Source organism: Vombatus ursinus, unplaced genomic scaffold (genome assembly GCF_900497805.2).
Source record: "Vombatus ursinus unplaced genomic scaffold, bare-nosed wombat genome assembly UNPS02014814.1, whole genome shotgun sequence".
NCBI lineage: Eukaryota > Metazoa > Chordata > Mammalia > Diprotodontia > Vombatidae > Vombatus > Vombatus ursinus.
The window spans coordinates 15,455,777-15,527,865 of record NW_020954592.1 but is presented as its reverse complement, the minus strand read 5'-3'; the positions used below and the strand labels follow the sequence as shown (position 1 = coordinate 15,527,865).

The 72,089-nt window shown below is 36.6% G+C and overlaps 1 protein-coding gene and 2 pseudogenes across 1 annotated transcript; all 3 read left to right on the top strand.

Annotated features, from left to right (window-relative positions):
- The first annotated feature begins 27,225 nt into the window (after nt 1–27,225).
- On the top strand, nt 27,226–28,149 carry LOC114022957 (annotated as a pseudogene).
- Nucleotides 28,150–40,222: 12,073 nt separating this feature from the next.
- On the top strand, nt 40,223–41,161 carry LOC114022906 (olfactory receptor 5AC1-like). Its single transcript, XM_027835328.1, has one exon. It carries the CDS (start codon nt 40,223–40,225, stop codon nt 41,159–41,161), a length of 939 nt encoding a protein of 312 aa, XP_027691129.1.
- Nucleotides 41,162–64,713: 23,552 nt separating this feature from the next.
- Nucleotides 64,714–65,683, top strand: LOC114022905 (annotated as a pseudogene).
- The last annotated feature ends 6,406 nt before the right edge of the window (nt 65,684–72,089 follow it).

Genomic DNA, 72,089 nt, shown 5'->3' with positions numbered 1-72,089 from the left:
ACTAGCCTGCTAAATTACAATTTGAGGAGGGGTTCCCTGCAGTGGGGAAATCACAGTTCCTAGATGCATCAATAGATTGTGTTTTATCATTTACAAAATGTTCCCCTCAAAACTGCCCTGTGACCCAGGTAATGGCAGCTTGATTATCCATACATATCAGACAGGAAGCCAAGGCTCAGGCAGGTGAATTTATTTTCTTTTGGTCACAGAATGTCACATGATAAATATGATGGAGTATGTTACAGAGAATAAGGGTAAGTACTCAAGCTCAGTTCCCCTTGCTTCAAGTTTTGTTTCTTGTACAACCCAATGAGAAGTAAGAAGGAGGAAAACACATAGCCAGAAAAAATGTATCTGCATAGGAATCTCTATGGTTCCCCTCAATAACATCACATAGATTTTGACACAGTCTACATGACCTATATAATCTTAGCCTTATAGACTGTATAGGTAGCCTCAATAACATATTGTAAGGAAAAATGAGTATCTTTCTCAAAACTGGTTTGTGTTTGGTGCAATGAAAAGACCCAAGGTAATTTAGGAAGCTAACAGACTAATTAGTCACATGTAAGTGGTCAGGAGGAGAGAAGAGTAAGTATTTAACCTCTTTGGACCCCAGGTTCTCATCTGTAATTTGACAGGTTTGTACTACATGGCTTCTAAGTTCCCTTCTAACTCTATGTTTGGAAGGCTCTGAAGGAAAGTATGGGAGAAAAGAGATATTAGGCTGACTATCAAACTGAAGGTCTACGGAGCTATTGTGCTGAACTCATTGTTGTAGGCCTATGAAGAATGGACAGTCTACCAGGGCCATGCCAGGAAAATGAATTGCTTCCATTTGAATTGTCTTAGGAAGATTCTGAAGATCACCTAGCAGGATAAGATACCAGACACTGAGGTCTTTTGTAGAACTAAACTGTCAAGCATTCAAACTCTGCTTCAGAGAGGACAACTCTCTCTGATGAGCTGGCCACACTTGAATGCAAAATGTAAACTTGCCAAAAAGACTATTTTATGGAGAACTCACACAGGGCAAGCATTCACATGGTGGTCAGAAGAAGCAATAGAGACCCTGACATTCTCCAGGTCTCTCTTAAGAACTTTGGAATTGATTGTGTGACATGGGAGACACTGGAAGAGGACTGCTCAACATGGTATGAGCACATCAGAGAAAGTGCTGTGCTCTACAAGCAAAGCAAGATTGAAATAGCTCAAAGGAAACACAGGTTGAGCAAATTTAGAGAACCCAACCCAAATGTTCATATGGACTATTTGTGCCTGACCTGTGGTAGAGCATTCTGAGCTCATATTGTTCTCATAAGCCACAATCAGACACACTGAAACTTAACTCTAGCATAATGGTGTCATTTTGGTCCTCTTTGAGAATGAAGGACAACAACCAAGCTCTAAATCTATGATTCTATGGTAATTTGATGGGGAAATTTTGCTTTTTATTTGTATATATTGAAAGTACACAGTCTATCTGACACAATAGATGCACTGTCTAGTAACATCTTCAGCAAGCTTACAAACTTGGCTAATGAGATGAGTAAACCAATATCCCAGCTTGAAAACAATATTAATAGCTGAGCTATGGGATGAATGCATCAGAACTCCCACTAAGAATGAGCTTGAATTTGTTCTGTGCCTCTCCATATCCTTAGCAATAACCTATTTGACTATGCTTTCTCTTTAGCAATAATGAGGCATCCTTAATTCTCTTTTCAGCCTACTCTCTCTCCATCACTTAGGTTTCCTCTAGTATTCTAAGCTGACATTCACATTCCCAACAGTTGTAGACTGATACACAAGTACAGCAATACAACCCATTTAGAGCCTCGGACTCAGTCTTGGTGTCAAGAAATGATCCAAAGTCTATGTCAAGGGATGATAAGCTGCTTGTTATATCCCTTTAGGACAGTTGCAAATAGTTCACAATTAATATGCCTGTGAGTTCCCATTTTATCTTATTAATGTGGTTGGCTCAACTCTATACACTTTTTTTAAGTGCCTATTATGTAGGAAGCACTATGCTACATATTGCAGGTACAGAGATTAATTTAGTCATAGTCCAAACTCTCAAGAGACTTATACTCTAATAGGAAAATGAGATAGAAAAGTGGCCAAAGGATAACTAGAATGTATCTAAACTTTAGCAAGAAGTGAAGTAAGGGAAAAAAAAAAGGTTGGTCATTTGATTTAATTAGATAGCACCTCAAAATCAGATATCTAGTGGATAGCCTCAAGCAGCTTCTGTTTGTGTTAGGGCTTGACAGAAATGTAGTAAGTGCTTATCTAGCAGGCAAACACATTAGCATAGACATATGTGGAAAAAAGGTGGAAAATCCTCCATAAATAAAATAAGTCTTCTCCATATTATGAATTACTGAATTATGTACCGAAATGTCAAATCGATAGTTTGCCAGAACAGGTAGTTGTGAGAATTATCCAGGAGACCTGCCACTGAAACAAGGTAGAGGTAAGGATTTCTCTTCAACATAGAATGAGAGGCAAGGGGGCTTTTGTATTAACTTTGGAGAGTGTGATATGTTCATGTTTGGGGTTGCCCAAAATAGTTACAGAGTTTTCCTGTCCAGTTCCAGCTGACCACATGTACTATTTAAGTTCTTGGGTGCTTTAGTAACCCCTGGTTGCTTCTGGTCCAGCAGTAAAGGAGCTTTGGGGACGATGAAACAATTCCTTAATTGGCCACTGAGTAGGAACTTCATAAGGGAGTGACCACCATACTGCCCTTCTTCTATTTCCATCTATGGAGCATAGCAAGAACCTTTGAGTCTCCTTCTATGAGGGGTGGGGCAAGAGAAGCTCACCCTTTTCTCCAACCTAGGCACTCTGTGGTGTGGCCATGGACATAAAGCAGCTAAAGTGCATAACCTTCCTAAGTGAGCCTGAAACTGGATCTTAAAGTCTCAAGTACCTCTGCTGTTTGGAATTTCTTTCCTGATGAGAGGTGACTGGACATCAAACTCGAGATGAACACATTCAAGCTCTGAGGTAACCTTATGAGTTCTGGGGGTCCAGAAGTCCTGGGCTCATTAAGTGTAGTTGAATGGTATCAGGGGGAATTTCTACCTTAGAGAAGATAAACTCCAATGTAAAGAGGAAAATGAAAACTACCCTGGTTAGTTAGAATTCAACAAAAACTACCCTGGTTAGTTAGAAGGTATGGACATTAAGGGGAGAGTGTAGAGATGAGATGAATGGCATGGGTATGTGTGAATATAATGAAAGGAGTCCATTAGTTTAGAAGGGTAGGACCCAATTTCCCAGTTTCCTGAGCCCATCAGTAGTTATAATTATTAGACAAATAATCCCAATATATGAACAAAGTCCAAATGGATTTCTATTATAGAGAAGCAAAAGGCCTAGAAGAAAGCTTCTTTAGCTTCAAGGTTACGAAGGAGAATGAATTGTTCTTTAAAAGAATTGAAGAAGTTCTAGAAGTAAACAAAGAGAAAAAAAGAGTTAAAGAAAGAGGAATTCTAGCCTCTATCAGGAGGTAGGAGTATAGAAAAATGTCACACAGAAAAGGGAGGAAAGAAGAATCACAATGAACACCTGGAATTATGCGATTAGATAAGAGACTTTTGTTTCTTTCTTTTTTTAAACTTTTTTTTAACTTTTAATCAGCATTATTAGCATTTTCCATGTGGCTTTCTTACATCTAGGTGATTACCAAAAACAATAACTCAAACTCTTGTCTGTAGTGTTTACTGATTTCTGAGGTATTTATGCTCACACACAGCAGGAGGAGCAGGCTCCAGAATACTCCTGACTCCAATCCTACTCCTTGACTTTTCCCCTTCATTACCTATTTCTCCTAATTCCACAACATCCATCCTCTGAAATCATGTCCCTTTGTTTCTCTCTAATTTTGGTACTCTCAAGGTCCTAATGATTTCCTCCACCCTAATGGGAAGTACTCTCAAGAAGCTTGAATCATGAAGACCATAAGAACATCATAGCTTAAAGAAGCTGTTCCAGAGCAGCTAGGTGATGCAATAGATAGAGCTCCAGCCTTGAAGTCAGAAGGACCTGAGATCAAATCTGGCCTCAGGCACTTGACACTTACTAGCTGTGTGACTGTGGGCAAGTCATTTAACCCCAATTGCCTCACAAAAAAGAAAAAAAAAAGCTATTACAAAATCTCTGAACTCTCCATACAAAAACTGCTTTGAGGCTTCTACCCCCATCTCACCCTCCCTGTCTCTGTGAGATTTTTCTATGGAAGGATCGAAAGTATCCCTTACCAGGGCTCCACACTAGAAAGGAGGCTTTTCTATAGAGAAGGGAGCTGGACCTCCCCAAAAGAGAGTATTTCATCCTCCAAGGAATGATTATTATGTGCCATTAGGAGAAAAGTCATCAACTAATGGTCAGAGGAAGAAGACATGGCTTGTAGGGGTAGTCAATGACATAAGAAATAACAGAGGAATCTGTGTATTGGCCTATATAAACATCCAGGAGAAATGCTATCTTTCCTGGCATTCCTCTGGCAAATAATCTCTGGAGCCTCCTCAAATCTGAAGATCACCACCCACTCTTATGGTAATTTCTATTGGGAACAGAAGATACCTCAGAAGGACCCTAGAAAGTATTTCTAAGTATTATGAAGTCCTGGGTAAGAGCTTGAGGACTTTTAATAAGAAAAGTATATTTGAGAAATGAAGATGATAGTGTCAGGGAATGGAATTTGATTGCTAACCCAAAGCTTAAAATATAGGAATAATGAGTTTCTGACCTTGGATAGAGTGCACTTGATAAATTCTGATAAAATATTTGTCTGGAGTCTTAGAAAACTGAAGCAAAAGGTTTTTTTAAACACTACAGAAGCAGAGGGAGAAAATTGTCCGGGTATACCTGCAAAGAAATTGTAAAGTTCCTTTAATGATCTCAGATATCTCCCTGAAACAAAGGCTCATGTTTTAAATAAAAATATTCTCCTGCTATTGTCATATGGCTGTGAGTCATGGAATATTGTATTTCTGAAAAATGAATTTCAGTCAGAAGGCAGTAGAATGGCAAATGGTGGGTGGAAGCAGGCTACAACATGTTAGGAGCAAGGAACTACAAAAGAAAAAGGAGTAAAGGATGTCACCCAAAAAAGTATGACTGAAAAAAAAGATGGGAAATATTTTTTCACAGATATTGGTGGGTGAAGAGCTCCTGAAGAAAAAGGTTGAGAGGAACACAGAAAATAAAAATGGACAATTTTGAGTACATAAAATTTAAAAGGTTTTGTGCAAATAAAAACAATACAGTGAAAAAAAAAGAAAAGAAATAGCTGGGGAAAATCCTTGTAACAACTTTCTCTAAAAAAGGCCTTATATCCAAGAAATGTTATCAATTGATTCAATTATATGAGTAAGATCTATTTTCTAATAGACAGATGGTCAAAGGATGTGAACAGGCAATTTTCAAGGGAGAAAACCAAGCTATAAGTAATCATATGAAAAAAAAATGCTCCAAAGTGTTACTACAGAAATGCATTTTGAAACAACCTTGAGTTTCTACCTGAGACCCATCAGATGGACAAAGATGACAAAAATGGCAGTTGTTAGAGGGGTTACAAAAAACAAAGAAATAGGAATACACTGTCAGTGGAACTGTAAATTGGTCTAGTCATTTTCATTTTTTCTTTTTTAATTAATTAATTTATTTTTAGTTTTTAACATTCACTTCCACAAGATTTTGAGTTCCAAATTCTCTCCTCATCTCTCCCCTCCCCCCACCCCAAGGTGGCATGCATTCTGAATACCTTTTCCCCCAATCTGTCCTCCCTTCTATCACTGCCCCCTTCTCTTATCCCCTTCCCCTTCTATTTTCCTGTCGGTAGGATAGATTTCTATATCACATTGCCTGAATATCTTATTTCCCAGTTGCATGTAAAAACATTTTCTAACATTTGTTTTTAAAACTTTGAGTTCCAAATTCTCTCTCTTCCTCCCTCCCCCCCACCCTCATTGAGAAGGCAAACAATTTGACAGAGGTTATACATGTGTAGTCATGCAAAACACTTCCATGATAGTCGTGTCATGAAAGACTAACTATATTCCCCTTCATTCTATCCCGTCCCCCATTTGTTCTATTCTCTTCTTTCACCCTGAACCTCCTCAAAAGTGTTTACTTCTGATTACCCCCTACCCCAATCTGCCCTCCCTTCTATCATCCACCCTTCTCTTATCCCATTCCTCCCTATTTTCCTGTAGAGTAAGATAGATTTCCATACCCAATTGAGTGTGTATGTTATTCCCTCCTTAAGCCAAATCCAATGAGAGTAAGGTTCACTTATTCCCTCTCACCTCCTCCCTCTTCTCCTCCATTGTAAAAGCTTTTTCTTGCCTTTTTTATGTGAGATAATTTACGCACTCTACACCTCCCTTTCTCCTTCTCACGGTACATTCCTTTCTCTCACCTTTTAATTTTATTTTTTTAGATATCATCCCTTCATATTCAACACACCCTGTGCCCTCTCTATGTATGCATATATGTATATATGTATATATATTCCCTCTAACTACCCTAATACTAAGAAAAGTCTCATGAGTTACAAATATCATCTTTCCATGAAGGGATATAAACAGTTCAACTTTAATAAGTTTCTTATGATTTCTCTTTTCCTGTTTACCTTTTCATGCTTCTCTTGAATCTTGTATTTGAAAGTCAAATTTTCTATTCAGCGCTGGTCTTTTCATCAAGAATGCTTGAAAATTCTCTATTTCATTGAATATCCATTTTTTTCCCATGAAGGATTATATTCAGTTTTGCTGGGTAGGTGATTCTTGGTTTTAAAGCTCCTTGGACCTCTGGATTATCATATTCCAAACCCTCCAATCCCTTAATGTAGAAGTTGCTAAATCTTGTGTTATTCTGATTGTGTTTCCACAACACTTGAATTGTTTTTTTCTGGCTGCCTGCAATATTTTCACCTTGAACTGGGAACTCTGGAATTTGGCTACAATATTCCTAGGAGTTTTCCTTTTGAGATCTCTTTCAGGAGGTGGATTCTTTCTATTTCTATTTTACCCTCTCATTCTAGAATATTAGGGAAGTTTTCCTTGATAATTTCTTGAAAGATGATGTCTAGGCTCTTTTTTTTATCATTGCTTTTGGGTAGTCCAATAATTTTAGAATTATCTCTCCTGGATCTATTTTCCAGGTCAGTTGTTATTCCAATGAGATATTTCACATTGTCTTCTGTTTTTCTTTGTTCTTTTGGTTTTGTTTATTGTTTCATGATTTCTCATAAAATCATTAGCTTCCATTTGCTCCATTCTAATTTTTAAAGAACTGTTTTCTTCGGTGAGCTTTTGGACCTTTTCCATTTGGCCAATTCTGCTTTTTAAGGGATTCTTCTTCTCATTGGCTTTTTGAACATCTTTTGCCATTTGGGTTAGTTTATTTTTTTAAGGTTTTATTTTCTTCATGATTTTTTGGGTCTTCTTTAGCAAGCTGTTGACTCATTTTTCATGATTTTCTTTCATTACCCTTATTTCTCTTCTAAATTTTTCCTCTACTTCTCTTATTTGCTTTTCAACATCCTATTTGAGCTCTTTCATGGCCTAAGACCAATTCATACTTTTCTTGGAGGCTTTGGATGTAGGAGCTTTTACTTTGTTGTCTTTTTCTGGTTATATGTTTTGATCTTTTTTTGTCATCAAAGTAAGATTCAATAATCTGAGTTTTTCTTTCCTGCTGTTTGCTCATTGTCCCATCCAATTACTTGACTTTAAAAGTCTTTGTTGAGGCAGAGCTCTGCTTTCAGTGTGTAGGGTGTACTGTCTCAAGCTTCAGGGGATTTGTGTAGCTGTTTTCAGAGATACTTCTAGGGACCTGTAAATTTTTAGATCTTCCAAGACAGTATGATCAAAGGAGAGGTGTTTAGTCCTCTACTGGCCTGTGCTCTGGAATGTGAGTGACCACAAGCACTCTTTTCTGCCTTGGAACTGTGAGGAAGATTCCCTCTCCACCACTGCTACAAGCTCCATCATACCAGTGCTTCTCCTCCCCCCAGGACTGCCACCCAGGACTGTGACCCAGATCTAAGCACAGGCAAAGCAAGAGAATCCTGCCTCAGTGTCAGCAAAGAGATCCCTGCAATCCCTCTCTGATCAGCCACTGGATCTCCCCACCACCTGTGGGCTGAGAGCTCTGGAAGCAGCCTCTGCCACAGCCACCTCCTTGGGGTTGGGCCAGCCCATGCTCCTCTCTCACCCAGGTCCAACAGATCTTTCCTACTGACCTTCTAAGTTGTCTTTGGCATTTGTGGCTTGAGAAGTCTGGAAATTGCCACAGCTGCCAGTGATTTAGTCCCCTCAGGCCTGCTCCAGGTTTCCTGGGGCTCAGTCTGTGCTGGAACATTTTGCACTGCACTGTACTCCTCTCCAGACTGGTGCAACAGAGCTTTCCTGTGAACCTTCCAGGTTGTCTTGGCCTGGAAATTTGTTTCACTCTATCATTTTGTGGGTTCTGCTGCTCTATAATTTGTTTACAGTCATTTTATACAGGTATTTGGAGGGGTTTAGGGGAGAGCTCAAGGAAGTCACTGCTTTTATTCTGACATCTTGGCTCAGTCACTGGTCTAGTTATTTTAGAAAGCAATTATGAACTATGCTTCCAAAATACCAGTCCTATATCCTCAAAGACATCAAAGGCAGAAGAAAAAGACCTACACTATTTGCACAAAAATATCAGCTTTTTTTTGTTACAGCAAAGAAATGGAAGCATCATATAAGAAATAGCTGAACAAATTATGATCATGTACCAATAAGAATATAACAATATTATTGGAGAAGGGAACAAACATCTACTATGTGGCAGGCACTGTGCTAAGTGTTTCACGTACATTTGATCTTCACAACAACCCTGGGAGTTAGGTGCTATAATTATCCTTATTTTACAGTTGAGGAAACTGAGACAGACAGAGGTTAAGTATCTTGCCCAGAGTTATCTAGTAAGTAAATGTCTGAAGTCACATTTGAACTCAAGGTCTTCCTGCCTCTTGGCCTAGTACTCTACCAATGTGCCATCTGTCTGTACTCTAAAAATGTAACAAAAAGAATAATTTCAGAGAAAACCAGAATGATCTGCATGAACTATTTATAGTGAAGGAAAGAGAACGCAGACAATAATTTATACATATTGCAAGGACTATATCACACAGGTACAAATGGCTTTCTTTGCTAATTTGCTAATTGCTAAATTGGTGATAAGTTTTGGCTATATACATTGTCTCTTTAGATCTGGAATTATTAAATCTTTTTTTGTAGTTTTAAGAATTTGAAGTGCAATATAAAATCATTCAATTTTTCAGTGAGTTTAGCATCATATGGATAGCAATAGTTGGGAAATATAATAGGGAAACCAGGACAGTTGGATGTGGAGATAGCAAGTAGAAGTAATGGACAATGGTTCTGAGGTTTCCATCTGTTTTTCTACCATCTTAGGGCTGCTTTCAGAGAAAGGAGAAGTTCTGCACTGATATTTATTATGTTAACCCATTCTGTTGTTTTGTTTTGTTTTGTTTTGTTTTGTTTTTCCAGAGCTTTTTTTTCAGCTAGGCTATGGAAAAGGACTTTGTCAGGTGAGATGTCTGTCACCTAGGAGTATGAATTCGAATTTCTATTGTTCTTGAGCAACATTCCCCATGTACTTCTGTGTTCTTGTATGTTTTATATGCTTCTGATGAAGTCTTGTGTGCCAAACTATGTTTTGAATTTCCAGAAGTCTTAGGTGAAAGAGCATTCACTTGGGACTCTTTAGCATTCTAAATACATCATTCATCTTTTAGCATTTATTACTCATCACCAACCTTTTCGAAGATGAAAACAAGAGCATACAACGAAAGCAAAGGGTAGCAAAATCCCATAAGAATAATGGCTGGAGTGTTAAAGGCCAGATTGAGTTGAGACATCCTCTCAAACTATTATCCAATGCCAAATACTCAACCGGACTCAGCACCAACACTGGTCTCTAGTATCTGCCCTTGCAACACTATCTAACCTCACCCTAGAGGAACATAATAGTGACTGAGGCCTTTCCATTAATACCATACCTTGGAGAACATGAGCATGATTGATCTACTACCCACCACTGCCACTATGAATAGCAAATGGCCAGCGGGGAGGGAGAAAAGAGAAGAAGCATTACTCTCCAAGAATAATTCCCTTTCATGGGTCAGGATTTTCTGGTTGGGTCCTGCTACCACTACCTTAATTTCTCAAACAGCAGTCTATTAAGAATAGCCTGAAGGCATGACTAATTATTATTTATCCAATGAAGTTGCTCCCTTCTGATTCACTATAGAGACTTGTTTGCACCTCCTAAAAAGCCACTTTGTCTTATTTTTATGGTTAGTTTAACATCGCATTATCAATTCCTTTTCTATGATTAGGTCCTGGGATTTCAAGGACCAACTGCTATATAAATTTTAGCAAGTAAGGAGAAATTTCTGAAAAGAATAGTTCTAAGAATTCAAAGTGCAGTATAAAATCATTCAATTTTTCAGTGAGTTTCACATCATATAGATAGCAATAGTTGGGAAATATGATAAGTAAACCAGGACAGCTGAATATAGGGATAGCAAGTAGCAGTAATGGACAATGGTTCTGAGGTTTCCATCTGCTTTTCTACTATCATAAGGCTGCTTTCAGAGAAAGTAGAAGCTCTGCACTGATATTCATTATGCTGGCCCATTCTGTTTTTTTGTTCCGTTTTTCTGGAGCTTTTTGTTTCAGCTAGGCTATGGAAAAGGACTTTGTCAGGTGAGATGTCTTTGTCATAGAGGAGTATGAATTTTAATTGCTATTCTTCTTGAGCAACTTTGCCAATGTACTTCTGTGTTCTTGTATGTTTTGTATGCTTCTGATGAGGTCTTGTGTGCCAAACCATGTTTTGAATTTCCTGAAGTCTTGGGCAAAAGAGCATTCACTTGGGACTCTGTATCATTCTAAATACGTCATTCACCTTTGAGTATTTATTACTCATCACCAACCTCCATATTGTTGTTATTTGTTCTTTGTTTTCTAAGAGGACCAATGACATGGGAGTGATGTCTTGACTTCTATGTGAATTGGAGTTCAGTGAGGCAGAGTTGTACAAAATTGTCAACCATACTCTCTCTTACAGAGTCATTGGAGTTCAGTGGCAGGACAAAAGTCAAGACCACTGGCGATGGCTTAGGATGCAGTGGATGGCCTTGGTGTCTTCTATGTCTGATCAACCTCTAAGTGTTCCACAGCTTGAGTCGCCTTCATGGTCATCGGAACAAATTCTTCTCATCTGCCCCATCTGCCAAGGGAAGTCTTTACATGCTTGGGGTAGACATCTCTTTAACTCACCTACAGGTTTGAGGCCTGTCAGTTATCCTGAAACTGGTTTAGCCCATATGCTAGTTTGCTGGATGTGAATATCACAGCTTCTTGGAGTCACACAAGAGAGTGGAGGCTCAGAGGATTAAGGCCTCAAAGGAATCTGATGGCCAACATGTAAGATTTCTTATTGAAATGAAAAATTCATAAGAATCACAATTCTTCAGGATTCTTACCCTCTTTGTGATCCTCCCCTGGTTCTTTCAAACTCAAGCTATCTACCAGACTTGGGCTCTCTAGTAATCAGGGATTATGGACATGTGCCCCCATACCTGATTTTGTGAAACATTTTTGTAAGAATAGTATTAAAGTGTTGGAAGGATTGTTAAAATTTTTTTTTGTGGTGGGACTGCATATTTTCTTGTATGTGGGGACAAATGACATGCCCAGGTCTTCTCAGATGGTAAAGCCAGCTATGAACACACTATGCCACTATACTGCCTGTTGTAGGCAGGCTATCACTTTATCAACAAAAAAAGAATCCAAGAAGTACACACTGTTTTTAGGAGAAAAGACACATTTGCACACATACACATGACAATAATAGGATAAGAATTAATATTAATTAATAATATTACTATTTTTTGCTTCTCTTTTTTTCAAATTTTCTTTGAGTCCAATATTTTTGTGTTTTAAATCTGTTCTCTCTGATATAGATCGTACTTCTTTTTGAAGGTTCTTCATGATTGTTTCAATGTTTTTCTAATCTGTTAATTGTATTTTTTAAATTTTCAATTAAGACCTCTAATCTCTGACTTAAATTCATTGCAGATTTCTTTTGTAATGGATTTTGTTTCTCTTTTGAACCATTCTAGAGTTTTTTGCTAATGTTTCATGATTTCTGGGGCATGTATCAGGTGTTTTTCATTCACTGTCTTTTACATGACATTATTTACTTCATGTGCTTTGGCTCTTCATTGAGAATTTACATGTTCCTTTTTCTCTTTTTTTGGTCCTCTCTGTTGTACTGTCAGCTTTGGGCTGGGCTTTTATTGAAGCTTTTTCTCTTACTGTTTTGGACACTTCAGTATATTTCTTTTATTCTGCAATCACGAATTTTTAATACCTCCCTGTCTATGCATAGACCCTTGAATCTGAAATGCAGCACTACTACAATCTCCTTATGTTGGGGAACATTACATTCATAAGCCCACGTGCCTATCTTAAGTAAACTTGGGGGGTATGAGATTGAACCCAAGTGTATTTTTATTCCATTATCAGGCCTGATGAACTGCTTCCATCTAGCATGGGGCACCAAATTTGCAGGTTGCTGATAGCTCTTGCAATGAAACAGAAATGAGTTGCTGTTCTAATCCTGTGTCACCTCAAGCTTTACTTCTTGTCTAATCCCAAGTAATTTCTAGTCATATTTAATCTACTGTGAAGGCAGAGGGGTGATTTGATGTGGTCATGTTGTATGTCATAGATGGTGAGGTTTTGATGTGATAACAAGGTGTTAACACAGTGATCCCTTTGTAAGGCATGAACAACTCTCTGATTGAATTGGAAGGGCAGAGAGATTGATTTAAAATTCAGCATGCCCTTGGAGCTTTAAATAGCAAAGTAATAGATAGAGCCATCAATTAGTTGGTAATTTGGGTGATTCAAAGAGACAGTCAATAGTCTGTGGAAAAATCTAGCTCTTCACCTCTTGGTGGGGGGAGGAGGGAGGACAACAAAGGATGAGATTTTGTTTCTTCCCCCACATCAACTATGAAATACTAGCAAGAGTTCTTCTTTGACAAGAACACACCCCATTCAGCATTTGCAGAATCAGTTCGGAGAAAACAAGGCACAGCTGAAAGAGTAGAGACACATACTCCAGGAAGACATGGATTCAGAGATATGGTTGATGGAGGCTAGAATTAGCTTCAAGGAGTGGGATTTGGGGCAGTAAAGAAAAGAGCTGACTATTGACTCTAAAAGAGAGATGGTCCTGACAATAAAGATTCAAGCAAACTCTAGAGAAGAGCAGAGCCTGGGAGGCCAGATGTTTAAACACTCCCCATTCCAACAGCAATAATGTTGGGATTCACAGAAAATTTGAGATGACTCTCCAGGAAAGAAAGACTTTGAGATTTGGGAGCTTTGGAGGAAGGAGTATCTCTGGTCATGTGTGTTTCTTACATATGTACCTCATTACACTGTATGATAAGTTTGTGCCCAGTCTTATCACAGAAGCTGTGCATGTTAGCAGGATAGTGTAGAAACCCAAGTTTCTGGTCTTAGAATTTCTCTTTGCTAAGTGCTAATTGTGTCTACTGATTGTTTATTATTTCGAAGAACACCTAGAGAAGTTTATGTTGCATAACAATTAGAACCTGGATTCACCTATTACAACTTAGAACCTGGGAGTAGTAGCTGCCTTCTGTGACCCCCAGCTTGATGTGTGAGTGCCATTTGGGGAAGTAGCCCAGAGCGGGTACTGCACTATAAATGTAAATCAGTATTTTAAATAATGCTAGCCTAGGAGACAATTATTTTCACATGATGCAATCTCAATCACAAAAACTATTTTATCTCATTTTCTTTTGAAATGTAATTTGGCAAGCTTCTAAATTGTATTTGTAGGACAATATGTATATGAATGCTACTAACACTTCCCTTGGATGTGAGATGCAGAAAAAGAAAACATACCCATTGAAGGTCATTAACATTTGCAAATGCTCTGGGTAATTTTATCTTTGACTAGTTGAGTGGAAAATTTATAAAAAAAAATTAACAATGCTCAATTAAAATTATGAGTGATCACATATGCCTCCATTAGGGACATTATTAAAAGTCTGGTACTTGAAGGCTGGCAACATTTATGATTACGCCAAATAACTTCTGTGTTTGCACACAAGTTTTGGAAATTTGCCAACAATGCACAAAGGACATCATTATTGGGGCATCCAGAGGGACTTACCAGAGGAATGGTAACATCATCATCACAAAATGAGAACAGTGCTTTTAGAAGTCTGAGATCATTCTAGTGGCAGACACCACTGGTACCTTCATTTTTAATTCAATAAGCATTTATTCAGTCCATAGTAGGTATTAGGCACTTAGAAGTGCCAGGAGGGTTACCTCTTGGAGAATCATCAGTCATATTGACTCTAGGACTACCTTTCAGAGGATCACAGCTGTATTGGCTTGATCTCTCACCCAGAAACCTGAGACTTCAGTCAATGGTCCAGTAGACTCTCATATTCCCAACCTAGAAGCATATTGGATATGAAGTAGCTAGAAGGAATTTTCTTAAAAGCAAACCAATAAATATTACATATTATGTAATAGAAAAGTTATAATAGTCCCAAGTCACACAGCTAGAGTATTCTGTACTATCACTTAAAGTCCTTGGGAAAGATTTGATTCTTAGGTTGAAGCCTATCCTACTGGATGCTCAGCCCTTAACTGGTAGAAGTGCTTTTGGGAAATCCACTGCAGTACTCCTTCTGGTTCAGATTCCTACTAGCATGGTCAGAAGCTCTGACTTTTCCTAGGCTAAATTCTGTCTGAATGTGAATTAACAAGAATAACAATTGTATTGTTATCTACTATGTGTGAAGTTCTTTGAATGATGCAAGGAAAGTGTAAAATTCATTTCTGCCTTGGTGGAATTTATAATTAAATTGGAGAATTGAGACAATGATTGATAATGAATACAATATCATTTTCTCTCCCTTCCTCTTGCTGTTCCTCTTCCTCTTCTCTCCTTCTTTTCCTCTACATATGAGTGATTGTGTCTCCCTTTTTCATACTTTTATTTTAAATCTCACCTTGTAACTACAGGTTCCTTCCTGATGCCAAAAACATATTCAAATCTCTCCTATGCTTGAAAAAATAACAAAAACCCTTGCTTGACCCTACTCCTCAAACTACTGTCCTTTATCATTCCTTCCTTTCCTTGCTCAATTCCTACTTTCTATAGTCATTGTAGCATTCAATTCCTCATCATCTACTACTTAATCCTTTGCAATCTGCTTTCCAATCCCACCACTTGACTGAAACTGCTCTCTAAAAGGTTACCAAAGATCTGTTAATAGACTTTTCTATTTTTTTCCCTCCCGGTCCTGAAACTCCTTGATTTTTCTGACTCTCCCATTCACCTTATCTTTCTGTCTACTTTCTTATCCCTTTGCTTGTATAACACTAGACTGTTTTGGTTCTATCTGCTCCTGGTTCTTTCTCAGGCTTTTTAAAATTAGAGGATCATTCACCAACCCTCCCTCATTTGTAGATAACCCACTTGGCTCCACCCTAGGTCTTAGTTTTCTCTTATCTCCCTTGATGATCACATCTAATGGTAGATTCAATAAACTTCTTTATGCAGATGTCTCCCAAATCTATATCTTCTTCCCTAGCTCCAGAAATCCAGTCCTGAATCTCTAACTGCTTATTGAATATTTCCACTTGTGTATCTCATCAACATCTCAAATTCAATGCGTCTCAAATGGACTACCTCATCTTCTTGACACTTTGCTATTTCCATTGAACTCCTTCCAATCATCCAGATCTATAACCTGTCTCATCTTTGATTGTTCAGTTCTACTCAACAAAAACTTATCAAGCACCTACTATGCATTGAACTTGGCACTATCAAGACAAAGCAAAACAATTTGTGATCTCAGGGATGTTAACTTTTACTGAAAGAATATAACAAACTTATATTTATCCAATTATTTAGATCTGACTTTATTTGTGTGAAAAGTGTTTTGTAATTGTGTTCATATAGTTCCTGGTTTTGTTTTGGCAGGTAGACTCCTAAATATTTTATAGTGTCTACAGTAATTTTAAATGGAATTTCTCTTTCTATCTCTTGCTGCTGGGCTTTGTTAGTAATATATAGAAATGCTGATGATTTGTGTGGGTTTATTTTATATCCTGCAACTTTGCTAAATTTGTTTATTATTTCAAGTAATTTTTTACTTGATTCTCTAGGATTCTCTAACTATACAATCATATCATCTGCAAAGAGTGGTAGCTTTATTTCTTCTTTGCCTATTCTAATCCCTTCAATTTCTTTTTCTTCTCAAATTGCTACAGTTAACATTTCTGGCAAAAAAAAAAAAAGAATATAGCAAATAAGTTTTGCTTCCTAGAGCCAGGGCATTCTTTTTTGTATCATGTGGCCCTTTGGCTATCTGGTGAAACCAACAGTTCCCCTCTTAGAATAATGTTTTTAAATGGATAAAACAAAGGACATTGGATTTCAAAGGAAACTGACCAAAATAATCATGAAAATATTTTGAAAAAACAAATTTATGGACCTCAGGTTAGAAACCTTTGTTCTTGGGGAAGTTGATGGGCTATTTGAATAGTTTATGTACTTTCTGTAACTTTATGGGCTTTTTTGTTGTCCACTGTGCCCTTTGCATGTTCTATGGAATGACATAAAAATTTTCCTGCACCCTACATCCATTAAATACTTTGAGTGTTTGCATGGGAGCTGGGGAATCTCTCTTACTGACCCTTGGGGCAATTTAGATAACAGTTACAACCCCTCCTAAACCCCACCCTAATACTATCACTTTGAACCATGAAGCTAGAGATATCTCTCCAAAAATGGCCTGGTCCCAGAGATGCATTGGCACCTTGATCTCATGCAGGCCCAGAGTGATAATAGATTGAGAGATGTTACACTAGGGTAGTACATTTGTAAATGGGTAGAGGAGATAGATGGTGGCTGGGTTATAGGACCAACCTACCATTAGAATAGTGACACCAATGGTTGCACATCAGCTAGTCAATAAGCATTTACTAAGTGCCTATAGACGAGTCTAAATTAAAACTGCTCTGTACCAGCTAAAGCTTTGGCCCCTGCAAAGCCACCACAGACTCTGCAGCTAGGATCTGCACCTCTGTCAAAGCAGGAGTCTCTTCATCTTCCTCAATAAAAGGAAAAGAAGGCTTGACCACCAATCAGGATATCCCTCCGAGGGACTGTGGGAAGCAGCGAGGGCATGAGGGATAGTAGAGGCATTGGTGCTAGTGCTCAACTATGAGAAGATGAAACCCATGGTGAAGGAACACTTCATTTTCCTCTTCATAAACAGATGCTGAGAGAGATGTGCACTTCCTAGTGGGCAAAGGGATAAGCCCCAAAGTCCAGCCATTCATCTTGCTCCCCTATGTTTGGAGCCAAGAGAAAGGCATTTGAGGTTTTTGAGTAGGACAATGACATGGTTATATCTGCACTTGAGGAAAACCATTGGCAGTTGTGTGGAAGATGGATTAGCATGGGGCAAGACTTGAGGTAGGGGGATCTAATACCAGATCATTACAATAGCACAAAGGAGAAATTATGAGGTCCTGAATTAAGGTAGTAGCTGTGTGAATTAAAAGAAAGGAGTTTTTGTGAGAGATGTTGTAGAAGGCAGACATGGGAAGATTTGACAAACAATTGAATATATAGGAGAAAGGAAAGAGGAAAGTTAAAGAAAATGTTGAGGTTATGAATGTGGGAAACTGAAAGAATGGTTGTGCTCTCGGTAGAAATAGCAAAGTTCACTGGAGAAGAGGGTTTTGGGGAAAAGAAAATGGATTTTCTTTTGAACATATTGAGATGTTTATGGGACATCCATTTTGAAATACTCAATAGGCAGTTGGTTATTCAGGATTGGAGCTAAGGGAAGAAACTGGGTATATCATTCGCATAGACATGATTTTTAAACCTATGGTGGCTAATAAGGTCATCAAAAGAAGGACTGTAAATACATACTTATTAGTTGATAATAATTTTTTATAAAAAGAAATAATAGAAAAGAGTCTTAGTAAAGCAAGGAGTAGTAAGAAAAAAGAATGGAGGACATAAATTTGGTTTAAATCAAAAAGAAATATTTTATTTTTAAAAATCACATGATTATATTAACTTAGACATAAAAATCTTTTACAAAGTATGGTACTGATTGAAGGTAGAAACACTAAAATTATAAAAATATAATTTTTCCTTCATATAATCAACAGTACAAGACTAAAATTAAGAATTAGCATCATTTGTAATGGACTGGAAGTCTTCCCAGTAGGATCAGGAGTACAGCAAGAACTCTAAGATCTTAAATTTATTTGACTTCATAGTAGAAATGCCATATACAGCAATAAGAAAAAGAAATTGAGGAAGATAAGCATAGGCAAAGAGGAAGCAAAATAATCTCTAGTTGCAGATGATAGATGGTTTACTTAGAGAATTATAAAGAATCCTAAAAACATTAAAACAATCAATAGCTTTAGTAAAGTGCCAGAATACCAAATAATCAAAATAATTCTGAATATTAGTAGGAATAAAAGGAAGAAAAATTCCATTTCAGATAACAACCATGGACTATATATGAATTAACCTTCCAATCTATGCAGGAGTTATATAAACACACCCAAATACTCAGATAAATACAAGGATAAAATAATTTTCTTGTAGAAATAGAAAAAGACCTAAATAATTAAAGAGATATTCACTGTTTGTGGCTTGGTTATGGCATTATAGAAAATATGACCACCTTGTCCAAATTACTCTACCAATTTAGTGCAATACCAATCAAATTACCATAGGGATACTTTAAAGAATTAGACAAAACAATGACAAAATTTATTTGAGGTTTTAAAAATCCAAGAATATTAAGGGATTCATTTTTTAAAAAGTAGAGAAGAGAGGGTTTAATGCTGCTAGATCTCAAACCATAATACAAAGCCGTAATTATCAAAGACATCTGGTAATGGGTAAAAAAAATAGAAAAGTAGATTAGTGGAATGTATTAGATAACTAAGACTTAGAAATATATTCATTCAATAGTCTATTATTTGATAAATCCAAGAATATAGATAATTAGGGGATTTTTTATTTCACAAAAACTACTGAGAGAAGTAAAAAGTAGTCTGGTAAAAAAAATTGTTTAGATCATCATCTTATACTTTGAGCTACAATATATTCCTAAATATTTAAAAGAGCCCAGACCTATTTTTAGAGACACATTCCATACAGGGAAGAGGAAGGTGGCCTTCAGTTCATGAATACAGGAAAAGAAAGTAGACTGTGTTCAGTCAGGTACTTTTAAAGATACAGACAATTCTGGCTATGCAGCCAATGTAGTGGTTCCCAGATCTCTAGTAGGCCAACACACAATGTCCATACATATGCCAGTTCTCCTTTCTTCCAGAAGCAGAGTCCTACCATCTTCCATGTGAGTAATACCATTTTAGGTGATCTAAGCATGTGCAAAACCCATACATGTATAAAGGCTATCTTTGATAAGAACCAGAGAGACAACCAGTTTTCTTCCCCAGGCAGTTTTCTACAATAGTCTTCGAAGTTCACAGTCCCATACTTGACTGAGAAGTTTTAGAGAATACATGATCTCTCTCTATGTTTATTGTTTCTTGATTGCCAAACAAAGCATTTAATTCAGAACAGCAAAAAGCAATGCAAAAGGGTTTCTTTAAACCATTTCCCATAATTTATTATGATCATAAAAGATTCCTTGAAATATTCACAGAAAAGTTTGTTTAACAGTTGTATGTCTGTAAATACCAATGAGACATAATATAGGAAGATGTTATTGAGGTCATAATACACCAAGAATGGAAGTGGGATCCCCAGGGGTTCTTAATCTGAAGTCACAGGTCAATGGATAGTTTTCAGAGGGCTCTGTGAATTTGGACAGGGAAAAACTCAAATCTTTATTTCAGTATAATTGTTTTCTTTTGTAATCCTATATGTTTTAGTCCATGCCTTTAAAACTTTATTCTGAGGAGGGATTCTTAGGCTCCTTCAGACTGCAAAAAAGTCCATGGCACAGAAAAGATTAAGAACCCTTGGTACAGATGATGAGATTCTCCAAGAAATTTTTGTTTGTGGATGACACTGTGTTTTTCCCATCAAGCCTTCAAATACTGCTGGTCCTTCTCAAAATCCATAGGAACTACAAGAGATGAATCTAGTAAGCCACACAGGAGAAACCATGTGAATGGAATACATACATGTCATCTGGGTAATAAGTTGCAGATAGGTGGATATGCTACTGAGTTAGTCCAGAAGTATGTACATTGGAAAGTCATAGTAAGATGGACAATGAGTTGCTGGGTCCAGAAATTTCAGAAATAGAGAAGTACTAACAATTACACTGTTTCTCCCAACAACCAAAGCCCATATTTCTAACATACATAATGACCTGGCAATGATCAGTCCCCTCAGTCCCTGAAGAATAAAATTTCAGAAGACTCAAAGGTCAATTGAAAGATTCTTGGTTGATGTTATTAGGAGTAGGCCATGACATATTGCTGATGATGATTTCTGCATAAGAAGTAACATAAAAGACATTATTAAAAACTTGTAAAACTAGAAAAGGAGGTAGGTGGGTCCTGTACCAAAGGCAGGGTTATTGGTGCCTATGACATATTGAAAGGTGCAGAGGAAAGTCTCTGACATGTCAAGCAGATCTCCTTCTTAGGATTTGGGGCAAGTAAATGTAATAAAGGTAAATTGAGGTACATACTTTGATAAAGATCAGTTTATTAACAGTGATGTTAATAAACCTACAAAGTGGGTCAGACTAGTCCCTTCATTAAGGCCAGTGACCCCAATGAGAAGAGGGGAAACCTCTTTATTGGCAGAAAAGGAGATCTAGATAGTTGTGGGACACTATGATTAGCTACGCTTGGGGAAAGTGGGTTGTCATTCAGGTATGGCTAATCCTGGCCCTCTCTGACAATTAAGGAATGTTACTTGTTTTATAGTACTCGTTTGCCTCTTGGAATCTTGGTTAGGGGAGCAGGACCACCAAGTTAGTTGTCTCCTTAGTTGCAATTGTCCCCTAATTGCACAAGGACAGGTAAGGACAAATGACTTGAGTTTTGGGGAGATGGCATCAGGTTAAACTGGTTGGGGCTTACAGATAAGACATAAATGTCCTAGGGATTAATTACCTGAGAGAAAACAACATTCCTTTTCTGCCACACCTTTAAACTTGCTTGGAGGGAAAACTGAAACTGAGCAAGGTGAGGTCAGGCAGATAGCAACTCAATTATAAAAATCAATACAGAATAAAATCAATTACATTGTAAAAATCAGTACAGTAGAAATCAGAGGTAACATCAATTTTTATCTTTTCACACATTTGTGGGGGAAAAGGAACAAGAATTGTGCAGAATGAAGAAACATAAATGGGTTAAAATTTGCATTGGTGGAGAGAATACCCACAGTGATGAAATCACAGATCAAATGAAGAATTCTGGTAAAAGTATACATGCTGAACTGGAGAAAAAAGGAATGTGAGACAGTGAGATCAATTAGAAGGACATTACAATAATAGTTACAAGATGAATAGAGATGGTCACAATAGGAATAGAAAGGGAGGAAACATTGTAAAGAGAGTAAATATTATAAAAGAAAAAATACTGAACTTAGTGGCTGGATTTGGGGCAGAAAGTGGCACTAAAATAATAATACACCTTTTTTAGCCTTGGGGAGTAGGTGAACAACAGGTACTATTTTCAAAGGAAATACTCATGAAAAGAAGCTATTGATACCCAGAACTCTACATTGGAATTTTGCATTGTATTTGGAATGCACCCTGATGACACATCCCTGTTTTAATTCTTACAACTGGGTATCCTTTGGGTGATTTGATGATTGCCCACAATATTTACTAGAAAATGTTGTCTTTATTCATTAGGGAATTTGTTAGTGCTGCAGAGGGATTTTAAATATTGCTTCCACAAACAGATTTAAGAACATATATAAATAAATACCATTTCCCTCAGATTTGTTATTAGTACTGAGAATTCATGTAAAAAGTGTCTCTTGCCATCTTAATTCCTGCCACTTCACCATTTCCAAAGGAAAGATGATCTTTATTCTAAGACTCTGAAATACCTTAAAGACATTGGTGAAGATGCAACAATTTTTAAAAATTCCTTGTTATTTACATAGGAGATGTACTCATCTTCAAAGCTGCAGTGCCCAATTATATACATGCAACAACAAAGCACCTGGATTAAAACTGAAAATGCTCTGTCAACCATTCAGATATTTTGCCTGCATGATTCCCAAACCCAAATTAACAGATGATCCAGATGATTGATGGAAATTCTTGTTTTTCAGTCAGAAATTTTTGCATCATGTAGACAGAGTTGTAGCAGAGTTTGGGGGTGGGGAGAGTTATATTTTGGTTTACTAGAAGGAATAAAAGGAAATAGGAAAATTTAAGTAATCATGGAAAGAATGATTTCATCACTTCAGAGATCATTTCACAATTTGTACATTTTTTTTCTTGGCAAGTGTGGAGAAGGACAAGTATATTTTTAGAGTTGTCATCAGTCTTTGCCATGAATCCTGAAACTCATGGAAATACTAAATTTCTCTAATTTCCTAGAATCATGAGAATATAGGGTCTGTCAATGACATCTACTTCATTTTCCTGCATCCAGAGTAAACTTCTCTAATGAATTCCAGATGCAGCTCCGGAAATCTCCAGGAAAGGGGAACCCACAGCTTTCCCAAACAACACATTCCAAAGTTTGATCACTCTTAGGTTAAGGTGTCATAGCAGAAATGGAAATGAAAACATTGATTATTCAGTAGTTTGGCTCTAATAGAGATCTAGACTAGCTCCTATATTATCATAAATTCACTTTGAAGATTTTAAGATATATTCTGAATGTTTGCAAAGCCATTTCAAAAGAGAATTTTCAGTAAATCACCTTCATTTTTTGTGCTACAAACTACTCCCCTCTCTATTAATCTGGTTTTTTAGAACTAAAATAGTTTAGGCAGGACATTGAAAAGTTGGAGAACACATAGAGAAGGATAACCATGATGGCAATGAACTTTGAATCCATGTCACATACATCAGAAGGAACTGATGATGTTTAACCCAGAGAATAAAAAGCTTAGGGTGGTTATGATGGTGTTTCCAAATATCTTAAGGGCTTTCATTTAATTGTTCAGTTGTTTTCAGTTGTGTCCAACTCTTTGTGACCCCATTTGGGGTCTTCTTGGGTAAAGATACTGGAGTGGTTTACAATTTACTTCTCCAGATCATTTTATAGATAAGGAAGCTGAGGCAAACACGGTTAAGTGACTTGTTTAGAATCACACAGCCAGTAAATGTCTGAGGCCAAATTCGAACTCAGGAAGATGAGTCTTCCTTACCCCAGTTCCAGCACTCTGTCCTCTGCACCACTTAGCTGCCCATTTCATTTAGAAGAGGTATTAAATTTGTTTTATTTGGCCCCAGAAATCAGAACCAGAAGCAATGAGTTGAAGTGGAAGAGATGTAGATTTAGGTTTGACGTCAAGAAATAAATTCTTACTAATTAGAGTTGTCTGAAAGTCAAATGAACTGTTTTGGGGGTTGATGTGTTTCCTTTTATTAGAGATCTTCAAAGGAAAGATGTACTTTGTAAGGTATATTATAGTGAGGATTCCTTTTGGATAAGAGTTTGACGAGGTGGCTGCTGAAATATGTGCTAGGTCTATATTTGTGTGATTCTGTTAGCTCTCAAAATAATTTTCTTTAATTCCATTCACAGTGAAGATGAAAAATAACTCCTGGTCACTTACTTTAGGTTTATTTCTGGGAATGTACTCCTCAGATATCTTCATAGGAAAACTCATTCAATTTAATTCATTAAACATTTGTTGAACACATAATATGCTCATGGCACCAGGCTAGCCAACTGGGATACAAAGACAAATGTCAAAACTTCCCATTCCCAATGATCCTTCTAATAGACAATAATTCTTCTAATAGGCTATATTTTCACATAAAAAAGCATTATTATTCTTTCATATGACTGTGTCATGCAAGTTTTCTACAACTTTGCTTATTGGAGGTGTCTACTTAGACACATTAAGCAATGAAATAAATTGTTTTGTGAAGTTCTGGACAAAGTAGATCATGATGCAAATGCAATTAATATTTTCATCCAGAATCAAGTGTAGTCTTTTAACATTAGGTTAGATTCCCAATTGACTAATCTGGTCCTAGCAAAGAGTGAGCAGCTATGCCAATTTCTATGTCTCTCTTACATGGTACAAACTATTGATAAGCTGTAGCCACTTGAATGGACCCAAATTTAGGCCCAGTTAAAATTCCTCTAATGCATGTGTGGATATAATTTTTTTTTGTTCAATGCTCTGCTCAGATAATCAGAAAGAATTATTACTATTAATTTTTTTTGTGGTTGCTGTCTCTTGGTATTCCCACTCTTGCATCACCAGAATGAATCACATTATTGATTCATTGCCAGTTAATGATTCACTGCATCCCCTCTGTTGTTTTCTACTGTACTAGGATGCCATTTCCACAATAGCTGTTTGTTGAATTGAATTGGGTGGGAGTAATTGCTTGTGTTCATGAGGAGTAATTGAGAAGAATGAATGATATAAACAATATACTTATTTATATCAGTATAATATATATTATTTAAAATATATATATATATATATTTGTATAATATATAAACAATCTTTTGGGATTAGAAAATGATATCAATTAATTGAGTAATCAATGCATATTTATTAAGTTCCTACTACATGCTGGACACTGTGACAAGGAATATATTTGAAAGGAAAGAAGAATGAATGATGGATGTTGTTTATTACATTAGTAATTGAATTTAATTTAAAAATATTTTTAAAGCATCTGTCCATACGACACTTATAGGAAGTGAGGGGTACATGACACACACACAGAGAAATAATACATAACACAAAAATGATAATTGCCTTGGAAATATATAAACAAAGAGCCAAGTGAGATTTGGGGGATTGTCCAACTTGTGGTATTTGACCTGAGCTTTAAAGGATTGGTAAGAATTTAATAGGAAGAAGTGAGGAGTAATCCCAGTGTAAGAATAGCCTGAGCAGAACCATGGCAGCAGAGAAGGAAGGAATGAAAAAAGAAAGGAAGGAAGGCAGGAAATTAGGGAGGGAATGGAAGGAAAGAAACAAAGAAGGAAGGAAAGAAGAAAGTAAGAAATAAGGAAATAAGGTAGCTAGGAAAGAAGTAAACAAGGCAAGAAGGAAGGAAATAATATGAGACAGAAGGAAACAAACATTTTAATAGGTGCCTACTATATATGATGCACTGTGCTAAGCAATTTACAAAAAATTATTTCATTTGATCCTCATAATGACCCTAGGAAATAAATGCTATGACTATCCCTATTTTACAGTTGAGGAAATTGAGCCAAACAGGTTAAATGATTTGCCTAGGGTCACCCTGCTAGTAAGTGTATGAGGCTATGTTATAGCTCAGGTCTTCCTGACTCTAGGTCCAGGGCTCTATCTACTGCACCACCTCATAGGTGTACATGCAGAGAATGCTGAATTCACTTTTGGGTGAGGCTCAGATTGCATGGAGGGCAACTGTAGGATATAAATTTAGGAAGATAGGTGGAAGCAGATTGTAAAGGACCAGTCTCATAAATTTGTACATTATTTAGTAAGCAGTAAGGAGCTATTGAAGGCTTTTGAAGAAAAAAAGATGACCAGATAAACTGACCTATTACAGCATTTATCACCACAAAATTAATAATGATAAAAATTGACATATATTATACTGTGCTTTAAATTTGCAAAGTCCTTTACATCTTATCTCATTTCTTCCTAACAACCCTTCAGAGTGAGCTCACAATGAAAGAGTCTAGAGACACACATCTAGACTTAAGATGCGGGTATGGAGATTGTCATAGACATAGGCATACACAAAACATACACAGACATAAAAATAGGTGCACATAGACACAAAGTATATATGAACAGCATGAACAAGGGCATAATGAAAAGACACATTCTAGCTTTTCAAATAGTTACCCTAAGTAAATGCTAACATATTTAAAGATGGCAAATGGGCACATTTTAATCAGAATTGAATTCTTCTAAAATGTTTTCGTGAAAAGCATTCCTAGGTTTTTCTACAACTTGCATATATTCTCTAAAGACAAACATTAATGAAGTGTGATTTCTGTCCAAGTTTATACGACTAATTTTTCCCTACATGACAGGGAACACAATCTTGTCTATGAACACTCAGCTAGATCAGTCAGTCAATGAATATACATTTATTAAGTGCCTACTATATGCCAGGCACTGTTCTAAGTGCTGGGGATAGATATAAAAAGAATCAAGATAGTGTCTGCCCTGAAGGAGATCACAATGTAAACAAGCAAACAAATATGTAGAAATAAATTATGAACAGTACAAATAGGAAATAATTCAAAGAAAGAAGGCACTAGAATTAAGGGAGATCAGGAAAACTAGGTAGAACACAGGATGGAATGCTGGACTTGGAGTTGGGAAAACCTGAGTATGAATCTTGCCTCAGACTTACTAGCTATGTGACCATGGGCAAGTCATTTAACTTCTCTCTGCTTCATTTTCCCCATCTGTAAAATGGGAATAATATTAGCACCCACATCTCTGGGTGGCTGTTGTTGTTTTTGTTGTTATTTGTCCTTCATTCTTGAAGAGGATCAATAACATCATGATGTGATGTCTTGGCCTGCATGTGAATTGGACTTGAGTGAGGCAGAAGAGCATCATCAGCCAAGGATAAAATGAATGATATTTGTGAAATGTTTTGCAAACCTTAAAACACTATAAATGCTAGCTATTATTATTACTTAAATAATTTAATTCACTTTAATTTTCCCAATTCTTACAATTAAGTTCTAAAAGGTTGCTATTCTTAATATACATTTGTTGAAGGGGATGGGTTTACTCTTAAATCATTCTAATTAAAATATATGCAGCACTGAGTAGCAATTTATTTTATGCATGAGTGCTACCTTTCGTGACTTTTGATAAATGTGTTTTTTATTTAATATCTCTTATTCTAACAGCAGGTACAGTACAGACATGGCAGAGGAGAACAAGACATTGGTGACAGAGTTTGTTCTCACTGGACTTACAGATGTCCCTGAACTTCAGATCCCTCTCTTCTTGGTGTTCTTAGTGATCTACCTCACAGCCATGATGGGGAATATTGGGCTGGTTGTGCTTGTTTGGATGGACTCTCACCTTCACATTCCCATGTACATATTCCTCAGTAGTTTAGTTTTTTCAGATGCTTGGGCTTCCTCTTCAGTGACCCCTAAGATGCTGGTGAATTTCTTAACTAAGAATAAAATGATATCCCTTTTGGAATGCATGGCCCAATTTTACTTTTTTGGTGTCAGTGCAACTGCAGAATGTTTCATTTTGGCGGCAATGGCATATGACTGATACGCAGCCATATGCCACCCTCTTCTTTATCCAGGGAGGATGTCCAATAGACTGTGCTTCCAGCTGGTGATTGCTTCCTACACACTTGGCTTTCTTCATCTCATAATTCCTGTGGGTTTGTTATTCAGATTAACCTTCTGCAAGTCAACTAGAATACATTATTTCTATTGTGAAATTTTACAGTTGTTTAAAATTTCCTGTACTGACTCATCTATTAACACACCAGTGGTTTTCACTTTCTCTGCCTTTATTCAAACTTTCACTTTTAGGATCATCATAATCTGTTATGCTTATGTCCTCTCTGCTATCCTAAGGATTAAATCTGAAAAAGGAAGGAGCAAAGCCTTCTCAACATGCACTGCCCATCTGCTCTCTGTCTCCTTATTCTTTGGAACTCTTCTCTTTATGTATGTGCATCCTGGGTCTGGCACTAGTAAAGATCAGGATATAATGTATTTCTTGTTTTACACTACCATAATCCCCCTGTTAAACCCATTTATCTACAGCCTGAGAAATAAAGAGGTCCTTGGTTCCCTGAGAAAAGTAGTAAAGAAATAGATGGGTATTTTTTTTTGGTGAGGCAATGGAGTGAATTGACTTGCCCAGGGTCACACAGCTAGTAAGTGTCAGGTGTCTGAGGCCATATTTGAACTCAGGTCTTCTTGAATCCAAGGCCACTGCTCCATCCACTGTGCCATGTGGCTGCCCCAGAAAGAGATATTTCTTAAGTGTGCTCTCAAACTGTTCACTTATCAGTTTTTGTCTAAACAAATTACAAGATCAATCCTTTGCATATTCATTTTTTATTTTTTTTTAGTCATCTTCACATACACCTGCCAACATGCTCAGGTTTCCTCTAACTCTTGTTGCTTTTCATTTCTTGAGTTTTCATCTCATCTTTACGCTTCTTTTCACTGATTAACTTCTCAAAAAAGTAGCAAAAACTAGAGACTCAAAGCCTCCATTTCCTCACTCAGCCAAGTCTGATTTTGGTCCTTATCAGTCCGTATAGGTAAGACAACATGGAACAGTGAATGAAGTAATGAAGACCAGAATTGAAGTCCCACTCTGACACGGACTGGCTGTGCGACTACAGTCGTTATTTCTATCAGCGGAGGGAGTTTCTTCCTAGGGAGTTCCCTATACCCATGAAATCATACGTCTGGAATAAAAACCACACCAGACTGTCTATGCTAAACTCCTTTATTTTCTTCCCAGAAATGGGAATTACAGAACGGGAGCTGGTCATTTCCCATTACTGGCACCTGGCTCATACTCTTTCTCATCTGTCATCCATTGTCATCATCCTTTGAGACCACAATGTTCGGGTTTTTGTTGTTTTTCTGACTGTGCATGACCCCATTTGGGATTTTCTTGGGTTTTTTTTCTTTTTTTTTTTCTTGGTAAAGATACCGAAGTGGTTTGTCATTTCCTTCTACAGCTCATTTTAAAGATGAGGAAACTAAGACAAACAGGATTAAATGACTTGCCCTTCCTGACACAGTGGGTCTGAAGCCAGTTTTCTACTCAGGGCCTGACTGCAGGCCCAGTGCTCTATCCACTGAACCACCTAGCTGCCTCTGGTGACCATATGACATAATTTATTTTCAAATCATCTCCTTTTTTTCTTCTATTCTATCTCAGGGAGTTGTTGAAGCAAATGGCTTTACCTGTACCTTGATTTTATCTCTGTTCACTTTCTCCATGACCTTGTTCCATTAGGTGACAAAAGAGGAGACATAATTCTACTACATAGCCCCCTTGGGGATTGGAGGAAAGAATGATCATTCTTGCATTGCTCTCAGGGCTTGCCTGCCCACCCAGCTGTTATGCCGGCTCTCCTCTCTTTCTGACCTAAGATTGTATCTATTGATGCATCCTGTAAGCTGCATTTAGATAACCTATGGGGAAACAGACATCCTACATGGACACACATACCTTATATTCTCATCTTCCTTTACCTATGCTCGCTACTATTGTCTATATATGTTCTAATAATATTTTATTTTTGCTTTTATATGTAAAAACAATTTTTAGCATTCAGTTTTACAAGATTTTGAGTTTCAAATTTTTCTCCCTCCCTTCCTCCCCTCCCCTCTTCTTAAAATGGTAAGCAATTTGGTAAAGGTTCTATATGTGCAATTATGTCAAACGTATTTCCATATTAGTCACAGTTGTGAAAGAAGAAACAGACCAAAAGGAAAAAACCACAAAAAAATAAAGTAAATGAAAAAGTACCCTTTGATCTGCTTTCAGAGTCCATAAGTTCTTTATCTGGATGTGGATAGCATTTTCCATCATGACTACTTTGTAATAGTCTTGGACCATGGTGTTGCTGAGAAGAGCTAAGTCATTCATACCTGATCATAACACAACATTGCTGTTACTGTGTGCAGTGTTTTCTCAGTTCTGCTCATTTCACTTCTCATCAGTTCATGCAAGTCTTTTCAGGTTTTTCTGAAATCTGAGTGCTCATCATTTCTTACTGCACATAGTATTCCATTACATTCATATATCAAAACTTGTTCAACCATTCTCCAATTTCCAATATTTTGCTACCATGAAAAGAGATGCTATAAATATTTTTGCACATGTACGTCCTTTTCCCTTTTTTATGATCTCTTTAGAATACAGAGCTAGTAGTGATATTGCTGGATCAAAGAGTATGCAAAGTTCATTTGCCCTTTGGGTATAGTTCCAAATTATTCTCCAGAATATTTCGATGAGTTCACAACTCTACCAACAGTGCAGTAGTATCTCAATTTTCTCATATCTTCTTCAATATTTGTCATTTTTCTTTTTTGTCATATTAGCCAATCTGATAGGTATGAGGTGGTACCTCAGAGTTGTTTCAGTTTGCATTTATCTAATCAAAAATGATTTGAAGCACTTCTTCACATTATCACTTGTATTATATTATACCATCATATCACATATAATTATAGATAGCTTTGATTTCTTCATCTGAAAATTGCCTGTTCATATCCTTTGACCATTTATCAATTCGGGAATGGCTTGTATTCTTATAAATTTGACTCAGTTCTCTATATATTTGAGAAATGAGGCCTTTACTAGAGCACTTGCTGTAAAGATTGTTTCCCAGATTTCTGCTTTCCTTCTAATCTTGGTTGTTTTAGTTTTGTTTGTGCAAAACTTTTAAAATTTAATATAACCAAAATTGTCTACTTCACATTTCATAATGCTGTCTATCCCTTGTTTGATTATGAATTCTTTCCTTCTCCATAGATATGAGAAGTGAACTATTCCTTGCTCTTCTAACTTGTTCTTGGTGTCACCCTTTATGTCTAAATCATGTACGCTTTTTGACTTATGAGATGTTGGGTCTACACCTAGTTTTTGCCATATTGTTTTCTAATTTTCCCAGCAGTTTTTGTAAAATAGTGAGTTCTTATCCCAAAGGCAGGTGTCTTTGGGTTTATCAAACACTAGATTACTATCACCATTTACTACTATGTCTTGTGTACTTAATCTATTCCGCTGATCCACCCTTCTATTTCCTATTACCAGAAAGTTTTGAAGATTACTGCTTTGTAATATAGTTTGAGATCTGGTATTGCTAGACCACTTTCTTTTGCATTTTTGTCACCAATTCCTTTGATATTCTTGATCTTTTCTTCTTCCAGATGAATTTTTTTTGGTAGTTTGATTGGTATGGTACTCAATAAGAAAATTAGTTTAGGCAGAATTGTCATTTTTATTATATTTGCTAGATCTACCCATCAGTGATTGATATTTTTCTAATTGTTTAGATCTGATTTTATTTGTGTGAAAAGTATTTTGTAATTGCATTCATATAGCTCCTAGGTTTGTCTTGGCAGGTAGACTTCCAAGTATTTTAAATTGTTTACAGTTTTTTTAAATTGAATTTCTCCTTCTATCTCTTGCAGCTGGGCATTTTTGGTAATATATGTATGAGTGGTTTGTTTTTTTTTTAAAAATTGAATTGATAGAGGAGTTCCTTGCTTACCAACAGTAGTTCTTTTGGGCAATGTTGATTTATTCTCTATATCAGATTAATTTCTTCTTGCCTTCAGAACTTTATTCCTGAGAGTTATCCTTCTTGTGCCTACTTCCCTTACAAAACAATAGGCTATTGAATCCCATTTATTTTTTGTCTGAACCCAGTGAAATCTGCTCTCCAGAAATCTAGGATGTATTTCAGACTATGCCTAGGTTTCCTATCATCTCTATTGCTAATTATATGATTGAGTGGCCACTTGTTTCCAAGCCTTTTAGTATTTCTACTAAACTATACTATACTATACTATACTATACTATACTATACTATACTATACTATACTATACTATACTATACTATATTATAGTAACTCATTTTTCATTGGTTAAAATCAGCTCTTGGTTAGCAATTCCCCTTGCTGTTTTCTCCACTTTTTTGAATAATAAGATCATCATTAAAGCAAATATGGAACATCTGAGCAACAAAATGGCAGTCTAGACATTTTCTCCAATTCCCACAACCTCTGAAACCTCGCCAAAACAGAATTTATGAGCCAAAGATACAGCAACTTAAGCTGTCTCTATGGTCTGGACACCAAGAATCCAAGAAGGTTAATCCCCCTCTACCCAAACCCCAGAACTGGTTCTTACTGACCCCGAGCTCACTTAGAGAGCACCTCTACTGCATCTCCCATATGACCAGCAGTGGGGCCACACTAGCAGACCCTAGAATATAATACAGGCTTACATCAAAACCCACATCTGCACCCCAGTGGCTCTTCCTTATAACTTACTTTACCATGTTGTTCAAATAATTTTTTTTGTTTTGAATTGTCTCCTCCTGGTTGACCTAGGCAAATCAATACATTGACAATCCTTTATCAAGCACTTACCATGTACCAGGCACTCTGTTGGAGCTGGTGATATAAAGATAAAAGTGAAAATCACCTGACTTCAAGGAGCTTATATGACACATCTTTGTTTTCTCCTGCATACATGACTACTCAAAATCTCCTAGCCAGCACCCCATTGTGATCAGTGGTCATGGAGCTCCAAGATGTGGTGCTGGAATTAGAAGTGTCTTCTGTGAGAAAAGAAAACTTTTCTCTGAATAAAAGTAGCCGTCTCTGAAAGTAGTAAAGGACAGTTCTCATGACTTTTATGTTCTAGTCCACAAATTAGTAGCACTCTTGTGCTACTTAGTAGCACACAGAGAAACAGATCCAAAACTCTCTGTGTATCTCCCTACCTCCCTTCCTAAGACTCTTGGTACTTCTCCTATTACACTTTCAATGGCTACATTGCAGTATGGTTAACTTCACTATCATATTACAAGATCCCTGAGGTCAAGCACCACCTAGTGCTCTTCTTAGTATACATTAGTATCCACTTAGTATAGTATTTACTAAATACGTAAGTACCATAAATGTCTTAGGGAAGTTACAACTGTAACTGACTGATAATGTATACTAAATTTTAGTTGCTACAACTGGGCATGTCTGATGGGATTTCTGATCAAGTCTCATTAGGGCAAATTTACTTCTATCTAAGGAGAGATCTTGGGAACTATTAAGATATTTCTCATATATGCAGGAAGTCCCTAAAGTCTTAATATAGTTTTATATATGATGATTATTGGTTTTGAAGCAAATAGAAAAAAATATTTGATTTTTAAATACAGCCACCAAAGAGCATCTTCACAAAGAAGAGTAACTGCACTTTACCTCCTGAATCATCTTAGAGGAGTTAGGTGAGTATGCAGGGCCTGTGATTTTTCTCTTCTCTCCTCTCCTCTCCTTTCCTCTCCTTCTCCCTGTACTCTCTTCTCCTTTCCTCTCCTCTCTCTTTCAGTATCTCTTCTGTCTCCCCCCTGCCTTTTTAAAGAAAATGAAACAAATGGAAAACACTTCTTTTCTCATAGTAACTTTAAGCTTTGTCTATATGAAGTCAAAGTATTCTAAGTAAAAATCCTTATTTTGGCCAATTCAGTCACTGAAATGTTTTCACTGCATAACTCTAAAATATGGAGGGACTAATTTTTTGCTTTTCCATCAAATATTTGCATGTTAAGTTTTAATACATAGAGGAAAATGGATAAATTAAATTGATCACAAGAAGAATGATTTTATGACTTCCAATAATTTCTTCATAATTAATAATTTTTCTTAGAATATTACAAGATAAGTTCTAAAACTTATAGTCACCAATGACTTATTCTTTCCTTTTAAGAGGAGAAATTATTCTGGTCATGACTCTTGAAACCTAAGAGAGAAACATGAAATTCTCTCATGTCATAGAATCATGGAATATGGACAGGGGGCCTTGTCACTCTACCAGAGTACATCACTCTTTCCTGTGTGGCTTCTTCAAAACAATTCCCTGGAAATACCTATCTTGAACATCTTCAGGAAAGGACTTTTTTAACAATATTTTGTCTACATCACAGTAATTAAGTCTACAACACAAATAGTGAAGTATAGGTTGTTTAGTGATTGAAGGTTGAATAAATACTTAGGTAAGTTATTTCAAAACTAAATTCCATCCTGGAAGCAGAATGATCTTCTTTTGCTATCTACTGAGCCCACATCCAGGTGTGGGGAATCTTTCTTTCTCTGGTAGGATCCATTTTGGGACTTAAATTCATCTTGCTCAGGCAAGCACTGAGACAATATCACTCATAGCTGTAACTTGCAGGCGTTTCAGAGGAGTATCCTTGATATCTCAGAGAACAAAGAAAAAAGACACAGGCAGCTTATCTCTTTTGATCTTCCCCATGGTCCTGTGAAGTATGTGCTATTTTTATGCCCACTTTGTAATCAAGAAAAATAATACTAAGAGGGTTCAGGGACTTGCTCATGATCGCACAGACCGTGAAGAGTGGAGGCAGCATTTAATACCAGATCATTCCTTCCACTACTACAGCTGCCTTCATTCTCCACAGCCCAGTTTTTGTGAACTAATAAATACATGTTCCTAACCTCTATACACCCATAACCTACTGAGTATTTTTCACTGTTACTTTTTATTTTTTCTCTCCCTCCCTCCTTCTTTCCCCTCCCTATCTCTGGCCCTCTTCCCTTCCCTTCCCTTCCCTTCCCTTCTTTTTTCCTTGCTCCTTCCCTCATCTCTCTGTCTCTACCTTTCTGTCTGTCAAAAATTTCCCAATTTTCCCTATCCAGTGTATTTTTGTATTTTCTGATTACACTTTAGTCTAATCTAAATCATTTGAGCTTTATTTTTAAGGTATATTTCCATTTGTTTTATTTCCAAGCAATACAGAGATTAAGAACTTAGACCTCACATAGTCACCTTTCTCAAAACGAAAATTATCAGACCAAATAGTATTTATGCAACATATCTTTATAATCTCTAAATATATTCCTCAGAAGCATCACTGAACTCTGGACCCATTCTATGTTTTCTCTATGCTTCTACAGGGGGATGGAGCCCTTGCTCTATAGTCAGGAAGACCTGAGTTCAAGTTCAATCTCAGACACTTCTTACTAGCAGGGCAAGACACTTAAACCTCTGTCTCCTCTGTCTATAAAATATGGATAATAATAGCACCTATCTCACAGGGTTTTTCTGAGCATCAAGCATGATAATATTGTAAAGGACTTAGTATAATGCCTAGCACATAGCGAATGTTTGAAAATGTTTGTTCTCCCTTCTCCTTTGTATTGTATAAAGGGGTCTAGTTTGGGATTTCACAAATATGAGAAAACTAGAAAGGGACAAGAGAACAGTATTACTTAATGGGAGGGAATTTATGGCTTATGAAGATATGTTTCATTGATGCTATTTGGACTGAAATAAATACATATAATGGAGTAATTTTTTTTTTCTGAAGAAGAGTTATTATGAATGGCATGATGAGCTGTTGACCTAATGCAAGTTTCCTAACCTTGCTGAGTGGTACTGTAGTGACTGAGAAAGAGCATGTGGATTTGAATTTTAGTTCTTCTCTTCAATAGCTGTGTGACCCCAGACAAGTCACTATTCCTCATTGAGCCTCAGTTTCCCCATCTATAAAATGGAGATAATAATACTTGCCCTACTTATCTCAAAAGGTTGTGAAAAGGTGCTTTGTAAACCTTAAAGTGCTATATCAATATAAACCACAGGGTGTCCCAAAAGTCATAGTGTAGTTTAAAGGGAACTTTTGGGACACTTTGTACTCTACTAAAATGGGGACAATAATTCTTGTTTTTATCAGGTATAGTTTAATTTATTCTTTGCTCATACAAAATATTTGTGTGGTAGCTGATGAAGTCTAGAGGTTTAGAGGTGCTTGAACCCCAAGATGGCAATGTGGGCCCTGCCTGAATGAATTCAACCCAAATCTTCTTTCAGCCAGAGGAAAAGTTTATTAGAAATAAATCATATAGGCCAGGTGACACCCTTAAGGACAAGGCAGCATGAGAAAATCTTAGCCTTTTGGGCATGAGAGAGTCTCAGCACTTGAATGGGGGCCAGGGTGGATCTTATATACACTAAAGTAACTTTGGTTGGCCAGAGGAGGGGGCTCGGAAAAGGGTCTAGGTGAGAATTCAGATTGGAAGGTCTGAGAGATTGAATAGACAATGGGACTAGATAATGAAGAGAACTGGAAGGAAGAAGTTTGAAAGGCATCTGTATAAGATTAAAAGGTGGGGTTAGGACTTTCAAAGGGAGATAAGGGGAATCAATAAGCAACCATTTGAGACCAGAGTAAGGGCTTTCTGGGGCCCATAGACAAAAGGGAGACAGATTCTTTTTAGGGCAAGGGGTGAAGGCACATCAGAATAAGATCAAAAGGTAGGGCTAGGACTTTCAAAGGGAGATGAGGAGCTGGGGCCCATAGAGCCAGATTCACTTTGGGACAAGGGGAGAAGATCTTGGCTTGGGCTCACAACCCATCAATAGCCACAGCAGTTGCCTAGGTTCTTTGGACTGAAGTACAAGATGGTCAGTGAATTCCTCAACAGAAGACTTAGTTAATGGTATTTTTCCTCCCCAGAAATAATGCATAGCTTGGTTAGGATGATAGCACAATGGATGATGATTGATGACAACAACAATAGCAAGCATTTCTATAGCAGGTTTACAAAGCACTTTACAAACAACAGACCAGCTAACAACACCCTTAGGAAGTAGGTGCTATTATTGTTCTTATTTTACAGATAAGGAAACTGAGGCAAAGGTTAAGTGACTTGCCCAGAGTCACACAATTAATTTTCTGAAGCGAGATTTGAACTCAGGTCTTTCTGACTACAGGCCTAGCATTCAATCTGCTTAGTTCTTTCTTAGAGCACTTGACACCCAGGCTGGGCATAATCTGAAGGACCTCATCCTTCAGGGAGGGCCCCAGGAAGAAGTCAATGATCTCAGGCTCCATGATGGACAGGGAGAAAAGATAGATCTCCTTCATGGACTTGATCTTCGTGACCTTGACTAGATAGCTATGCTTGGTGACAGGAACCCACTCCTGTCTTTGGCCTTTTCTCCTCTGGTCCCACCATCTGACCTCCCCATTGACCCATCCTTGTCCAGACCCAGCCCCTGCTGTTAAAACCACTGAAGAAGCTGCTTCTGCCTCTTAATCCAGGGCTCCACGAATACCTCCTTTGGTGCTCACTAGAAATGAGAATGGAAATAAAATTCTTGTCCATAACAGGGAGGTTGGAAGATGATGATTGGTAAAACTCAAAATGCTTCACTAGGGATTTATAATTTTTTATGAATAATGATATTGATGATAGTGTACTAACCAAGGCAGAATGCATTAGATTGAGGTTTTCTTTGAGACTGATTTGGAGCAAATACGAGTGTCTGCATATTTTCACATGACTATTTAAAATAAATGTTATTACCTTTTGAGGTCAGAAAAAGGTATGATATAAAATAGAGAGAACTCTGAAAATTTATGACCATGATAATTCTACACCTGTTTTAGATAATTTTAATGAAAGATTGTGTGTTTCTGTATTTTATACTTAAAAACATAGCACAGTTTGTCAAGTAGTTTTGAAAAGCCATATAAAGATAATGAACTAATCTTTTGAAGTCAGAACTAGACTTTTTTTCTTGACAACAATTTCATGAAACATAATATAGAAAGTGAATTCCTACAGAGTTCTGGGCTAGGAATCAGAAGATCTGGACTTTAGACACAGTGAGTTGTGTGATCTTGGGCATGTGATTTTATATTTCTGGGCCTCAGTTTCCTTATCTGTAGAATGAGATACTTGAAATTCATGCTCTCTTAAGATTTATTCTTGATTTCAAATTCTATTATTTTAGTTTTATTTTACTAACTTTACTGCCAGCATGTCACTTTCAAGGCATTCAAGGCCCTCTATTACCTGGTTACATGTCCCTTTATAACTTCATTTTACTCTCTTCTCTTATGTATACTATTTGTTCTAGCTAACCTGTACTATAAGCCTTTTCCTTATCACAGTCTGTTTCTCCCACTTCCATGTATTGACATGCTTTTCTCCAGGCTTATGAATTTTTTTTTCCCATCTGTTCAATTTCTTCTATTCCTTCAAAACCAGTTGAGGTGCCAGTTCATTCATTCATTCTCTGATCCTATCACCTAAGAGTGATCCCTCTCTCCCAAAATCTCTCATGCAACTAAGACTTCTTCTATGCATCCATGTTCTTTGCACCTTCCAACTTGCTTTGCTTATCTGTATTCATCTTACCTCACTAATACCTTGCAAACAACTTCAAAGAAGGGGCTTTCATCTGTAAAGTGTTGCCTGATGGAAGATGTTGCCTTACATCATTTACATGATTTAGATATACAAACATCTTTGTGTAAAGTATTATTTGAATATTTTATTTATTTAAAGATTCAACAAAAAGGAAATTTGCTTGAAATACCAAGAAAAGCAGTCTCTCAATACTTGATCAGAGATAAAGACAGGTCTGAGGCCCTGAGAACAAACCAGCCCTCCAGATAAAAGCATTTAGGAGATCTGAGATAGAACAGCTCTTGTGGACTGGGGAGAGGAAAGGAGATTGCTTACCGAAAGAAAAGACGGCTAAAGCACACCATTTTCTAGTAGTTAATCTACACACATCTTTTCAAAAATAGGACTTTTGAAGTCCATCGCTGGAAAGTTCTGAGTCAATGAATTAATTGGGGACTACAGAATAATTCCATATTGAAGATCTGTGTCATCTGAAAGAGACGTGGATTTTGGGTTTTTCAACCAAAGATTGTGTTGCTCTTTACACATGGGGGAGCTTCTGTTGTGTGTGCTGCAGTAGAAGCTGACAACAGAAGCTGAGACATCAGAAATCACAAAACGGAGAAATAATAGAGCTGAAAAAACCAGCAAAAGTAAGGTAGCAGAATGGAGAAGGAAGAAGATAATGTCAGCTATTCTGAGCTGATCCCAGCTGAGGCCAGCTGACTAGAGACAGGCTCTGCAGTTGGTGCTGGGATGATAATCTAATTGAGAGAAAAGTGCAGCTGCTTGAAAAAGCAGTTTGGAGGTTAAGAATGATTTTCTGTGGTTTGAAAAGCTGACTGGGCTTGTCTGCCTTACTCTGTAGTGCCACCTACAGCTTAAAAGAAGGGAGAATCCTCAGAGGTTTGCCTACCTTGCCTTTTAACGTCTTCTGTGGCTTGAGGGGAAACCCAGAGAGTAGATCTAAATAGCTTTGCAGATCCCAGGCTTCTGAGTATCCCTTTTCACTGAAAGAGCATACTAGCCTCAGCATCTTGGAAGCTCTGTAATCTAAGGTTGCAAAAGGGAACTTAACATAGCTTCAGTGGCCCAAGAGTAACAGAGATGCAGCTTCAATCAGCAGGGAACTGGAAAGGCCCTGAAAAGGAGCAGTTGTGCCCAGCAGATGATGTGTGGTGCAAACTAAACTAAAGAGAACAAGGGCATGAAGGTTTGCAGTCCAGAGTTGTGAGCTGCCTCTAGCACATGGGTTTTCCTACTCATGTGCCTCACTGCTAGGCTTCTATAAGTATTTCCCCCCATTCTTTTCCAAGGATGCTGTGTACATTGATGGGAGAGTGTGATGAAGGTTTATGAATGTACTGTTATGTACTGTTATGTGATTATTCTTAGTTTATCTTCTACTAGTAAATGTTTAATGTTCAAGAGTTGATGATGTCATCTTGGCTGATTTGGTTGAATGGGAAACACTCCAATGGGGCTCAGGAGCTACAGTTTTTGAGTAGTAGGTATATAATTTCACCTCATCAGGGTTACCTCTATGTCCCTGACAGTAAGTTGTAGTACCAGCTCTTCTTCTAGAAGAATTTCCCTCATCAATGTGGGTACAGGTGAACCAGTAGCAGCCTACAGTTGGGGGTCAAAATCATGCCCTAAAACTACATTTGTATTCCTAGTACTTAGCATAGTAGATATAGTAAAAATTCAATAAATAAATATTTGTGTATTCAATGTGTAAAATAGCTACATTTATTTAAATTTTTCCAGTTTTCACGAATAGGCAGGTTGCAGAATGCTTGTTATTCCTAAAATACATTTAAAAAGAAAAAATTCAGATCTTTAAATATGTTACTTAATAAGCAACCAGAGAAAAACATTTTATTTCCATTACAAGAAGTCCACCTTTCATGTCTCTTTGTGACTATCTACCTTTACTTTCTTTTAATCTAGCTTTTAGACCCTGTATAGACATGATGGAAGAAAACAAGACACAGGTAATAGAATTTGTTCTCATGGGATTAACAGATCATCCAGGGCTTCAGATTCTCCTCTTCATGGTGTTCTTAGGTATCTACATTATAACTATGGTGGGGAATATTGGACTAATTGTGCTTATCTGGATGAACTCTCACCTTCACACCCCTATGTATTTCTTCCTTGGTGACTTAGCTTTAGCTGATGCTTGTATTTCATCAGCAGTAAGTCCTAAGATGTTCATGAGCTTTATAACCCAAAATAAAATTATATCCTTATCTGAATGCATGGTACAATTGAACTTTTTTTCATTCAGTATAACCGCAGAATGTTGTATTCTCGCTGCAATGGCATATGACAGATACGTAGCCATCTGTAATCCCTTTCTTTATCCAGTGGTGATGACTAACAGGTTATGCAGCCAGCTATCAATATTTTCATATGTAGTTGGCTTTCTTCATTCTGCGTTTCATGTGGGTTTGTTACTTAGATTAAGTTTCTGCCACTCCAGCAAAATTCATCACTTTTTTTGTGATATCATGCCTTTATATAAAATTTCCTGTACTGACCCTTCTATTAATATTCTGATGGTTTTTATCTTCTCTGGGTCAATTCAGGTCTTTACCATTTTGTCTATCCTAATCTCTTATACATGTATACTCTTCGCCATTCTGAAACAGAAATCTCAAAAGGGAAGAAACAAAGCCTTCTCCACTTGTGGGTCTCACCTGTTTTCTGTGTCCTTATTCTTTGGCTCTCTCCTCTTCATGTATGTGCGTCCTCGATCACTGCAAGCAGATGATCAAGATATGATGGATTCCTTGTTCTATACTATTATAATTCCTATGCTAAATCCTTTTATCTACAGCTTGAGAAACAAGGAAGTTTTAGAAGCCCTGAGAACTGTATTAAAAGGAGTAGTACTTCCTAAGTGAAACTCTGAAACTGATCCTTTATCTAATTTTATTAAACAAAGCACTAAATGATGTAGTAATACTTTGAATTTATATTTGTTAATGTGAAGATGAATTTCTTGTCATCTCAGTCATATCTGATATAATAATTTATATTGTTAGCCCTTAAGATTTTAATAACCATATTGCACTATTCACAAATGTAGCAATCAATTATAATCTTACATATAATTTTCTAGATTAATTAAAAAAGAAAGCACTGTGTTACCTATCCTTTCATTTAAAAAGTTAGTCTTGAATAGTACCTTAGAAATAATTTATGTTGGAAATAGGTATGCTATTTTGACAAGACTGGAGCAGGACAACCTACTTGACTCACATCAGCTATGATTCTAATGGGCTCAATGTGGTGTGGATTTGGTTGCCAGAGACATTCTGTTGGATGTGAAGTGGTCCTCTGTACCATTTTGCTGGAGAGTCATGAACTCACCCCTTCTGAGGAATCAGCTGAAACAATTTAAAGAAAATAATGACAAGAACTTACTTTTTGTTGTCCTTTAAAAGTTTAATACCTTACATTTACATAATACATTGTTTTACCTTGTATTTAAAACAAATAACCTGAGGCAATCTGCATTGTGTCTAATGCTCAGGTGCATCAGAAATATTTCTTAACTAGAAAATTAGAATTGGAAAAATATTCAGTCCACTGCTTGGAGGATAGTTGCCTGATCTGGGACCTGTTAGATAGGTGTCTGATAAGGAGGAGGGGGCTATTGATTTGACTGTGTTGGAAAACCCCCCAAAAGAGGGCAAGCGACCCATATCCCCTGCCACCTGACATACGGATGGGTTCTACAGGGGTCAGCCTCCAAAGTGGAGGGCCATGGCTTTCCACAGAGACTGAAACTATATGCATTCTTCTCATTGGCTTTTTGGACCTCTTTTGACACTTGGGTTAATCTATTTTTAAAGGTGTTATTTTCTTTAGTATTTTTTGGTAAGCTGTTGACCTGTTTTTCACGATTTTCTTGCATCATTCTCATTTCTCTTCCCAATTTTTCCTCAACTTCTATTGCTTGCTTTTCAAAATCTTTTTTGAGCTCTTCCATAGCCTGAGCCCAATTCATATTTTTCTTGGAGGCTTTGGATGTAGGAGATCTGTCTTTGTTGTCTTGTTCTGGTCGTATGTTTTGATCTTCTTTGTCACCAAAGGAAGATTCTATAGTCTAAGTTTTTTCACACTGTTTACTTGTGTTCCCAGCCAATTCCTTCACTTTTAAACTCTTTGTTAAGGCAGGGTTCTGCTTCCATTGTGAAGGGTGTACTGTCCTAAGCTTCAGGGATTTTGTGCAGCTCTTTTCAAAGGTACTTCTGGGGACCTGTAAATTTTCAGTTCTTCCAGGATGGTAAGATCAAAGGAGAGGTGTTTACTCCTCTTCTGGCCTGTACTCTGGTCTATGAGTGACTGCAAGCACTCTTTTCTGCCTTCGAACTGTGAGGAGGATTCCCTCTCCACTGCTGCCATAAGCTCTGCCACACCAACTCTCCTCCTTGCCCCAGGACCACCACTCAGAACTGTGACCCAGATCCAAGCATGGGCAAAGCAAGAGAATCCTGCCTCAGTGCCAGCAAAGAGATCCCATCTGTCCACCTCTGATCAGCCACTCGATCCCCCACCATTTGTGGGCTGAGAGCTCCAGAAGCAACTGCTGCTGCTGTGGCCACTGCCCAGGGATGCACTAGGGCCAGGGCTAGACCACACTCCTCTCACCCAGGTCTGACAGACCTTTCCCACTGACCTTCTGAATTGTGTTTGGTGTTTGTAGGTTGAGATGTCTGGAAACCACCATAGTTTCCCTTGATTCAGTCCCCTGAGGCCTGCTCTGGGTTTGCTGGGCCCTGTCTTTACCTGCATGGTCCAAGCTGAAACTTGCTCCTCTCCCAACCCGGCGCAACAGAGCTTTCCTGTAGACCTTCCAGGTTGTCTTAGGCTGGAAATTTGTTTCACTCTGTCTTTTATGTGGGTTCTGCTGCTCTAGAATTTGTTTAGAGTCATTTTCTACAGGTTTTAGAAGGGTTTGAGGAAGAGCTCAAGCTAGTCACTGCTTTTAATCAGTCATCATGCCCCCCCCAGCAGCTTATTTTCATTCATTCATTTGTTTATTTATTTATAACTTTTAAAAAAGACACCAAAAAAGCATTTCCATATGCACAGTAGAAAAGGATTAAATGTAAAACCATGAATAGCCGTTGTTTTTAAAAGTAAATAATAAATCCCACAGGTTACTTTCAAAACTGTCCTGCTTGTCTATGCTTCCCTCTGTTCTCTTTTGTGCATTTACAAGAAGTTTTGATTTTTTTTTTTTTGCATCAGTATTACCAACCCTCCTCTCTTCCACTGGAAAAAAAAAGAATCTGATTTCAAATAAGCAGTCATGCAAATAAACCCATACTGTTGCCATGTTCAAAATGTATCTCTCGCTGCACCTTGAGTCCTTCACCTTTCCGTCAGAAGGAGATAACTTGGTTCATCATAGATTCTCTGGAGACTTGAATGGTCACTGTTTTGATCATAATCTTTCAAAGTTATTTTTATGTAAAATGTCATTGTCCTTGTATGAATTATTCTCCTTGTTCTGCTTACTTTACATCTGTTCATACTACACAAGATTCTTTGAAATAGACTATTTTCTCCTTTCTTATGGTGAAATAATATTATATTACGTTAACATATACTATAATTTTGTTGTCCATTACCTAAATGATGGATACCTTCTTGAATCCTAAGTCTTTTTAAAATTTTCCTTTTACTTGCCACCTCAGGATTAAGAAGTTTGTTTAGCTTGAGGCTGTCCTTTTCCCTGTACTATACGTCCTCTTGCACCTACTCATTTCCCTCTTCAGCCTGATGTAGTTAGACCAAACTGTGTGTGCATATGTGCTTAACTCTGCTTTGTTTCAGAAAAAAATGAAATTCACATTATACCTGCTCCCGTCTGCCTCCATGTTTGTATACTTTTCTTCTCAGGAACCTAAGTTTTGAGAAATAGTAAATTCCTCTACTGAATTCCTTTAATTCTTCCTTCTTTTCCCCCTCTTTGAATCTTCAGAATAAAATCAGTTTATCCTGAGGTAATCTGTTTTTCTTAAAATTCTCGCAATACCTATACTATCTGTGTAACTCTGGGCAAGTCAACTTAACTCTCTTTGCCTCAGTTTCTTCATTTGTAAAATGAGCTAGAGAAAGAAATGTCAAAACCACTCCAGTATCTTTGCCAAAAACAAACAAACAAACCCCATATGGGGTCAAGAAAAGTGGGACACGACTGAATGATAACAACAAAAACCCTAAGGTAATCTGTTTTTCTTAAACTTTCTCAATGCCTTTTGAAGACATGAAGGTTCTGCAGGGACACATTTCTTCCTCCCTATTACAATGTCAGATCTATATAGAACTACATAGTCCCTTCCAATTGCTCAAAGACATGTATTTACCTTTCCATGTTTACCTTACTTCTTGTGTTTACATTTCAAAGCATCTAATCAGACCTGATCTTTTTATCAGAAATGATTTGAAGTCCTCTAGTCTTTGGAACCTGTTCTCTCAAAAGTTACCACCAATAACTTAAACATATTTTCCTCCATGCATTTGATTCTTCCACAAAAAGTGGAGCTAGCCGCAACACCCAACACTCTGACAGCCACCTGAATGATCAGTCTCCTATTTGCTAGTCTTCTGTAATCTCTTGATTTCCCCAAACTGGTTTCACCCACTGGAGCTCTTCCTCCCCTCCCCCTCTCCCATTGGTAATTTCCCATTGGTCACAAATTATCAAACAACAGACCTGTGTGTTTAGCAAGAAGGAAGAGAGGGAGAAGATTCAAACCCAGGTGTTCTGATTCCAAGACTAATGTTCTTTTTATTGATAACCCGTTCCTCTTATGTAAGATTTATGTCATTGGTGGAGACTGATTGCTCAATGATGCACTTGTATGAGAGGTAGAGCTGTGAGAGCCAGAATGAAAAGATATCTTAGGCTTCTGACTTCCAGCTTTGAGATGCACAGTTCTAGATTCTCTTCAAGTCCCTGAAGGGAAAGACACTGAAAAGAAGCCAATATGTAAATGAGTTGGCATTTGATCATGTCCCTATTTCCAGCTCACTATATCAGAAATTTCAGGGAATTTTTCTTTGGGTGAGATTTGGGACTCTCTTTCTCAAGCTCAGTTGAGCTGAGACATCTCACTCTCAATGGAAGAGAGCTTATATACTATGCTTATTGTCTGGTATATATTCTGATTTCTTTTTGCTGTGCATAAATGGATTTATTTGCTATGTTGTCCATTGAGGAATTGGCATTTGATAAGAAGGGAGTCAAGCCTTGGATATATAGCTTGGGGTAATCCATTCTTTTTAAGGGATAGTGATTAGAAATTCAGCTTGAGGGGGCAACTAGTTGGCACAGTGGATACAGCACTGGTCCTGGATTAAGGAGGACCTGAGTTCAAATCTGACCTCAGACATGTAACACTTACTAGCTGTGTGACCCTGGGCAAGTTACTTAACCCCATTGCCTAGCCAAAAAAAAAAGAAAAAAGAAAAAGAAAAAGAAAAAAAGAAAAGTAATTCAGATTGAAGCCAGAAATTATTTCCTCATGACTAATAGTACTAGGGAGGGGGGGCAGGGAATAAGTCAGACCAGTATTCTAGCCTGATACCCTTTCTCTGAGAAGAGAACAATAACTAACCTCTGTCTGCAACCTCCTAATCTTCTCCTGGCAGGAATCAGTTTCCCTTGGACAAGGGTGGGTGAAGAACACTGTTAGGATTCATGCTTTCCTTGAATCCACATTTAGGTAGACCCATGTAGACATACATGCTACATGGAGGAAACACACAGTATAAAACCCATTGCAAATTGACAGTCTCTTCTCTGTAAGACAAATACATGGCAGAAATTAGGATAAATTAAAGAATCTGCTAGTTTAGATGCTTAGAGTTAGAACTAAACAGAGGAGTGTAAGATGGAAGATGAAGTGAGCTGCAAAGTCCAGGTTCTGCCGTCTTAAAGGAAATCTTTGGGTGGAGTTTAGTACTCTACCTTCCAGCCCTCTAATCAGAGGGGAAAGGAAGCAGAAGAAGGTGGGAAGGTGCATTCCAAGTATGAAGATAGCATTTACAAAGGCACAGTGAGGGGAGATCAGTTGTGCCTGTGACTATCTTTCTCCCAAATCCACCACTTCCAAATTTCCCTGTCCAGCCAATCATCCAGATTTCCAATGTTGATGTTATCCTTGATTTCTCACTTTCCTTCACAACACACATTCAGTCAGTTGCCAAATCCTGTCTTTTCTACCCCTAGAATATTCCTTGCTTCTATCCCCTCTACACTTACATGGCCACCACTATACTTCAAGCTCTTGTAACTTCTTTCCTGTATAATTACAGTAGTCTTTTCTCTTTAATTCATTCTCCACATAGCTGACAAAGTGATTTTCCTAAAATACAGATCTGACCATGTCACTTCATTATTCAATAAATTATAGAGGAAGATTTCCTATTGACTCTCGAATAATATTTCACTTTTATCTCCTTCTCTTTAAATTTCTGTTTTTTTGCTTAAGTTTTAGTAATGCCCAAAATTAATCTCATATATAATTTATCAATAAGTAAATATAAGTAAGCATCTAAAGGATAGTCGCTCAAAATTTTTTTACTGATGGGAGTATGTGACCAAAAATGATAGGAGAACACTGATCCAGACAACTAATACCAAACACCGTTCTGTGACAGAAGATGAAGTTAAGGACATGGTAATGCAAAATAATTAATGAAATCCAATCCTTGAGTACTTTCACTTAAATGTTTAAATCAACAATATTCATTTACTTCAAACCATCAAAGGATTCTATAGATGATTTAATGATCTATCTAGAGACCTCCAAAGAATCAACTAAATTTAACAGAAACAATAACATCAGAAAATTTGCAAGGTATAAAATAAATCCACTTAAATATTCAGCATGCTTGTGTATTACTGACAAAACTCCGGAGGAAGAGTTAGAGAGAAATTCCATTGAAAATAAATGCAGATTATAAAAAGTACTTGGGCTTCTATCAAGATATATACAGAGAACTCCATGAATACAACTACAAAACATTCTTTACAGGAATAAAGACCAAATAAGATGGAGAAATACTAACTGCTCATGAGTAGGCTAAACCAAAATAATAAAAATGACAGCACTTCCTACCTGGATTCATTTATTCAGTGCTGTACACATCCAACTACCAAAAGATTACCTATGCAACTAGGAAAATAATAATGAAATTCATATAAAGGAGGAAAAGTTCAATAATTTCAAGGAAAAAAATAGCAAAAAAAGTAGCTGGTACTAGGAGTTCTCAAGTACACTACAATACAGAAACCATCAAAATGATTTTGTATTGGTTAAGAAATAGAGAAGTTGACTTGCGGAACAGATTAGATACACAACACATAGAAGGAAGCAAACACAGTGGTATAGTGTTTGATAGAAACAAAGACCTGATTTACTGGGATAAGGTCTGATTATATGACCAAAACTCTTGGGAAACCCAGAAATTAAGTGTAAATCAACATCTCATGCTATCTATTAAGATAAGTCCTAAATTTATTCATGACGGACATAAAAGGTGATGCCATAAATAAATTAGGAAAGCAAGGAAGAAATTACCTTTAGGTTCTTTTTATTGGGGAAGAATTTTTGTCCAAACAATGGATAGAGAAGAACAAAGAAGACAAAACGGAAAATGTTGATTATTTGAAATTGAAAAGGTTTTGCACAAGAAAAACCAATGTAATCAAGGGAAATTGAATAAGAAAATCATTTGCAGTAAGTTTCTCTGATTAAAGTCTCATATCCAAGATATATAAGAAACTGATTCGAATTTTCAAAATCAAGAACTATTTATCAATTAGTAAGTAGTCAAAGGATGTGAATAGGCAGTTTTCAAAGGAAAAAATCTAAGCTATCAGCTCTGTTGTTGTTCATCCTTCATTCTTGAAGAGGACATCAGAATGGTGATGTCTTGACTCGCAAGTAAATTGGATTTAAGTGAGGCAAGGCTGTGCAAAGTCATCAGCTTCACTATCTCCTCCAGAGTTATCAGAGTCCAATGGCAAGATATAGATCCAGATGACTGGAGATGACCCCAGATGCAGTGGGAGACTTTCGCCTTCTTTTTCAAGCTATCAACAACTGTAGAAAAAAAAATGCTCCAAATTATCCACCATTAATAAAGCTACCAGTTGAGAAATTGCTGAAGAAATTATCATCTATCATGTAATTGAAAATTATTGTGCTGTAACAGATTACAAAATGGATGGTTAAAAGAAACTTGGGAAGATTTGTATGATATGGAGTGAAAGGAGTAGAACAAAGAGAATAAGGTATACAATAACAACACTGTAAAGGAAATCATCTTTGAAAGACTTAGGAACTCTGATCAATGCAATGACCAACCATGATTCTAGAGAACTGATCATGAAGCATGTTACCAACCTACTGAGAGAGAGGTGATTGACCCAAAATAAAGACTAACACATTTTTGGGAACTCAGCTAATAAAAGAATTTGTTTTACTTCAATATTCATATTTTAATAAATGCTTTGTTTTTTCTATTTTCCAGTAAGGGGATAGGAGGAAGAGGGGAGATAAGGATAGGGTAAGAAGAAGAAAAGAAAAAAGGAAAAAGAAAAGATCATTGAAATACAAACACACATATGTATATATGTTTAAATTCTCAGAAGAGAAGAGAAGGTCAGACAGACTCTGACAAATTGGACAGCTTGGAAAGTTACATGTTAAATTTATTGTACTGTATATTTAAGGTAAAACAAAATGTGCAAAAAAGAGACCCACCATTTCAGGCACAATCTTCTTCTTCAGTTCTACTACGTATATAGAAACACAAATTGTTCTTTGCATTCAAGTTCAAAAAATAAATAAAAGAATGTAATCCATTAAATTAATCCATCAAGAATTTAAGTCCCTGCTATGTACTATATACTCTGAGAGGTGCTAGGGTTAAAAATTTAAATTGTGAAATATTCCTTGCTCTGAAGAAGCTTTCATTCTATGGTGGAAGGTGAGAGTGGGGGAGGGGCAACACATGCACGTATTAGTACATTATATGTACAAACATATACTATACATATTATATATATATGTATATATTTATATATAAAAACACAAGGTAATTAGGGCAAGGACACTAATAGGTGGTTGCCAAAGTATGTGCTCCCAGGCACCACAGTGAACACGCAAGGATTCTGTTTCATGGGAAACAGTATTTCTCAACATCTGTCACTACCATGTGAATGGCTCAAGGTTGTTTACAATTTCAACATTAGATTGTGCTGCATTCCTTTTGGTGATGTTCTGAGTGTCTGAGATATGTTTTTCTTTACTTGTACTTTCCACTAAGCCAATAACTTCTCAAACTTTCTTGTTTGTGGTGTCATATCTTTGCAAAGCTGGATTTCCAGTGGTTGCTTTGATGAAAAGGAAGTCCCTTATGAAAACCAATAGGTTTTGGAATGGGCAATGAAGGTAGTGATATCCAATCTGATTATATAGTTTAAGAAGTTGTGAAGTACCTGGAATATGCACACATTTCATTTGTAAGTAATTCTGGTTATTTAAAAATGAAATGAAAATATTATTCTTTCAATTTATGTGTATTAGTTTTTTAAATGGCTAAATTGTTAAGACATGAATACTTATTAAGTTGTTTGTCTTTCAGCCTGGTGTGTTATACAAAAGGACAGGGTGAACCAAGAAATTTTGGGACCCTCTGAACTGGGGACTTTTTTGAAGGAAGCCGGGAATTCCAAAAGGCAGAGTTGAAGACACAGTGCATACCAGGCAATGAGAACTTGGTTATACAAAGCAATGGAGATGTGCCATGGGATGTTGAGTGAAGAATAGCAAGAAGGCTAGTTTGGCTGAACTGCAAAAGAGATGAAGAAGAGTAATGTAAATTCCATCTTGAAAGGTAGTTTGTGAAGGGCTTTAAATGTTTTTAATTTTTGGAACTTGCTGTGTCTGATGGGATTTGTTGATCAGCTCTTCAAGTCTACAATGCCCAGTAGGACAACTTTACTTCCTTCTAAAGGGAATTCAAAGAAACTATTGAGGGATTTCAATGTTTTTTTTTTTAATGTGTGTGCTGATTAATGGATCTGAAGCAGAGCAAAATAAATACTTAATCTTAAGATTTGGAGCCACCAATGAAAATCAGCACAAAGAAGTGACAATTGTTGCCTTTATTCCTACATTTCTAAAGGTAAGCTTCCCTTTTTTCTGAATTTCTTAACTGGATCTTGGAAAACATGCAGTGATTTCCATAATTTTCATTTTACTTTTTGTAGAAAACACATTAAAGCCCCATTCCTTATTTGCAGAACTTTTAGGCTTTTTTCTGTTGATGTCAAATATGGAGCTAAAAAATTAAAATGTTAGGTAACCACTAGGACCTTTGAAAAGGAATAACACATGGTCTTCTCAGAACTTGAGTCTTTTTCCATTCATCTCTCTTTTAGCTCCTGCCTCTCTCCCTGTGCCTCTGTTTGTCTTTCTCTTTCTCATTTTTTCTACCTGTCCATTATCCCTACCTCATTTCTCCCTTTCCATCCTTCTTCCCTCTCTCTCCTACTTCTCTTTATGTGAATTAAATACACGTGTTGTATCTATCATTCAACAAGCATGTATTAGTTGCATACAATGTCTCAGTGATTGTGCTATGTATTAGAGATCAAAGACTAAAGTCTTTGCCCTCAAGTCTCTTATGGCATAACAGGGGAGATAATATGAACTATACATATATGTATGTATACACATATATACATATATATGCACTTATATATGTGATACATGACAGATGAATGCAAGATAGTTTGGGCAGGGTATAAATTAGTAGTTGGAGGAGGGAATGGGACTAAATTCTTGTAGAAGCTGGTGCTTGCAAAGAGTCTGGATGGAAACCAAGGATTTCAAAAGACAGAAGATGATGAAGAGGGAACAAATACAGTTGTAGGGAACATCTGTTGCAAAAGCATATTATGTAGCCTGAAGACCAATATAGCTGTTGTAACTTACTGAGCAAAATTTTATTTTTCATTATTAATTTAAAAGGCATGAGAGTACAATAATGTGTATTTTTCTTCTCAACCCTCCCCTGCAATCTATTTACTGATATGCAAAAACAAAAATGCATTGTTTTACATTGATCTGAAAAGTTCCCCACTGTTTAACCTAGAGAATTGGTAATAATTACCAACTTTTTTTTAGTGTGGGATAGTTCTACCCTCTCTGCTAGCACTGACATCAAACTAAAGTCTCTTGAGAAGCATTTTAAGATTTTTCAATGAATCTTTAAAAGTACTTATCCTGTATCTAACATTCATTCATTCTCAGGAAATCTTACAGCAGATTTATTTACTTCAGGACAAATATCATCTATCTAGTATACCATTATCATCAGTCATACATTCATTCCCTTTAATTATTAACATCCTTTGGAACCCTTCCATTTTCCCCTATGCTTCCATATTTGTGAGTCTCAAATTAGACCAAATAACAATGTAGTAGTATGTGACCTTGAGCAAGTACTTCACCTTGTTGAGTGGCAGTGTAGCAAGCTGTAACAGAACCTTGCTACTGGGATCAGGAGATTTGAATCCGATTTTGACTCTGCCATTCACTTGCTGTATCTCCCAAGTTCATTCAACTTCACTGAGCCTTATTTTTCTTATCTCTAAAACCAGGACTATTTTTTTTTTTTACCCTGGGCAATTTGCTTAACTATTTTGGTTCCATTTCCTAAAGTGACTGGACTGAACTATCAGGGGCTCTTCCAGAGTGCCCCAAAACCCTTTCAGAAGGTCTTCGAGGTCAAAACAATTTTTGTAATAATAAAAAGTTGTTTAAATTTTGAATAGTAAATTTCAATAGATATAACTCACATAAACAAAAAGTCTTCGGTGTGTTCTCAATAATTTTTAAGGGTGTAAAGGGGACCCAAGACCAAAAGGTTTGAGAATTACCTATCTAGATAATCTCAAAAGTTCTAGAACTTCTAGTTATATACCTATGATTCTATGACATTAATTAAGTGACAAATTTCAGAAGGTTGTTATGAGGAAGATGCTTTGTAAATGTGATCTATTGTTTTTATTCTAAACAACATCAATGGCAATAAAAAATGATAAAAATGTTGCTTGGTGAAGAATATATTAGATTGAGGTTTTGTGTGAGAGTGACTACGTGCTCACATAAGATTCAACATTCATTCTCTAGGTATTTCTTTATTACCTAATGGTATTACTAAGATGCGTTATTTGAAGTAGAGGACAATACAATTTATGCTGCAATTCACTTGAAATATTATTAATAAAAGAAATATATTTATGTGAATTTAAAACTAAACAATATATCACAGCTTTTCATATAGTTATTATTTTGAAATGCTAAGATCAGTAAAGATTGAGAGTTGATCCTTTTGATAAGAGTTGTACCTTGTGTTTGGCTAATTATTTTATAAAAACAAAGAATGCAGATAGTACTGGGCTAAGTATCAGAAAATCCAAGTTCTAGACTCATACTGGCAAGTGATCTTGGGCAAGTATTTAAATGTCTGTATGTCTTGGCTTCCTCATCTACAATATGGAGGGATTGAAATACATGAGCTATAAAAGTCTTTCTTCTTCTAAAATTCTATGAATTAAATTTTTTATTACAAATTTCCCTTATCCTTCAAAGGATTTAAAGTCCCCCATAATTTAGTTCCAGTTTATCTTTACTCCTCTCACCCTACAGCCCACATTGATTATTTGTTCTAGTTAAATTAGGCTTCTAGCCTTCTTCCTACTCAGTCTGCTTCCTCTCACTTCCCTCTATATTATGGAGGGAGGTGGTCCATATGTTGTTCCCATGTTTCATGTGGACTCCCTCCAGTTCTCTCTACCTGTTAAAATCCTTCCTTTCTTTCATCAATAATACAATAATAGCTTCACCTCCTCCATGGAGTCTTCTCTGATTCCACCACCTCCTTAAATCTCTAAAGCTGATCAGATTTCTTCTCTGTAGCTACAATGCCCTAAGTGGAACTAGTTATTTTCATATTGTCTTATCTACTTGTTATATTGTAAGTTCCTTGAAACAAAGTCTGTAATTTCTTATCTTTATAATTCTACTACCTGAGATAGTATTTTGATCATGGAATATACTAAATAGTTTTGGAATTAAATTGAACATCATTAGTCAATGGAATACAACTTATGCAGTTTAAACAGCTTATCTACTAGATGATGGGACTAGATAATTCTCTAAGTCCTGTGTCTCAGATAAGTGCATTCTTTAAAATTTTCTTCAGCATACCACTGTTTTTAAATCCATACATTGAATTATCATTTAATGTTCTGATGGTTTTTATCTTCTCTGCAATGATGGGTCAATCAGCAGGTATTTATTAAGCTCCAATAACTGTGCTGAGGACACAAAAGCCTAAATGGATCAGTCACTATCCTTAAGAAGGTTGCATTCTATTGGGAGAAATAACATGTGCATATATAAAATGTGCACATACAAAATAAATAAAAGGTATATTTTTAGGAGGGGAGAAATGAGTAACTAGGGGGATAAGGAAAGACTTCATAGAGAAAGTGCCACTTGTGATGAGCTTTAAGGGAGGCCAGAGATTCTAAGAGGTAGAAAGGAGGAGATAATGACTTCCTGGAATGGGTTTTGACCAGTGTAAAGACATTCTCTTTAAATTTTCTAATTACTAACTTAAAAAAGAATTCTTAAGAGGGCAGAAGCAAATCCTTTAAAAAAAATCTGTCAGTCTCACCTGTTCTCTGTCTCTTACTTTGGTTCTCTTCATATATATGACCTATCTTTTTCCATAAAAATTGAAAAAAAAAAGAGATGCAAAAATACTTGTTGTTTTCAGTAGCCTTTTATAAATAAATTTTGTTAGCAGTGGGTATGATTCCTCAGGCAAGGCCCAAGTAGGACAATGTAACCTACTTGAACTTTTTAAAAATTTTTTTTAGTATTTCAGGTTATATTAGCTGTGATCTCAAAGAACACAATTTGATGTGACTGGGTTGGCACAGAAATTCTCCAATATATGAAGTTGTCCTTCATACTACTTTCTGAGAGAGAAATGGATTTGCTCTAATTGAGGACTCAAAAAATTCCAAGAAATTAATAAGAAATAATAATTCACATTTTTATTATGCTTTAAAGTTAACAGTTTCCTTCCCATCAATCCAGTGAGTAGTAATTTAGGTATTACTATTATTCCCATTTTAAAGAGGAAGAAATTGAGGCTTGTAGATATGAAATATTTTCCCTTAATCACACATGATTCCATCATTAATGTATGTATGGGAAAGGAGATTGCTCCATTGAAGAGAATAAGGAAGGAGAAATTAAGCCCTCTAATTTCAAGTACATGCTCTTCTAATTACAACAATTTAAAACAAAGAGAGAAACGTAAGGATAGGAAAAGATGGGATTGGGGTGGGGGGTTGTTGAATAACTTGGCAATTTTACACCTTAAAGTCAGAACCCAGTTCAGATAAGTCAAAGTTTTTTACACTGGGAAATGAGGAAAAGATTGACCCCTTAATGATGGAATTGGCATTTCAACAGAGCAGTTGAAGGTCCTACGGAATGTCAGCCAGGAAGATGTAAAAAACAATTACAGAGGGCCGGAAAGGAAGGGATGACAAGGGGGACTGGCTTTATAACTCCTTTATCATGTCTTATGTCCATAGGGAGGGACACAGTTCTGTGTGAGTGTGGTTCAGGAGGAGGTAGCAACATTTGCTAACAATTAGCAGTGGTGATTTTCTTTCCCTGTCATTTGCATAGTCTGAACCATGCAAACACCTCAGATAATTTAGTAGGCTACCAGGGTAGTTAGAACTCTTATGTATAGGTGAAAGAGAGGAGAGAAAAAGGGGGGGGGAAATCTCATGAAATAGAGAATATTTCTATTTTATTAACATTTACTGGTCACAATATACCCAGTACTAGGAAGTATATTACGTATAGTTCCATTACTAGGTTTCCCATATTCTAAAGTTTAAGAACTAGGCCAACAAGATAAGCAAACAAGATAAGATAATCAAAGTAGCAAAAGCAAATATTATAAGAGGCAGCACCAACTGTCAAGAATATGTCAGAATTTCCAGCAGGTAGCTGAGTGAGATGTGGGTATAAGCCAGAAACTATTATTCTGTGCTTCTACATAATCTTTTTTAAAAATTATTTATATATTTATTTATTTGGTTTTCAACATTCATTTCCATAAGCTTTTGAGTTTTAAATTTTCTCCCCCTCTCTCCCTCCCCTGTCCCCTCCACAAGACGGCATGCAATCTGATTTGGCTATACATATTCATTCATATTAAACATACTTTCGCATTAGTCATGTTGTATAAAAGAATTAGAAGAATAATAGGAACCATGGGAAAGAAGAAACAAAACAAAACAACAACAAAAAAGAGAGCAAATAGTATGCTTTGATCTGCATTCAGACTCCATAATTCTTTCTCTGGATGTGGACTGCATTTTCTATCATAAATCTTTTCAGTTGTCTTAGATCCTTGCATAGCTGAAAACAGCCAAGTCTGTGAAAGTTAGTCATCACATAATGTGGCTGTTACTGTGTACAGTGTTCTCCTGTTCTGCTCACTTCACTCAGCATCAGTTCATTCATATCTTTCCAGGTTTTTTTGAAGTCCACTTGCTCATCATTTCTTACAGCACAATAGTATTCCATTACATTCATATACCACAACTTTGTTCAGCCATTCCCCAATTGATGGACATCCCTTCAACTTCTGATTCTTGGCCACCACAAAAAGAGCTGCAATAAATATTTTTGTACATGTGGGTCCTTTTCCCATTTGTATGATCTCTTTGGGGTACAGACCTAGAAGTGGTATTACGGGGTCAAAGGGTATGCATGAGACATATTGTGCCAGATATATAGATGTGGTAGTTTTTTCATAGACATAACAATAAAACTCATGGGAGTTTATAAGACTAACAAAGGGGTCAAAGGGAAGAGGGGAAGGTGGAAGCAGGGAGAGAATAAGCATTTATTAAGTACCTACCATGTGCCAGGCACTCTACTGAGCACTTAAAAAATATCTTATTTGAAACAAAGGAGAGACTTTACAGGGAGAAGAGAAGGCCCAATACAGAGTCTTTGTTGTTCAGTTGTGTTTGACTTATCATGACCCTGTTTTCTTGACAAATATACTGGAGCAGTTTATCATTTCCTTCTCTGGTAGATTAGGCACACAGGTTAAGTGACTTGCCCAGGCTCACACAGCTGGTGAGGGTTTGATGCTGGATTTGAACTCAGGTCTTCCTGACTTCAGGCCCAGCACTCTATCCAATGAGGCACCTACCTACTACCATATAGAGTCTTTGGGATGACTTAACTTATTGCTGATGGGGAGGGGGAGAGAGGATGATGACCAAACAAAGAAGACTGAAAAAGAATGGTCAGTCAGACAGGAGGGGAATTGAGAGAGAACATTGTACCCAAGGAAAAGGGAGGAGAGAGTGTCCAGGAGGAGAGAGTGGTTGATATGTCAAAAGTTGCAGAGGAGTGAATAGAATGAGAACTGAGAAATTGAGATGATTCAATTCAACATATATTTCTTAACTGCCTATGCCATGCAAAGCACTGTGCTAAGTGGGGGGGATATAGAGAATGAAAAAAACTAAGAAAAAATCCAAACCTTCAAAGAACTTACAATATAACAGGAGAGATGAGAGAATAATATATCCAGATAAGATGTTTGATCTTCAGTAAGAAAAGAAGAAAGAAGAATGGTACTTCATTTTAATGGGTCTATGATCTCATCAATGTGACCTCTCTCCTTCTTATAAATCTGCTTTGGATAGTCCATACCCAATGTGCTGCAGCCTTCTTCTAGATCTCTGGACACTGAGTCAATATCTAGACTCCCCATTGGTGATCATTTGATCTCACTACCTGACTGCCTGGCCAATTTTTTTTATTTTTGCAATCATGTGTTTTTCTGATGACATCTCTCACACCACTTCTTTCATGTAATTGCACTTTTGTAACATGTTGTAGTCAGTATATACTTAACAGGATCTTCTCCAGTGCTCTTTTGGTAAGCTTCAACTAAAATTATTCACAGACTTTTGTATTCCATGACTCACAGTCATAAGACAAATCCAGAAGAATATTCATGTTTTTGTTTCAGATACAAGTCTGGGGTAATTAAAAGAACTGTGCAGTTTCCCAAATGAAAGCCATGTCACTCTTCTCTTCCTGTTCATTTTTGGACTCAGCTCATTGTCCATTTACAGTATCTACCTAAGATTTATACCAATGGACAACTGTAACCATTGTCTATCCAGTTGTATTTGACAATGAATTAGATGACCCTTGCTAGTAATTGAATTTCTTATGAACACCCTGAGGAACTTTTATTTCCATTAGGTCATGACAAGATGTACTAAAATTGCCAATCAAAGCAGTTAGATAAAATTGCATATATATATATATATATGTACATATATATACACATATACACTTGAATTTTTATATGTGTATGTACATTAGTATGCACACAAATATAAAAATTAAGTTCACTCAAGAGACTCCAAGAATGAACTCTGCCAGCCCACTTGACATAGCAGAGACTTTAAGAGTTAGAAAGAACCAGTAATGGCAACAATGGAGGACTGAGTAAGAATGGAAGAGAGTGAAGGGAGCTTTTTGGTGATGTCCAGAGAATGCTCTATGTTCAATGACTTTGCCAATACCAAGTAATGTCAATGTTCACATAATGTCCAAAGTAGTCCCTTTCCTAGAAATTAAAATAAAAGAATTGGAGGAGGGAATCATCTTTCCTATTCTTTAGCTACCAGGAAAAATTATTAAGTCCCTTTGCGAAAAAATAAAAGATCTTCTAGGAGAAATCAAAGGAAAAAGCCTGACTAAGTAGAGGGGAATTCTAATCTGTCCTGGAAGGCACCTGGAGGGTACAAGTATATGGCACAGAGAAAAAAGAGAAGATGGATCACAATTGCTATATATAGTTATGTAATAGGTATACGACATTTACTGCAATACAAAATCCAGCTCAGGGAGCTGGATTGTCTCAGAAAGGAGCAACTTCTTATGCTCCAAGACATGATAATATAGTATATAAATGTAAACTACTATTGTTGTTGCTGAAATGATACTTTTATTTGGGAATACAGTGCCTTATGCTTGCTTTCATGTTGTTTTAGCAAGTTGTCAGTGATATATAAGAAAGCAATTGTTGAGTATGTCAGCAAATTCAAGAAGTATTTTCCCAAATGTCATTAATTGCCTACTTAGTGAGTGAGAAAACAAAACTTTCATATGTTTATTTTATTCTTTGAGATACTGACAGACATTTTAAGCCATCTGGCATTGAAAACTCACATGCAGCTCTAAAATCTGCAAAAATCTGAGAAAATTCACTTTAACAAATATTCACTGGGTAGGTATTCACCATCATGGTCTTGTGTAGGACTAAAAGAAAGAGTATAACAAACATTTCCTGATCAAAAATTGTGTACAATTTAATTGACAAGGCTAGATATTGTATATAAACATGGAAAAGAAAACAATACTAGACAGAATAAGAGCAAATTTATTTCATCTCATCTCATCAGACTTTTCCTGTAGTCATGTTTAGTTGTGGCTACCTTGGTTTAAGAGGGACACTGATAAGCTTGAAAGTATCCAGAATGGGGTAAACAAAAATGTGACTAGCTTTGAGCCCATGTCATATGAAGAACAATTGAAGGAATTAGGATAATTGAAAGTGGAGAAAAGAAGTCTTGATGGGGCTGGGTGGGGACATGATAGTTGTCTTCAGTTACTTGAAAGGCTGTCGTGGGGAGAAGTGATTATATTTGTTGTTCTCTTTGGTTCCAGAGGTGCTATGGGTAGATTTTGCAAAGAGGCAAATTTGGGTTTACTGTCAGGAAAAACTTTCTAACAATTAGAGTTGTCTAAAATTGGAATGGGCTGCCTCAATAAGTGGTGAGTTCTTTCTCCTTGGAGGTCTTCAAGTAGCTCCTGGATCACCACTTGTTGGGTATGTTATAGTAGTGATTCTTTTTATAAATGAGTTGGAATAGATGGCAACACAGTAGTTGCTATTATCATCCGGGTCATAGAGGACGTCTAACTAGACAGAAGATCTGGGAATGATTCTGTTATGTCTTGATTTTAAAAGAAGAATGGAAAAAGAGAAGAAGAAAATATATTATTGGGGAGCAGTGAAAAGAAGTTTAGAGAAAATTAATATAATTGGGGTGCATGAGGAAAAAAGTCTATACAAAGAAGAAGGGGTTGGAGGAGCAATTGACACTTGACCTCCCTCTCATTGAACTGGTCAAAGAAGGGAAGAATACAGACACATATACACATGTGGTTTGAGATAAATAGATTCAATCAAAAGGGAAATTTGAGGGAAAAGGAAGCAGGGAAGGGCGAACTGGAGGAAGAGTAAATTAAGTTAGGGCTAAGTCCAAAGAAAAATAAATTCTAAGTAAGGATGTGTAAAAATATTTATATTGGTTTCTGAGGATGAATAATGGGAATTGGAGAGGGTTCCCAGACACCAGGAAATGACTAACCAAGTTATGGTATATAAATATGATGGAATGCTGTAAGAAATAATGAAGGGGATGATTTGAGAGAAATCTGGGAAGACTTATATGAATTGATGTGAAGTTAAGTGAATAGAACCAGGCGAATAAGTTGTAGAATGATAACAATATTGTAAAGACAAACATCTCTGAAAGACTTAGAAGTCTTAATAGTGTAATGATCAACCACAATTCTAGAGAAATAATGGTGAAAAGTGTTACCCACTTCCTGCTAGGTAAAAGATGTGGAGTATATAATTGCATGCATATATGTACACACACATATGAAAGGATATACATAAAACCACATATATTTTAAAGCAACAAATAGATACACATACATACATACATACATTTTTTTGAGCATGGCCAATACATAAATTTGTTTTGCTTGGAAGGGGAGGAGAGGAATGTAAGGTAGATTTTTGTTGATTGAAAAAAATTTACTTAAATAAAAAAAATATGTAAAGAAACCTTAAAGATCATCCAGTCCAACACCCTCATTCTATAGAGGGGGAAATTGAAATCCAGAAAGGTTAAGGGACTTTTCTGAAGCCTTACAGATAGGAAATGGCAGGAGAGAAATATAAACTCATGTCTTACAACTTGAAACTCAGGTTTCTTTCTGCTGTGGCACACTGCATCCAAAATCCAAACACATTTGCTTGAATCTCTTTCAGTTTGAGCCCCTAGCAACCAATTACTACTACTACTACTACTACTACAACTACTACTACCACTGCTGCTGCTGCTGTTACTGCTACTACTATTAGCTAACATTTATATAGCCCTTACAAAGGTTAAGGGATCCCTGAATTTGTCCTTTTGAGTCACCATATTTTCCAGAAACTTTGGATCCAGAATATGCAAGCGGCCCTCAACATGTCAAGGACGAACATTCAGCCCCCTTCCCCCCCAACACTATCCCAGTTGACATAATTTGTGTTTTGGGCTCCCTGTGTGTTCCTGGATGTCAAGACAGGTGCCAATCAATTTGTACTAGACTGGGAAACTGTGCAAATGGGATCTTTGTAGATAAGCAGACCCTCCTATCTTCATAGCAGTTCGCAAGGGAAAAGAATGCTGTTTTTTCCATCTTAATTATTCATGGTTTCTCCTTCCCTGCCACTCCCAGTTGGAGGGAGATTTCTATTACCCCTCCTCTTTGTGACAATTTCATAAATATGCAAGCTTCTGTTTGAATTGTAAACTCTATGGACTTGCTTAGGGTTCCACATGCATGTTCATTTCTCTTGTAATAAATCTAGTTGCAGAGCAGTGTCTCATGGGCTTGTGAGGTTATTTTTGATTGACATTATTTGCCAGGCACTGTGCTAAGCACTTTACGCATATTATTTTATTTAATACTCACAATAACCCTGGCAAGTAGGTGTTATTATTTTCTCCATTTTACAGGTGAGAAAGTTGAGGAAAATGGAGGTTAAGTGACTTGCCCAGGGTCACACAGGTAGTCTGAGGCTAGATTAGAAACTCTGGTCTTCTTAGAGCAAGTAGGGCAGCTAGGTGGCACAGTGGAAAGACTCAGGAAGACTCATCTTCCTGAGTTCAAATCTGGCCTCAGGCATTTAGCAAGTGACACTTAGTCACTCAGTGTGACCATGGGCAAGTCATTTAACCCTGTTTGCCTCAGTTTCCTCATCTTTAAATGAGCTGGATAAGGAAATGCAAATGACTGTAGTATCTTTGCAAAGAAAACCCAAATGGGGTCATGAAGTGTTGGACATGACTGAAAGGACTGACCAACAGCAATTTCCTGACTCCAGGCCCAGTGCATACACTGGGCCTCCTAGCTGTCTATTTTCTACTTGTCTTTGTCTTTTTACAGGATCATAAGGTCATAGGTCTAGAGCTGGATAGAATTTCTGAGCCTATTTAGTCCAAACTGTTATTTTACATGTAGGGCAACTGAGTCTGAGGGAGATTAGATGCCTTACTCAGAGATTAACCTTTACTTTTCATGAGTAGTGCTATTTTGGATGGATACCCTTTTCCTTTGATAAAAGTTCATCTAAGTCAAGAGGGGGAAGAAGGAGACCAATAAAGTATGTTTTCAGTGATCTAGTTATAAAGGGATGAGACCTAGGACTAGATTGAGAACTTAAAATATTTTTTGATTACTGTCTAATTGGTTTCCTTTACAATCCTATGAGTTTTATTTGGTGTATTTAAAAACATTTATCTGAGAAAGCACTCTTAAGATTCACCAGATTATCAAAGGTGTTCATGAAACAAAAAGGTTAATAATCCCTGGGCTAGATGTGACCTCTGATTGGAGAGTAATATACAAATATATAACAAATTTTAGAGGAAAAAATTACAAGAGATGGATGAAAAAGAAATAAAAGCCATAGCTAGCTTTAAAAACAAAAGATGTTTCCTGGGGAAATCATATTGCTTTTATTCTGTATATTTCTTCTCCTTCTTCTCCTTTTCTTTCTCTTCCTCCTCCTCCTCCTCTTTCTCCTTCTTCTCCTTCTCCTTCTTCTCATCCTTCCTCTCTCTTTCTCTCTCTCCATATGTATACGTATGTATGTATGTTTATATCTATTTCCCACTCTCCAGAGAGCTAGTTGTTGTTGTTGTTGTTTTGGGTATATGTATGTGTGTGTGTGTGTGTGTGTGTGTGTGTTTGTGTATGCATGTACTAAGCTACAGGGTTATGCTGGTAAACATTTAACAACTAGCTCTCTAGGGAATGGGAAATCTATGCATGACACACTTTTCAGTTTAAGCTACATTATTAACATTTTCTCCTTTACTTTCTTAGACAATTAACAAAGTCATAAATCAAGCCCTGATTTGCAGAATTTACTAATTTCCAAGGTATGGTCACACTGAACATTTAACAATCTGCTTTTGTCAGCCCATTTGAGCTGGCTCCAGCACACTGAGTCTTAAATGTGTACAAGTTGTTCCCTCCAGTAGAATGTAAGCTCTTTGATGATAGCAGAGACTGTTTGTTTTTTCTTTATATCCTAAATACGTAGCATAGTACCTGGCTATATACTACACATAGCATATGGTATAAGCTCCTTGAGGGTAGGAATTATTTTATTATTGTCTTTGTACCAGCAATGCCCAGAATAGGCTTTTAATAAATGCTGATTGATTGACCCTGTAAAGTAATGCCCACAAATAGCTTGTGTGTTCATTGTATTTTCTAACTTGTATCAATAATGGGAATCTAGCATATTTTCCAGGCCCATTAGAATCAAATGAAATAATATATAAAAATAATTTTGTAAATCTTGAAGTGATATGTAAATGCTAGCTAATATTTAGGAGAAGGATGGCTTTCCATGCAGTCCTTATTATAAGAAAATCACAGCTGAAATGAAGGATAAAGACAAACAACATGATATAGTGGAGAGAGCCACGGAACTTGGTTTCAAGTCTTACCTCTGACACATACTTTCTATGTGACCCTGAACAAATCACTTTACTTCTCAATGAGTCTAAAACTATAATTTTCAGAGAAGGTGCCAATCTGCATTGGAAAAGGAATTTTTCCATATGTGTAGTTCTGAACACAAATGAAACAATATATCCAGTCCCTATCATTTAATAAAGGATATCAATAATGTAAATAGAGACATTGTCACCAAAATCTGTAAAGCTAGTATTATAGCACACCTTTAAAGCTTTAAAAAAGGAACTTTGGGGACAAGCAAAAGAAGATCATTGTGCTACAATGGGTAGTAATCTTATTGAATTCATTACTCAAGTATGAGTATGAATAAATTCAAGAATGATTTAGAAAAATTCAGTATGAATTTAAAGGGAATTTTTAATTTAAAATTTTAAGGGAATCCAAAGCTTTGTGGTAAGCCTTCCTAGGTTATTGAAATGAGTATCAATACCTGACAAAGAGGCATTTTGATAACATTTGTCTTTGATAACATTGTCTGAGAATGAATAGTGAAATGGATAAAACATAGATCCACCAGTGCTAATTCTTGTGGAATTTCCAAGCTCAATACATTGAAAAGCATGTGATTTTGGAATAGATGTACCATTAGTTATAGTAATTTTTAACTACAGGAAAATATTAGCAAATGAGACTTACTTTTAAAAAATATCCATTATGTAGGAGGCAACAAACTGTTACCATTTTAGTTGTTTGAAAATACAGAGCTCAATCACTGATCCTTGGTAATAGACTATGCTTGCATAAATCCTTGAAAAAGAACCTTTTGAAGACAGCATAGATTCTTAAACCATGCAAAAAGAGTCCAGGCCAAACAAATTTGATATTCTCTCTCTGGAACCCAAAAAAGTTTCAGAAACTATGACCATAAAAGCTCAGAGAAATTAATATTCTCTTAGAAGTGAACAAGGCAATCCATCACTTGGCTCCACGCATTTGCTTTGGCTGTCCCCCATGCCTGGAATGGTCTCTTTCCTTAACTCTGCATACTGATTTCCTTGGCTTCAAGTCTCAACTAAAATACCATCTTTAATAGGAAGTCATTTGCAACCCCTTTTAATTCTAGTGCCTTCTTTCTTTAGATTATTTCCTATTTATCCTGTATATATTTTTTTACATATTTTCTCCCCCATTGTGAGCTTCTTGAGGGCATGGACTGTCTTTTGGTGCTTTTTATATCCCTAGCACTTAGCACAGGGCCTGACGTTTAATGAATACTGATTGATTGAGGGGGCTATTCTTTTGAGTTAATGATTCAATGCTGGAAGAAAATAGACTTGTTTGTGTTTTCATCTCTGCTGAAGGAAGCTAACAGAAAGAAGTAGTTACATTTTGAGTTGCATTCTAACATACATCCAAAAAATCCTTGTTTTCAGGAGAATGAGATGGCTGAGAATATCACTTTGACAATTGAGTTTATCCTCATTGGATTAACAAGTCACCAAGAACTGCAGATTCTTCTATTCATAATTTTCCTTATAATCTACCTGATAACCGTAATAGTCAACATTGGACTGGTGATATTAATTTTAATTAATTAATTTCAATTGAACCTCGACTCCACTCATCTATGTATTTGTTTCTTGGTAACTTGGCATTTATGGATGCGATTTGCTCATGTGCTATTACTCCTAAGATGTTAATGAACTTATTTTCTAAGGATAGAATGATTTACCTTCACTAATGTATGGCACAATTTTATTTTCTTTGTTTTTCTGAAACTTCAGACTGTTTTCTCCTGGCAGCCATGGCATATGACCGCTATGTGGCAATATGTAATCCACTTCATTATCCCATCATTATGTCAAAGAAACTCTACATTCAGATGATCACTGGATCACTCATAGGTGGCAACCTACATTCCATGATTCATGTTGGCTTTCTATTCAGATTAGCTTTCTGTAAATCACACCAAATCAATCATTTTTTTGTGATGTTCTTGCTTTATACCAACTCTCTTGTACTGACCCTTATATTAATGAACTGATGGTATTCATCTTCTCAGGCTAGATTCAAGTCTTCACTATAGGTGTTGTCTTCTTGTCTTATCTTTACATCCTTTTTACTATCTTTAAGATGAAATCAAAGGGGGGACGAGGCAAAGCCTTTTCCACCTGTGCATCCCATTTTATATCTGTCTCAATATTCTATGGTTCTATTCTCGTCATGTATATTCGGGCAGGTGCAGTTAATGAAGGAGCCATAGACGTACCCATTGCTATTTTTTATACAATAATAATTCCCTTTTTAAACCCTTTTATTTATACCCTGAGATATGAGGAAGTAGTCAATGTCCTGAGAAAAATTATGGAGAAAAAAATCTCAGGGATATTTGCAAGAAAACTTGTACACTGAGGTTCCTAGCTTTTCATAAACAATGTTATCCAAAAAAATGGAAGAGTAATACTTTGGATAGGATGAAGTCTGTTAGAAAAGTATAAAGTCTAATTGAGAAGTTAATTAATGAGTACAGAAATTGGTAACTAGGGGATTATTGTTATCTTAATTTCAAGTTCAGAAAACAAGACTATTTTCAGAATGGATTGTGTCATCACAAACTCAAGAAGTCAATGTACCACCAGAGGTAAATGTGGAAAAGAAGAATCTGTTGAACATTGTCCATGGTATTATGGACAGTAAAATCATCACAGCAAGGGAAATATGAACAAAAAAGAGAACAGAACTAAACTCTATACAGTATGATGAAATGCTAGATTGTGTGGTTCAGATATTTTATAGGAATTCAAAGGAGAAAGAAATCAATGAGTGCAAGTGTAATTATGGGGGACTTTATAAAAGGGATTGACTCAGGTCTTGAAAAATGAGTAAGATTTGGATAGGGAAGACTGAAGGAAGTATTTGAAGCAAGGATAACAGACTAAGCAAAGGAATGAGAAACAGTTATGAACAAGCCTGGTGAGCACACTGAGGACAGAAGCTTGATTGGAGTAGAGGTATGTGCTGGGGAGCAATGAGTTTGGTTAAGTGAGGTAGGCCAGTTAATTGAGGACCCTGATTGCTTGGCTGAGGAATTTAGACTTTATCCTATAGATGTTAGGGAGCCACTGAAGTTTATTGAGTAGTACTGTACAATTTGCAAGCAACATCAACAATAAAAACAATGTTTTAGAAGAGTTAATTTGGTGGCAGAGTAGATGATGCTCTGAAGCGATGGATTCCAGTATAGAAGCTTTTGTAGTAATCTCATCATGAGATAGTGAGAACTAGGACAAGATGGTGTGATGTAAGAATATGGGACTGCTTTTGGAAGAGAAATGGACAACAAATGCTGTCTAATTTGATACAGGGAATGGTGGCATTGAAAAAAAATGAGATTCTTTAGGAGAAAGTTTTTTTTTCCTGAGAAGCTGATTTCATTCATACATCCACTCAGTTTAAGAATATATTTATTTTTTAGTGACAATATTCCAGGGGAAAATGTCCAATCAACATTTGGACATTAAAGTCTGGAATTTGAGTGAGAAGCTGGAATTCACAATGATGATGGGTAAGAAAGTCACTCAAATGAAAGCCTTAGTTGAATTAGTTCTTCAAAGGAGAAAGGAGAGAGCCAGGAACAGAAAGCAATAAACTATGGCTTCAGAAATGGCCACAGTCAGAGAACAGGAGAATAAATAAGAGTCACTGAAGGAGATAGCTTACTAAGTCCAAAGATGATTGAAAGAGAAGGTAATAGTCCTAGGTTTTCATTCCACTTTAGCCATTAATAAGCTTTGTGACCTTGGGAATGTAATCTTAACTCTATTTTCTTCATTAACTAAAAAAAAATAGAATTGACCATAAAATAGTTAAAATTCCTTTAAGCTTTAATGTTCTATATTCTAGGTGTTGCACAGAAATGAATGATGAGAAAATGGAGGCAGCAGAGAGAGAATTTTCAATATATTTGAAAGTGAAAAGAAGAAGAAAAAATGCAATAAGATTAAGCAGCAAGGCCAAACAAAGGATTTTTATTCAAAATAAGGCAGGTAACTGGATATCTGAAGTTCAGGATGGCGGGAATGGATCAATATTTGATCAATGTACAAACATTTCTTAAGTTTCTATTATGTTCCAGACACCATACTAGGTTATGAGGATACATGTATGTGTCATCATGAGAGCACACACACACATCATATATCCACATGTAAATAGACACACGTGTACACATGTACATATAATATACACATATATACATGTGTACATATGTGTACATACAATACTGTGTATACGTGTGTTATATATATACACATATTATATGTATATAGTATGGTGTGCATACTACGGCTTTTTGGAGCCACAGGTGAGAGTTGTGTGACAGTGAGACACCAAAGATAGGTGAGCAGCCCTGAAAAGTACTTGGCAAGTCCTTGCACTAGAGGTACTAGTCCTCCTGGCCATTCCCTGTTAAAACTATCTGGACAAACTGGCTAAACCAGGTGGAGGGTAACCACAGGCGTCAAAACCATCAGATTGTTAGGGGGAATGTCTGACCCAAGCAGGTGAAGACTTCCCCTGGCACAATGGGAACAATGGGCAGATGAGAACAATTTGTTCCAATGGCCATGAAGATGGCTGAAGCAGGTGCTGGGGACTGCCTAGAGCTTGGTCAGACATCAAAGATACCAAGGTCATCCACTGCATCCAGGGCCATCATCAGTTACCTGGCTTTAGTTTTGCCACTGGAATTTGATGACTCAGGAAGATAGAGTGAGGCTGATGACTTCATGTAACTTTGCCTCACTTAAATCCAGTTCATGCACAAGTCAACACATTTCCCATAATGTCATTGGTCCTCTTCAAAAATGAAGGACAAATAACATGTGTATACATGTATATGTATATGTGTATATATGTTGCCCAGAAACATTTTTATTATACACACATACTATATGTGTACACACATATAAAATAGATGATGATGGGCTGAATTTGGTTCCTGGGTCATAGTTTGCCAACCTCTGCTTTAGATGACTGCCAGATGGGGGTGAATTTGCTTACAGGATTTGTTATATGTCAAATTAAAATTCATGTCTAGGGACTGTAACTAAGGCAGTTTTCTTATATTCATTTCTATTTACAGACACTTGCTGTTTTAGTTAGTGAGGGGGTGGCACAGTGCTTTGCGCATGGTAGATGCTCACTAAACATGATGGATGAATGAAAGAATAAATGTACTAATGAGGACAATATTCATCATTTGCAAGCTTAGACAAAAAGGTAAAAGCTAGATATATTACAGAAAAAAAAAACAAATAGTTATCCTTAGGATATGTTTAACCTGACTCTTCCTAGAAGCCATTTCTCTCCTCTTTCTCACCCAAATCCCAATACCTATTTAGTGGACATGACTATAGACTAGTGAGACAATATTTAGGTTGGAGTAGGGAGGGTTTATGAGATGTCTCATCATTCTTGAGGGTTAACCTGTACAAATTCTGATTCTTTTGAGTTGGATACAAATAGAGGAGATGACATTTTGCAGAGGGGGTAAGCAGTGGAACACAATGGAAGGTAGGTCATTATTGGAGGATGAGAGTAGAGCTTGCTCAAATCTGTTCTCTTTCTTTGTATTCCCATCTCAAGTCTTGAGAGTGTTAGATCAATTATGGTGATGCTAAATAAAGTTTGCTAAAACAAAATGTAATCATTTCCATCAAAGATGGCAGCATGAAAGTCTTAGTCAAACCTAGCTTTCTCTACAGGGGTTTTTAGCCTGTGGACCATTAATTTCCTTTTTAAAAAAATTTATAATTGCATTTCCATAAAATTAGTTTCCTTTGTATTTCTATATATTTTGTTTTATGCATTCAGAGACATCATTCTTTGAAGAGGCCTATAGGCTTCAATAGACTGTCAATTCCTGTTCTAGGACAACATTTATGAGCAATGGGAAATAGTGTAAAAGGAATCAGAGAAGCAATAAACAGGAAGCATTTAGTGTTTCTCAGATCATGAGTACTACAAATCATCTTTACTTATTTACTTATATTACTTTGAAATTTTATTCTTCAAATGTCCTTAAGGCATTGATTCAGGGAAATATGTGTGTCCCATACATAGTTCTGTTTATTATTAAGAGAATGTTAAAGTAAATAGCACCTCAGATTTCCTGTGGTAGGTAACTGCTACCAAATATATTTTTACCATGACACACAAATCATGGAGACAAAAACTTAGGTTTTATCATTATGCTTAAGCATAGGTTCAGGCCTCAGAGAAAATCTGAACAATCATTAGGATTCTAACAAGATTTTCTATAGGCAAAATTACATCAGAATGACAGAGAAATAATTCTTTTATGTCTTGCAACCTGGTACATTTCTCTTAGGCTATAAAAGTTAAAGAGAAGATTTGTAATCCCATACTTCCTTCAATGTCATAAAATTGAACAAACTTAGTTAAATAATCTTAACCTCATATATTCTCTAAGAAAACAAACGTCTTCAAATAACCTCTTTAGTTAAACTAAGTCAGGTTACAAATTAAATTGCATTTAGAGGATTCACAACTAAGCTGACGGAGGAGGAGTATTTACACGTTACCAAGGAGTCAGGAACACTTGAGATTCTTCGTCTGACTTCTTGTTTAAATAATCTTTAAGGCTCTAAGTAAAATTTTACATCCTATGGGACAGGTTTTGGTCAAATGAGGTTAATATTAAGACAGACTTTTAGTTAACCAAAATTTGCAGGAGGAATGGCCCTGTGTCCTGAATGATAAAAGGAAATAAAAAATTCCTATAACAAGGTCATCTAGTCCAACCCCTTCATTTTACAGATAAGGAGGTTCAGAAATGTTAAATAACTTGTGTAAGAATACACAGTTAATACATGTCAGAGCCAAGACTTTAACTCAGGTCCTCTAGTTCCAGTGCTTTTCCTACTACCCAATCCTGTCCTTGAATTGTGTTACAGACAACCAGAAACAAAAGCTTTCCTAGAAAGAAGATAAAATTAAAGATGCAGCCATCTAAAAATAGTGCATAAAGCCCAGTCCTTGTGTACAGGACTAATATTAAAAATTTTCTGGGAGGTTGACAATTAAATTTCATCAGAAAATAAAGCAGTTTGCAGAATAGCTAATTGGACATTTTATATTTCCAGAGAATGAATGTCTCTTGTGTGAAGGATGAAATATACTTTGTTCATATATATTTGAGCCAGTGATGCCATTAGTGGGATTACAACCTAAGGATGTTATTGAGAAGAAACAAACACCCATTTCAAAATAACCATCAAAGCATTATTCATAAAAAAAACTTCAAATAATCCATGAATCTCATGGCTGAACAAATTGTATTTTATATATACATATTTATGTACATATACAGGATCTATATATGTATGCTTATATATATATATGAGTAAAACATAATATTGCAATATAAGAAATGTAAACTATAACAAAATATGAGAAGATATGCAACACAGGACCTCTAATTCTAGGCTTACATGGGCAAGATTCATTCTTGGGGACTTCTCAAAAATCATTCTATTTAGCTCACTTGACCCTTCTCTTTTCAGGCTTATCTGGGAATCTTAGACCTCAACAGGTGTCTAGTTCTCCAAAGATATGGATAATAGGGCTTTCTTTCTCAGGCAAGCACTCCAATATAACAGTGCATATCAAATACAAGGCAATCTTTATTTTACTCTACAGAAAAATGGAGAAACTCCTCTATATTCACAGGAGTCCATGAGCAATGCAGAAGAAACCCAGATCTAGCAGGGGCTTCCAGTTTGACCTGGCACAAATTAATTTATCTTACTAAGCTTTCCTTTCCCTTATATGCAGTTGAAGAACAGAACTTCCAAGTCCTCTTTGGCCTCTAAATCTATGATCTTATGAGCTGATGGACCCTGAGGACACACAGGAGCAAAAAGCAATTATAAGTCCTTTCCCTTTTGTTGAATCCCACATTCCACCCTAGAGACTTATAAAAAGGCCTCTAGCTTCACAGTATTAAACTAAGGATTTTAGACTCACTCCCAGAAGGGAAACAGTCTTGGAGTTGCTACAGAGACAACCTCTTCATCCCAGACCTGCATTTGCCCAATTAACTCATGATAGTAGCAGAGGGGACAAAGTCCAAGTTTTACTTCATGGTATTTTGGCTCAGTCCCTTGCCATCTATTCAGTGCCCTTGCACTCATCTTCAGTGTTGGAACTCTCTCCAAGCCTCTGAAAGCAAAGGATTTGTAGACTCTCAACCCTGGACAATATGATTTTTCTCTACACTGCTGTAACATATGATGCATGTATCTCTGATTTGCTGTTACATGTGCTAACTAGAGTGACAGAAGTACTAATTGGAAAACACTTTTCAGTGCCTACAACCAAAATTTATTACTCAAAGTGTGCAAAAATACTGTTTTTTTTTTAAAAAAAAGACCACCATAACAGTGATGATTTAGAAGTTTCAGCAGGCTTCTTTCTTTTTTTTAATGGGACTTTTCCCCCAATTACATATCAAGACAGTTTTAGCATCCATTTTTACAAGATTTTGAGTTCCAAATTTTTCTCTCTCCTTCCCTACCTTCCCCTATTTCTTGTACATGTAAGTCCTTTTCCCTTTTTCATGATCTCTTTGGGATATAGACCCAGTTGTGTTATTGCTGGATCAAAGGGTATGGACATTTTGGTTGTCCTTTGGACATAGTTCCACATTGCTCTCCATAATGGTTGGATCAATTCACACCTCCACCAAGAGTGTGGTAGTGTCCCAATTTTCTCACATCCTTTCTAACATTTATCA

Excerpts from the sequence above, each read along its gene's own strand:
- LOC114022906 (XM_027835328.1), top strand. The coding sequence starts at position 40,223 with ATGATGGAAGAAAACAAGACACAGGTAATAGAATTTGTTCTCATGGGA.